Source organism: Rutidosis leptorrhynchoides, chromosome 7, assembly GCF_046630445.1.
Source record: "Rutidosis leptorrhynchoides isolate AG116_Rl617_1_P2 chromosome 7, CSIRO_AGI_Rlap_v1, whole genome shotgun sequence".
Lineage (NCBI taxonomy): Eukaryota > Viridiplantae > Streptophyta > Magnoliopsida > Asterales > Asteraceae > Rutidosis > Rutidosis leptorrhynchoides.
Genome location: NC_092339.1, coordinates 186652305 through 186724393, shown reverse-complemented (window position 1 = coordinate 186724393; position 72089 = coordinate 186652305). Strand labels below are relative to the sequence as shown.

Below are 72089 nucleotides of genomic sequence, written 5' to 3'. Positions count from 1 at the left end.
CTATATACACATAAATGTTCGTGAATCGTCAGGCATGGTCAAAGGATAATTGATTACATGAATATAGATTTCAAAACTTTCGAGACTCAACATTATAGATTTTGCTTATCGTGTCGGAAACATATAAAGATTAAAGTTTAAATTTGATTGGAAATTTCTGGGTCATCACATTGAACCACTTGAATTATACTTTGTACTTTTTAGCGTTTTGGTCATTTGCGTCTTCAAATCATCGAATCTGTCTTTTGTCTTCACCTTTTATTATTTAAACGATAATCACTTGGAAATAGAACAATTGCAACTAAAAGCTTGTCTTTCTTGAAGGATAATGCTATGAAATATATGTTCGTTTTTAGCATTATCAAATATTCCCACACTTGAGCGTTGCTTGTCCTCAAACAATATAGAACTTGAATATAACTTTACTAGAATCACTTCTTTATTCTTCACACTATGTACATCAGTGATTTTTATACGGCGGTATGAACAATGGTAGTAACATTGTGGTTTACAGTCCCACATGACTATGAAAATTTAGATCCTTTAAGGAAATTGGATCTTTATGAAAATATTTGATCTTTTGAAAATTCAATCTAGCTTTTACCCTAGATAAGTTTTCCGGAATAACCCTTCACCGGTGTTTGCAAAATATTTTTGTGGGTTTTGTGGGTTTCAGATTTGAAAATTTTAGCTCAAAACTTATGGTTTTGTGTCACCCACTTGTTAACCTTGTATTAGGAAAGCAACACGTCCAGTATACTTGCTCTGTATATTACCTTTCGGTAAACTACCATTCGGTTGTAAAGGAAAGCGTTGAACAAGCAATTGTTAAGGCAATGTCTAATGACATGCAGATGTTCATGGTCCACAACGTGTCGGATGCAATTACTATCCTTTGTAGGAGCAATAGCAAAGATCATTCTATAATTTTTCGATCTGGCACAAGGTCCTGTCTTCGACCATGCTATGCAACCACCGTTCTTACGGTTGACACCCAATTTAGTTCAGGTGACCTAATGAATTTCAGGTGAATTCCTAGGATTTTACGTTCAATGGTAATGAACGCATTGAAAATGGGTTTTCAGAAAATAAATCGGTTTTAATTTGATCAGAATATTTTCTCGTTCAAGCTCGAGTTTAGATATCATCGAATTCCATGAGTTTGTAATTCTCAATCTTTTAAAGTCAATCTCAAGGATTGAGTAATATCAGGCTTAAATGCTGATTTTTGATCTTTAAGGAGATTATCCTTTCTGGGGATCTGATTCATTAGTCTTATAAGCTAATTTGCACGGTGCCCCACCATTGTACGAGATAGATCCTCTGATAGTTAGGATAAGTCTGACCATTTGGCGACCCTGTTTGATGCTGAGGTCCGTGGATTTCCAGGTGATTTTCTAGAAAACTTTTCAAGGTTTTTTGTAGACTCTACAACTGGTCTGGACGACAACTTCCTGACCTAAATCAAGAAGCGCGTGTCTTTTTCTCGCAAGACTTTACTTTCTTTTAAATTCCATTTATATTACAATAAACTGATTAAAACTGATTAATATCATCCAAAACAAAAGTATGTTCAATTATTTGTACAAAAATATGTGGTATATGTTCTAAATAACTTGGTAAATTTTTCCCACACTTGGCTTTTATATTTCTTTCTTTGCCTTTTTATTCTCTTCTATTCCATTTTAAATGAATTCAAGCATTTTGGGTTGTTTCTCAATTTATGTCCTTTTCGAGGTAACAATAATTTTGATGTTAACACCTAGTTTTATCGTTCATAAATATGTATAAACATGATTTTGAGTTCATTTAGTTGAAAAATTTTTAAAAATTTTACTAGAAGTGGGTAGTCAGTATATAAGACTAGGGTTGTTCTTTATTATCAGAGAGCACTAGATTCTAATACAACTACTGCGTTACTAGTAAAGTTTAACGGTGGCTATTAAACCAAGTGTATAAGTCAAATGTTTAAAACCAAAAGAATTTAATCCCTTCCCACACCTAAGATCCTGCAATGCCCTCATTTGCAAGAAATCAGTAACAATTTAAATTATTGAGGGTAATTAGCGTAGAAAAATGATTAAATTTTACCAAAGTTTCCAAACATATTGTTGTTTTTTTGAATGATAAATGGTGCACTTCATTTGTTCATTCCTGCAGTTCTTATTTCACATATATTTTTCGTCTTGTCGTCAAAATTAGTTGCTTTTGCTGAACTTAATGCCAGTCTTTGAAAGTTCGCTGTTTTACCCTGTTGTATACAATTGACAATATACATACAATACAAATATACACAAGCATGGTAAATTGAAATGGGACTTAATATCCCACTTTCAAATTACAAAAATGAAATATTGGTACAAAATAATAAAAATGTTAAACATTACATAAAAGTATCAAAATGTTAAATGTTTAACATAAATAGATAAAAATAATAAAAGATAGAAATCACCAATGGAACACTATCAATTTGGATATGGATTCCAGTTCATATCATAGCTCGGGTTTCATGGTTGGTGATAGGTGTCCTGATAGGCTTGGTTGGGGTCGTACAGGTTAAAGGGCGGTCGGATGTCAGGCTGATGTGGTGGATAAAAAGCAGGCCGAGTCGGGATGTAGTTATGTGGTACCTGATATGATAGCTGGCTCATGATTTGGTGCTGATGAACTTGCCAGCTATCGTGTTGGCGTCACCTGGATTGCTCATACTCATCCGCGGCTCTCCACTGCTCATATTGATGATGCCTAGGCCTGGTTATTCATTTCTACCTCATCTATATGCTGATAAACATCAGTATAACTATCCCTAATGACATCCCTAATGTCATCTGCTTCCTCTATCTCCTCATCCGAACCCCTCTCTACTTGTGGATGGGTGCCCTGATATGGTATTGGCATATTGTGCCTCCGTTTTAGTACCTTTGCACCTTGATAAACCTGCAAGCCTATTCTCTCGGCTTGTTCCTCAATATCTACCATCGGACCCCATGCTCTTTATCTACTCCTAAGTACTCTCCAATGAGAGTAACAAAAATACCTCCCCCTATAATACTTCCTGCTTGCATACCCTCAATAACTTTAGAAAAATAGTGGCCTATGCAATAAGGAAAGTTAACAAAGCTCCTCGGGTCTCGAATACACTTAAGGTAAAATAAATCGTTTAAGGTCATTTTTTCCTTATTTCTACCTCTTTGTGTAATTGAGTTTGCTAAGAATCTATGTATTACCCGGAGCTCTGCTCTATCAATATCTAAGTAGGAGTGTCTTCCACCCCGCTTAAATTCCCTAAATCTTGACATACGCCTCCATATGGCGTTAACGTCAAAATTCCTATCTACTCTTTCACCTTCAGTAATTAAACTATTACAATTAGGTGTAATAATCTCAGCGGGGGTGTAGATCAGTAAAGCCCTAGCCATGTCTAACATGGACATTCTGTACATTGTACCTCCTAAAATAAATCTAATGAAACTTTTATCTCCTAACATAGTAACCTGATTATTTAACTCTATAGTGCTAAGCAATTCCACACACTATTCTCTATATATAATTCTAAGCGTAGTAAATAAGCAGATCCAATCATTAAATGTAGAGTTACCATACCTCTGAACTAGTAAATCCCTAACCGGTTCGGCTAAGTTAACCACTTCCAAAGGCTCCCAATCGATTACCCGAGGCATTTCAATATTTTTGTGGTAAAGAATGTGCATGTTCTTTTAAAATTTCGGGTATTCTGTCCAACAACGATCGAATCTTAGGTTGGGATGTAACTGTTGGTCATCGATAAGTGGGTGCATAATCCTCGGGTGAGGCTGAAATTGAGGATAATGAGTGTAAAACAGTGGTTCCGGCTCATGATATAGCATGTGTTGATCATAATGTTGTTGTTGTTCAGGTTGTGGTTCCGGTTGTGGTTCTTGATCAGGTTCTTGTTCAGGTTGTCTAGACAATGATGCACCGTCTGTATCTGTATTTCTCTGCAAAACACATTAAACACAAAATTTGTGCATCCAAATATGCATTAGTGTTAGCAAAATAACAAATTAAAACAATTACAATAACAAAAAAATTAAAGGCGACGGCAGCGATTTTTTCAGGCGAATTTCTTTGTTAATTGCTTGGTGACTGGTGACGGGTAAGACATCTGTGGGGAAGTCAAAGAAGGTTTCTCAATCCTAATCGAGGGTATTGAGAGGCCGTACGATTGATTTAGAGGAAAAGAAAGATGATGATGATGATGTAACGTCGAAACGTAAAACTCCTGATGTTAAAGGCGATGATGCGGAAGGTAGCAATAAAGATGGCAATTCACGTGTGGATCCTGTCTTTGCTGATTATGTTGACAAATCAAGATCGGATTCTGTTGAAGAGGACAATAAGGTTGATAGTCAGCGTATGGGATCTGGTTTGAATGGCGATAAACAAGACGATATGAATGAAGATAAAAGAAGTGTCTATATTCAGACTCTTCTGATGATGAGAGAGTCATAACACCAAAGCAACATGTTCTTGTGGTTTCTGGGATGAGCAATAATGATAAGAATGAAAATCGGTCGATTCCTAAGACTCACTCTTCTTATTTGGGTGCACTCAATGGGCATTTGAAGAAGAACATAGTGAACTTCAGGGTTTTTGAACCAATGGAACCAACTGATGATGAGGTGGATGTTGTGATTCCGTTGTCCTCTGTTTGTACAGCCTCTGAAAGGTATAACAACACTTTGTATGGGTATTTTTTGGGGAAACAAGTAGCTTATCTATTGGTTAAAATCTATATGACAAATGTTTGGAATAAGTACGATCTTGATAAGATCATGATGAATGACAAGGGATTTTACTTTTTCCACTTTGATTCGGAAAAATGGTTGAAGGATGTGTTGGAGAATGGCACGTGGATAATTCGCACCATGCCGATTATTTTGAATAAATGGTCCCCAGAAATTTCTCTAACGAAGGAGAATCTTTTGAAAGTGCCCGTCTGGGTAAAGATGTATGACGTTCCTCTCGCTGGATTCACGGAGGATGGTTTAAGTGCTATTGCCTCAAAGGTTGGTCGTCCTATGATGTTAGATTCATACACGAGCACGATGTCCATGGAATCTTGGGGAAGCCCAAACTATGCATGTGCCATGATAGAAGTGTCATCTGAGGTGGAGTTAAAAGAGGTGCTCAAAGTGGCAACGCCTAGTTTAACCGGAAGTGGGCGTACAGTGGATCAAGTAAGGATATCGTATAAATGGAAACTGCCACGTTGTTCCGGATGCAAGATATTTGGCCACACGGACGTGCAGTGTCCTCTTAATACTACTGTTATGGAAGAAAAGAAAAAGATAGACGCTGAAGGGTTTCAAGACGTGAGCAAAAAAGTATCTACAGTTAATTTGCATGGAAAATTTAGAGAGGGTGTTCATGTGGGTAGACAAAAGCTAAAACAGGTGTACAGACCTAAATCTCTTGGGCCAGGGGGTGATACTAATGCACAAAAACCAAGGAATGAGGCAGGGACGAGTAGCACAAAAAAGTTGAATATTGCAAACTTATATTCTGTTCTTAATGGTTTAAATGAAGATGAGGAGGATCTACATGATGGTGGAGGTGAGCATATTCACTTGGGTGATAGTGATGTCGAAAAAGATAATAAAGAAACTGAGAATTTTATGGCTAGTAAGTATCCTGAGGGGGCAAGCACTCCCAGTAAAATGGGTTCTAATGATTAATCTATCATCATGGAATATACGGGGTCTTAATCGTGTCCCCAAACAAAACGAGGTGAAAGATGTGGTTTTGGCTAATAAGTTGAGTATTTGTGCTATTCTTGAGTCGCATGTGCTACCGAATAGATTAAGCTCCATATGCAATGTTGTGTTTCCTAGATGGCATTGGACGTCTAATAGTAGATTTTGTCAGGGTGGTACCCGTGTTATCGTAGGGTGGGATCCTGATGTGGTTGATATTATGGTTGTGGCTTTAACTGACCAAGTTGTTCATTGTTTAGTTAAATCGTTAATGGATGGTAAGCAGTTGTTTGTGTCGTTTGTTTATGGACACAATTATTATATTCAAAGGAGGGCTCTCTGGAGGGATTTATGTATGCATAAAGGTTTTTTTGGTAATCATTCATGGGTGGTTATGGGGGATATTAATGCATCATTATGGATGGAAGAATCATCTAGTGGTGCTTCCAGCATGACCATTAGTATGCGAGAATTCCAAGATTGTGTGGATGAGGCATGCCTATCGGATGTTAATTACTCGGGCTTTCAGTCCACATGGAACCAACGACCGCAATCTTCATCAGGTATTCTAAAGAAGATTGACTGGGTTATGGCTAACAAAGCTCTAGTACAGGAGTTTCCTAATGTTCACGTGGTTTTTCATCCGTATCACAATTCGGATCACTATCCGGCAATCTTGAAACTAGATTCATGTGTAATGAACCGGGTTAGACCATTTAAATTTTGTAATTTTGTTACTAAACATGATAACTTTCGGGATGTGGTTTCAAATGGATGGAGCGTGGAGGTTTATGGATGTCGTATGTACCAAGTGGTGAAAAGGTTACGTGGTCTAAAGAAGCCTCTTCGTAAGCTAGTGTGGAGTAAAGGTAACCTTCATGATAGGGTGGTTTCTTTACGTGGTAGGTTAGATGCGGCTCAACAACTTTTGGATGCCAACCCGAATTGTCAAGATTTGCGTGAAGCTGCAGGTAATGCTCTTAGAGATTTTAATGCGGCCGTCCTTGAAGAAGAGTTATTTCTTAAGCAAAAGGCAAAGATCGAGTGGTTGCGTGTCGAGGATTGTAACTCGCAATATTTCATAGTGTGGTAAAAGGGCGCACTCATAGAGCTCGTATTCACTCTATTATTAAAGAGGATGGTACTGTTATTGAAGGTAGCGATGTTCCAAAATGATTTGTGGAACATTATGAATTATTTTTGGGTTCATCGCATCGTGTCCAGTCTATTGAGCATCCGGATATGCTTTTTACTAAAAAGGTCTCGGACCAGAATGTGATTTCTATGTCAAGGCAGGTTACGGAAGCTGTGGTAAAAGAGGCAATGTTTGACATAGGTATTGATAAATCCCCAGGGCCCGATGGATTTAATTCTGAGGTTTATAAGGAGGCATGGGATATTGTTGGTGAGGATGTGACGAAGGCGGTTCTTGAGTTCTTTCAAAATGGGAAGATTTTATCAGAGATAAATCATACTGTTATTGCTCTTATCCCGAAGGTATCGGTGCCTTCTACAGTTACAGATTACAGGCCGATCTCATGTTATAACGTGCTCTATAAATGCATTAATAAGATTATTACTAAGCGCATTAAGAGTAGCTTGGAGGATGTAGTTAGTATTAATCAGTCGGCTTTCATTCCGGGGCGTCGAATATCGGATAACGTGCTGTTGACGCAGGAGATTATGAAGAATTATCATACAGAGAGAGGCATTGCTAGATGTGCGTTCAAGTTGGATATTCAAAAGGTGTATGACACAGTCGATTGGGAGTTCCTTGAGAATATCCTACGGCTGTTTGGGTATCCAATGGTGATGATTAAGTGGATTATAACATGTGTAACGACGACATCATTTTCTCTATCCATTAATGGCCATTTACATGGGTTCTTTAAGGGTAAGAGGGGTCTTAGGCAGGGAGACCCGATGTCACCTTATTTATTTACCCTGGTTATGGAGGTCCTTACTTTAATGCTTCATCGTAATGTTCAGAATTCTGGAGGATTTAGGTTCCACCCCAAGTGTAAGCGTCTGGGTATTGTTAATGTATGTTTTGCAGACGACTTGTTTTTATTTTCCCATGCTAATACAGAATCTGTCCGCGTGATATCTAAGTCGTTGGAGGAGTTCAAGTTATGTTATGGTTTGATTCCTAGTTTGGCGAAAAGTACAGCTTATTTCTCTAATGTGGCACTGATTATTAAAAATGCAATCCTTAATATTCTACCCTTTGAAGAAGGAAAGTTACCGGTGAAATACTTAGGGTTGCCTTTAGTTTCTTCTAGCCTTTTTCATCGTGATTGTAAGGTACTTGTTGATCGTGTGAGATGTAAAATTAAAGACTGGAAGAACAGGTTTTTATCTTTTGCTGGGAGGGTTCAATTGATTACTTCGGTCATCACTTCTATGTAAGTGTATTGGCAATCCATTTTCATTCTTTCACGGGCTATCATAAAGGAAATCGAGGCTCTTATGCGTGGTTATCTATGGTGTTAAGGAGAATTTAAACGTGGGAAAGCTAAAGTGAAATGGTCAGGGGTGTGTCTTCCCAAAGAAGAAGGAGGTTTAGGTATCAAGAGGTTACATGATTGGAATATGGCGCTTATGACCACTCACATTTGTCGTTTATTTACTTGTAAACAATCTTTGTGGGTTCGTTGGATTCATGAATATCGTCTCAAAGGAAAGAGTTTCTGGAAGGCACCGACTATATCAGGGTCTAGTGTTGGTTGGCGTAAACTATTGGCTATACGTGACAGGGTTTGGGATCGGTTTATTTTTAAAATAGGAGATGGAGAATCAATCTTAGCGTGGAATGATTGTTGGATAGATGTGGGTCCTCTTGTAAAGTATATTTCCAATCGTGCTATTCATAGTGCAGGTTTTACCCATAACACAGTTGTGCGTGACTTGGTGGGGACTAAAGGTTGGATCTGGCCTAATAGTTGGGGTGACTTGTTCCCACAATTACAACATATTACTTTCCCTACACTGCAACAAAGTCCGGATATTTTGAAATGGAGAAGTTATGAAGGTGACCTTCACGAGTTTAGTGTTAATCTGGCATGGCACGTCTTTTGCAATAGAGTAGAAAACGTACAATGGTTTTCTACGGTTTGGTATTCAAAATGTATTCCTAAACATTCATTCTTGGTATGGCTATTGATGGGTGAACGATTGAAAACCCAAGATAGGTTGAAAGCATGGGAGGTTGGTAGCAATGTTCCTCAAGTTTGTCCATTTTATTTGCAAGGTCCAGATTCCCATAGCCACCTATTTTTTGAGTGCCCTTTTTCTACTCAAGTATGGAAGTTACTGGTAAAACTTAGTCGTATAAATTTAGACTTTGTTTCATGGAAGGACGTGGTTGATGTGTTAAACCCTATCGCATCCAAGAATAAGGCTGAGGTAATTACTGCGAAGCTTATTTTTGGAGCTACTGTTTATGGCATTTGGAGTGAAATAAATGCTAGGTTGTTTATCAAGAAGACTAAATCATGTGCTCAAGTGTTTGAAGATATCTATTCCACGGTGAGGCTGAAAATAATGTCCATTAAATGGAAAAATTCTAGGCAAGTGCAAGAGATGAAAGCGGATTGGAAAGTTCCATAATTTGTGTAGTTTGTTTTATGGTCCCGTGTAATGTTTTGTAGTTCGCGGGTTGGTTAGTTTATTGGTCCTTTGGTTGTTTCGGCTTAGGGACATGTCCTAGTGCCAGTTTTGATTCATTGTAACTTTTTTATTCAATATATTTACCGGGTATATCCCTTAAAAAAAAAATTCAAATAAGCATATATGAAAATATATACAAAGTTTATAAGCATTTAACTCAAATAACATGTTAAATTAACCATTACTAGCAATTAAACAAGTTTCAAATGGCATTTATATCAAAATAATCAAGTTCATGAATTTTAGACTTAAAAAGTCCACTTTGATGCTCACAAATCATGTTTATGATCAAAGTTTGGATCATTTGGAAACCTAAACATGTTACACTACTTAATTTAGCAAAAATTCATAACAAAAATCGGCCATAACCTGTTTATATCAAAAAGTCCCAAATTGCTCAAGAACACAAACCCTAGATTTCTAAAAATTTTGAAGTTTAAGGCTTCAAATCATGACAAATAGCATCAATCTAGGTTATACAAGCATAATATACTAACAATTTAACTCTAACTAAGCTAGAAATCATCAAACTAGGATTATTGCAATTTATTGTAATTATCACAAAAATTAGGAAATTTAAGAGTTTAGGGGTGAAATTTTTACCTTTTTGCTCCCCCATCTGAAGAAAGGCATGATTGGAACGGATTATAGCAAGAATTTTGGAGAGATTTGATGAAAAATTGATGATTTTATAGGTGTTTTTGGGAGTGCATTCACGTATGTGTGTGTGTATAAGTGTGAGACAGAAGCAGCTCGTTGAGCTTTTTGTATCTGATCTGTTTTTAAGGCTCATGCGATCGCATGAGATGAAGGTGCAAACCCCATGCGATCGCATGGAGTGTGTTTTTTTTAAATAAAACCTTTAACCATTAAAATAATTAATTGATTAATTAAAAATTTTGTTTCTTTGATATTTAGAATGAGGTCGTTTCGGTATGTTTACCTAGTCCGTCCCACGACAAAATTTTTATAATTTGTCATTTCAAAGCGATCGTTTTAAAAGTAAAGATGCTTTTGATTTTTTAATGTTTTTGGCATACTTTAAATCAATAAGATTAAAATAATGATAACAAAATTTGTCGTCCCGCCCTCGGGTAAAGCAATTTCGGTTCCACAACCTAGTCTTTAACTCACGATGAATTTTAAATATCAAATTTTTAACTTAATGAAACAAAGTACATTTTTGTTTTTAAATTTACACCAAACTTAAATTTAAAATGCATAAAATTTCATATAAATATTAATAATATACACATTACTTTTACAAAACTTATATTTAAAATAATATAGTTATATATTAATTTAAAAAAAACAAGGTAAAAATAAAAATCTTTTTGGCCTTTTATCCCACTTAAATCAATCAAATATTAACAAAAATATACGTCACTTTTTTGGGTAAAGTAATTTCAGCTATATTACCTAGTTTTACTCCTGACGAATTTCTGAAATATTTTGAATTGATTGATTACAGATATTTATACATTATGAATAAACGGTAAATTTCGCAGTGATGCATTAAATTTTTATCTGATATCAATAATTTCGGTTTATTATACCTAATTTTATTGAATATCAATTTAATACTTTATAGCGAACGATTCAGCGTTTATTATCAAAAGGTTAAAAGCAATAAATAAAAATAAAAATAAAAACTGTACATACTTACCTGTGAGATAAAATTCTCAGAGACCTGCTTTAGTCGACTCATAAGAGAGTCGTTCGACTTGGTTTTCCATAGCTACGTAAGCGTAACCACGAATTTTCAATAAGTTTTCTTCTAAACATATGAATGGTCCTTCTCTGCATAGAGTAACGAATTCAGAATTGGAATGTATTTGATTGTTCGAACATTTTCCTTCATGTGACCATTTTCCGCATTTATGACATCTTTCAAGGTGTCGTGCTCTTCTTTTTGTTGTGGATTTTGATTTTCCTTTACCAAAGTGTATCTTATTATGATTCTTCCTGAGTCCTTTCCTTACTTCATCCATTTTTCCTCTTATGAATGATACCACTTCACTCGGGAAGGTGTTATTATTACGTTTAGTAATCATAGCGTGTAGTAGTAGACCATGGTTCAGATCAAAGAAATTCTTCATCTCGTAAAACCTAAAAACACAAAAATTCAGAATGGAGGGAGAAGACTAGTTCTTTAGGGTCTGCTAGGGAAAGACCATTCGGATTCCATTCTCGGAAACTACACGAAAACAGAACATCTAACTCTAAACAGCATTATATTATCCTTTAAAACATTTGAATCTCCCCACACTTAGTTAGCTGTGGTGTCGAAATTATGATTAACTTCATCTTCAACTTCCATTGGATTATCTATGTAATGTTTAACTCTGTGACCATTAAATTTAAATTCAATCCCATTTGAATTTATCAACTCTATTGTTCCGTATGGAAAACCTCTTTTGACTACGAATGGTCCAGACCATCTTGATTTCAATTTTCCAGGAAATAGCTTGAATCTCGAATTGAAAAGAAGGACTCTGTCTCCTTCCTTAAATTCTTTTGAGCTTCTGATTCTTTTATCATGCCATTTCTTTGTTCTTTCCTTATAGATTAACGAATTCTCATATGCATCATGTCTTAATTCTTCTAATACGTTTAATTGACTTAACCGTAGACGTTCAGCTTCATGCAAATCAAGATTACATGTCTTCAAAGCTCAAAATGCTTTATGCTCAATTTCTCCTGGAAGGTGACATGCTTTTCCATAAAAGAGTTTAAAAGGTGCAGTTCCAATTGGAGTTTTGTAGACTGTTCTAAAAGCCCAGAGTGCATCCTCCAATTTCATGGACCATTCCTTCGGATTTGATCCTACGGTTTTCTCTAGAATACGTTTTAATTCTCGGTTGGTATTTTCAACTTGTCCACTTGTTTGTGGATGATAAGCGATTGAGATTTTATGAGTTACTCCATATCTTTTGAGAACTTTCTCAAGTTGATTATTACAGAAATGAGTATTCCGATCACTTATTAAAGCTTTCGGTGTTCCGAACCTTGCAAAAAGACGTTTTAAAAAGTTGACTATAACTCGTGCATCGTTAGTTGGGAGAGCTTGTGCTTCCGCCCATTTAGATACATAATCAATGGCAACGAGAATGTAGAGATTATTATGAGATTTTGGAAATGGACCCATAAAGTCAATACCCCAAACGTCAAATAATTTACATACTTGAATGACATTTTGTGGCATTTCATCACGTTGACTTATTTTTCCGGCCCTTTGACATGCATCACAGGATTTACAAAGAAGGTGTGCGTCTTTGAAAATTGTAGGCCAATAGAATCCAGCGTCGTAAACTTTCCTTGCTGTGAGTTGAGGCCCATAATGCCCTCCTGTTGGTCCTGTGTGACAATGGTTTAAGATTTGACTAGCTTCATCCCCAAATACACATCGGCGTATTATTCCATCGGGATAACTTTTAAACAAATGTGGATCTTCCCAAAAATAGTGTTTTATATCACTAAAGAATTTCTTTCGTTTTTGGTACGACAACCCTTTTTCAAGGAATCCACATACTAAGTAGTTTGCATAGTCTGCAAACCATGGAATTTCATTATAATCGATCTTCAATAGATATTCATCAGGAAAGTTGTCTTGTATGGCTGATTCATTTAGAACTTCTAATTCGGGATTTTCAAGACGAGAAAGATGATCAGCGGCGAGATTTTCTGCTCCCTTTTGTCTCGGATTTCAATATCGAATTCTTGTAAGAGCAAGATCCAACGGATTAATCGTGGTTTGACATCTTGTTTCGAAAATAGGTATCTAAGAGCAGAATGGTCGGTATAGACCACCATTTTTGCTAGAACGAGATATGAACGAAATTTGTCAAAAGCAAAGACAATAGCTAGGAGTTCTTTTTCAGTAGTTGTGTAATTCGTTTGTGCTCCTTGTAATGTCTTACTAGCGTAATAAATAGGTTGAAATCGTTTTTCAATCCTTTGACCTCAAACGGCTTCCATTGCAAAATCACTTGCATCGCACATGAGTTCAAATGGTAGATTCCAATTTGGAGTTATCATGATTGGGGCATTAGTGAGTTTTTCTTTAAGAATATTAAAATATTTGATGCATTCATCTGAAAAGATGAATGGAGCATTTTTTTCTAGGAGTTTATTCATAGGAGTGGCAATTTTAGAAAAATATTTTATGAAACGTCGGTAAAAACCGGCATGCCCTAGAAAACTCCTAACTCCTCTAACATTGGTGGGATGTGGAAGTTTAGCAATTACATCTACTTTAGCTCTATTCACTTCAATTCCTTCATTTGAAATTTTATGACCAAGAACGATGCCTTCTTTAACCATGAAATGGCATTTCTCCCAATTAAGATCTAGATTTGATTACTCGCATCTAATAAGCATTCGTTCAAGATTAACTAGACATGATTCAAAAGTATCACCGAAGACTGAAAAGTCATCCATGAAAACTTCCATGCATTCTTCTATCATGTCGTGCAAAATCGCCACCATGCACCTTTGAAAGGTTGCAGGGGCGTTGCAAAGTCCAAATGACATGCGTTTGTAAGCAAAAGTATCATAAGGGCACGTGAAGTTGGTTTTCTCTTGGTTCTCGGGTGCGATTGGAATTTGAAAGTATCCGAAAAAACCGTCAAGAAAATAATAGTAACTATTCCCAGCTAACCTTTCCAACATTTGATCAGTGAAAGGTAAGGGAAAATGGTCTTTTCTGGTGGCGTCATTTAATTTTCTATAATCAATGCAGACACGCCATCCTGTTACAGTCCTAGTAGGAATAAGCTCATCTTTTTCATTTGTGATGACAGTCATGCCACCCTTCTTAGGTACACATTGAACTGGGCTTACCCATGGACTATCTGAGATTGGATAAATTAAACCTGCATCGAGCAGTTTAATAATTTCTATCTTAACAACATCTTGCATATTAGGATTTAGTCTTCGTTGGCGTTGCACATACGTTTTATGACCTTCTTCCATAAGGATTTTATGTGTGCAATACGAAGGACTTATTCCTTTAATGTCATGAATCTTCCATGCAATAGCTGGTTTATGAGCTTTTAGCACAGAAATGAGTTGAGATTTTTCATTTTCAGTAAGAGAAGACGATATTATTACAGGTAATTCAGATTCACCATGTAAATAAGCGTATTCCAAATGGGTTGGAAGTGGCTTTAACTCTAACATCGGTGGTTCTTCTATCGATGATTTGTATCGATATCTGTCTTCCTCTTTTAGCATTTGAAGTTCTTCTGTTGTTGGTTCGTATTCATTAGCCATAAGTGTAGCTAACATTTCAGCTTCATCAATTGGTTCAGTTCCTTCTCCTAAAGAACATTCTCCTGTTCCTTGTAATTCTGGAAATTCTTGTAACAATTTTTCTTGTGAATCTATGGTTTGAATGTAATAACATGTATCATCTGCAGATTGCGATTGTTACATGGTTCTATCAACAGAAAAGGTAACACTCTCATCCATTATACTTAGGGTCAGTTTCTTACCAAACACGTCTATTATTACTTTAGTCGTGTTTAAGAATGGTCTTCCTAATATGAGAGGAACTCGAGAATCTTCTTCCATGTCCAGAATAACAAAGTCTACTGGAAATACTAAAGTACCAACTTTAACTAGCATGTTCTCTATTATCCCTCTAGGATATTTTACTGATCGATCGGCTAGTTGTATGCTTATTCGTGTTGGTTTCAATTCTCCAAGGTCTAGTTTAGCGTATAGTGAATACGACATTAAATTTATACTAGCACCTAAGTCTGCAAATGTTTCTATTGAACTAAGACTACCCAGAAAATATGGAATTGTGAAACTTCCTGGATCAGAGAGTTTTTCTGGTAGCTTATTCAACAGCACTGCAGAACAATTAGCATTCATTGTAACAGCCGAGAGTTCTTCCATTTTCATTCTATTTATGATTAAATCTTTCAAAAATTTAGCATATCTTGGCATTCCTGAAATCACATCAATGAAAGGAAGGTTGACATTTATTTGTTTAAACATATCCAAGAATTTGGGTTGCTCGGCTTCAAGTCTTTCTTTTCTCATTTTACTCGGGTAAGGAAGTGGTGGTTGGTATGGTTTAACATAAGATTTAACCTTAACTGTGTTATCTTTATTAACCTTTTCAACTACTGGTTCTTTTTCCTTATCTTGCTCAGGCTGTAGTTGTTAGGTCTCTAGAAAGAGCTAACTATATCCCTTAGATTGCAAGGGAGGTGTTCTATAGATGAGGGCTATATATAGAACACCAAGCCTCCATTAATCACTAACATTAGCCACCGATTTGTAATGTATTCAAGAGAGCCGTGGAATATAGTTGACTAGTTTGACTAATGCTCTCTACATTCATGTGGTTTATTGTTCACATTCATGGTATTCATGAGATCTAGGATCCTACAATTGGTATTAGAGCTTAGGCCTTCATCACATGAAGGAGATCTCTATGAATATTCCTGGATGTTTTCCCTCCACCTTCAAACCTTCAAACACAAACACATATATCTTCAACCAAATCTTCAAACCTTCATCATCTTCATCATGAAGATATGAAGATCTTGAAATTTTTTCAAAAAATTTTCGAAAAATTTTTCGATACTGAATCTCAACAACACACAAACACATCCGATTGAGATTCAACCGAAACCGAATCTCAATTACCGAATCTAAACCGAAACTTATTTTAAATTTCATCGACACTTATTCATTTCACAATACATCAATCACAAACATAAATACTTTCTGATCTGATTATTCATTTAATTATTAGATCATGTATACAGAAATTATAAAACACAAAAATAAAATTTCAGATTGATCGTTTTGCTACAGTGTTCGACATCAATCTTCATGAGCATAAAATAGGTGATTCTTATTTTGAAGATCATACCACAAATTGAAGATAACATAATGATCTTCATTCAATACCTAACACTCGATGATCGTCACAACAACAAATTCATCCAGATTCGATCCGTGTTCTTCGTTTCTTACCGAATAAGAAGATCGAGCAGGTTTGAATGATTTGTTGCATCTCAGAATGATTTGAGACTAGATTCAGATTCCTTGTCAGTCACTCGTGCTTCGTGAATCATTCAATCATATGTCGAAGCATCACAGCGATCTACTTCTCAAAGTCAAAATTCGGATTATAAAGTCAAACTAGTTTTGATTCTTCAAATTCGAAAGTTGTATGAAGCTTCAGGTTGTGATTATGATCAACGAAGATTAGAACCTTGATATTGAACAACTTTCGAGAAGAAATTAGTTGTTGAAACATATCAGAAATTAAGTTTGATGTTCAAGTTCTTATGGATGCAACTGCCACTGTTCATGTCCGATCTGAAAATTTGGTGAAGTTTTAGCTAAATTTCCTTCATAATATATGTTTGTCGATGATTTAGAAAGGAATTATAGCTGATTTCAAGTTTCAATTCATCCGATTTGATAAGTTGAAAAATCTCAGATCAATTACAGTGAAGAACACATTCGGAAGATGATTTTCATTATGATTCGGTATATCACGTGCATCTAATTCGGTATTGAAAGTTTGATTCATTATTTAATGGTGATGAAGTTGATTTGGTACAGGATTCGGTATGTGGAGTTTGATTCTCCTTCGGTATTCTATTTGGTACAGTGACGGTTACCACAGTGATACAATACCGAATATGAAATTGGACTTTATGTTGTTGTTGGGCCACCAAGTCTCACATGGCCTAATGTGATGATATGAATGTTGGGCCTACCGAATTTCAAATGGCCTACCGAATCTGATTTAATTTGGGCCTTTAGCTTCAACTAAGCCCAACTACCAAATCTTATGGCTTTTATGTGATTGTTACACTTCCAGTCCCTGACAAGTTTCAGATTTTTGCATGATCAGTCCTATACCGAATCTGCCTACAATTTTGGCAGTTTAAGCCCCTGAGTTTTAACAGAATTTTCAGAGATGGTCCTTTAGCGAATCTGTACCTCCAAAACATATTTTTTCACTATTTTCGAGGCTCGAATTCACACGGCTTTTCTCATACACATTCTTCACGATATTTTGGAGATTTGCCGAGCACGTCAACCATTTTAAACAATGAAGCTCTTATTTCATATGATATTCATGCGAGCATCATTGTGGGGGAGATATGTATATGGTTGATGTGCGTGTGACCTCAAAACGCGTACGGTATTGGACTCGTACTTCAAAGTGACAAAGTTAAAGTGTTACTTCTTTGACGAGTGAGCACGCAAAACCGAAAGAGACTTCCATATCCTTGGGGGAGTACATGAGACGTTAGGAACTTCGAAGGAGCCAACGATCTATACGCTTTATGTGACGATCATGTGTTTGATTGAAATCAAACTTGATCGACCGTGCCCCATATACTTTGAAAGGGGAGTTTCTCAAAGTTTTTCGAGCTTACTAATCAAGGCAAGTGTTGAGGGGGAGTTAGGTTCTTTATCGACATAAAGTGATGCTTCAATGAATGTCAAGAGAATGTGCATTCCGCTGTGCAAACTCAAATACCATTGAAGGTAGAAGAACTCCAAGTTTCAAAGATCTACTTCAATGGCCATGCAAGATTCGAGGGGGAGTTAGTTAGAAATAGTTAATTCTTTCTTATTGTAATTTTGTATGCATTTTACCTAGTGAGCAATCTTCGTGACATAGTTATCTCTTAAGGGGAGATTGTTAGGTCTCTAGAAAGAGCTAACTATATCCCTTAGATTTTAAGGGAGGTGTTCTATAGATGAGGGCTATATATAGAACACCAAGCCTCCTTTAATCACTAACATTAGCCACCGATTTGTAATGTATTCAAGAGAGCCGTGGAATATAGTTGACTAGTTTGACTAATGCTCTCTACATTCATGTGGTTTATTATTCACATTCATGGTATTCTTGAGATCTAGGATCTTACAGTGGTGCATGTGTAGTAGGAATAGGGTCATCAGAAATTACAGGTATTTCAGGTGGTTTGAGTGTAATACCACTTCTTGTGGTAATGGCTTTAGCTGTTTCATTTCGGGGGTTAGCATTTGTACCGCTAGGTAGACTCCTCGGTTTTCTCTCACCTATCAACCTTGCTAGGTTGCTCACTTCTTGTTTCAGATTTTGGATTGAAGCCTATTGATTTCTAAATGCTTGAGCATTTTGTTCATTCGTTTGTTTCTGATATGTGAAAAACTACGTTTGAGATTCAACTAGCTTCGACATCATATCTTCTAAATTTGGCTTTTTATCATCGGTTTGTGGTGGTTTATTTGGAAAAATAGGTCTTTGCTGATTGTAAGTATTGTTATATATTTGTTGATTGCTAGGACCTTGTTGGTTGTTGTATGGAACATTTCGGTTATAATTCTGATTTTGATTGTAGTTTGGTCTTGGCGGTTGATAATTATTTTGATAATTATTTCCAGGCTTTTGGTTCATATATGAAACATTCTCTCTTTGTTCCATTGTTTGTTCAATATTGAGACAATCTTTTGTCAAATGTGGTCCTCCACACTGCTCACAACTAATTCGTATTGCGTGAATATCTTTAGTCATCTTCTCCATTCATCTCTCGAAAGCATCTAACTTTGCGGAAATGGAATCAAAGTCATGGCTAGAATCGGCTCTAGCCGCTTTAGATGAACGGAAGATATCTTTTTCTTGATGCCACTCATGTGAGTGGGAGGCAGTGTTATCAATAATTTTGTGAGCTTCGGTTGCGGTTTTCTTCATAATGGAACCACCAGCTACTGTGTCGATGTCTTTTCGTGTAGCAACATCGCATCCTTGGTAGAGTATTTGTACTATTTGATAAGTGTCTAAACCATGTTGAGGACATCCTCTCAACAACTTTTCGAATCTTGTACACGCTTCATATAATGTTTCATTCGGCTTTTGCGCGAACGTAACAATTTCTCCTTGAAGTCTCACGGCTTTAGATGCCGAAAAGAATCTTTTAAGAAATTTCTCAACTAAAACATCCCATGTGTCAATCGCCCCTTCAGGTAACGATTCTAACCAATCTTTAGCTTCTCCCTTTAAAGTCCAGGGAAATAACATGAGATAGATCTGTTCATCCTCAACTTCTCTAATTTTGAATAGAGTACAGATCCTATTAAAGGTTCGAAGATGTTCGTTTGGATCTTCTTTTGGCGTACCACTAAATTGGCATTGATTAGTTACCATATGTAGGATTTGTCCTTTAATTTCATAATCTGGCGCATTAATGTCTGGTTGAGTAATTGCATGACCTTGGCCAGTGCGTGTAGCTCTCATTCGATCTTCCATACTTAGAGGTTCTTGATTTTCCATGATTGAATTTGTTGAATCTGAATCCCTAGAGGATTCTGATTTAATGATTTCTTCCTCGACAATCTCTGGATGAGTAATTTGTGGTTCAGGAGGAATGATCAGGGGTTCAGGATCTCTGAATTGTCCTTGAATATCCTCCGGGTTCTCAATTGTGAGGTCGGGTTCAAAAAGTGGATTATCGGAAATTTGAATTAGAGTACTTGGTCGACTAGATGATGATTCTAAAGAAAAATCAACGGCGATTATATTGGCTAGATGTCTTGATCGAGTTATAGGTGGTGAACGTATGAAAGGTGGTGAACGTTTTGCTCGGTGCATTCACTGAATATCCTGTTAGTTATAAAGATAAAAATTATATAAGTTATCAAATTAATAGACTTTTCTGATTTTGCTCACGTTTCGAATAGCCAATAGATGCAGCAGGTAGCCAGGACCCTTTAAATCGGAAGCCCACAACTCGCCACTAACAAATCCAACTATTACTACGAACCAGAAAATTTTGGATGTCTATCAATTTAACCGCTTAAAATAATTTTTCGTCGAAATTTAAAGAAGATATAGAAAATTCTAGGTCCTAAAAACTAGAGCGTAGAAATGAGAAAGAAAAAGCGCGTCGAGAAATAAGAGTCGAAAAAAAAACGTCGAAAAACAAAAAGTCGAAAAATAAAAATAAGAAAGAAAAGCGTCGAAACTTAAAAGTCTAAAAACTAAAAATTAAAACTTGCGTCTATAGGTATTAAAGCTTAAAGGAATTCTATATCCAAAACGGCAATAACTTAAATAGGCACTAAAATTTATTAAATATTAAAGCGATAAGTGACGTCGTAAAATTCTAAAGCGCCTAAATCTTAATCTAAAGAAAAAGCACTTAAGGGATTTTACGGCAAAGCCTAAAAATCTAGAAGTATAAAATACTACGGCAAAAACTAAGTTTAAAACTAGTTACGAACGAAAAATATACAATATACGAATAAACGACTAAAAAGATATAAATATAAAAAGAAACTAAATTCATAAAAATACAATTTTATAAAAATATTATTTTTATCTTATTATTTTAGAAAAGTATTAATTTATGTAGTTAAAAAAACGAATTAAATCTTAAAACTTAAAATACAAATATAATTAAAACTAAAACTAATTAATATTAAATTAAAACCCTATTTTTAATTGATTAATAATAATAATTATAACCCTAATACTGCATTAAATGACGTACGAGGTCTGACCTGTCACCTCATCTCATGCGATCACATGAGTTGAGGGTTTAAATACGATATAATTTTACACAAGTTATTTATTTATTGAATGGAATATACCTAAACATTGCTACAACATTTATAGGCAGTGTACCTAATCATAGAGTAGTGTAGTTTTTAGTAAGTCCGGTTCGTTCCACAGGGAGCTGGCTAAGTTTAACGCTATATTTATTTTAAACAATATATATATATATATATATATATATATATATATATATATATATATATAAGTAGTACTTATTATTATTAAAAATGGGGTTTTTACCATTTAATAACCGGTTTGTCGATTTTAGAACTTAAATCACAATTAAAACCTAATGTAAAATATTAAATATAAATATGACTTAATTTAAAGCGTAAAGTAAATGATGATAAATAAAAATACGATAAATAAAAGTGCAGTAATTTGAAGTACGATAAATAAAATGACGATAAATAAAATGACGGTAAATAAAAGTACGATGAGATATAAATTAAGAGAATTATGCTTATTTAAACTTCCATAATCATGATGTTTGACGTGTTGATTTTAGTTTATTACCAAGGGTTAATTGTCCTTTGTCCTGGATTATTTGATACGTCCATCTGGTTTTTGTCCATAATAGTCCATCGATCATAAATATAAAGTGCGAGTGTCCTCGTCAAATTACCCTTATACCCGAAGTTAAATATTCCAACTAATTGGGGACTTAAACTGTAACAAGGTCTTAATACTTTATTAATGATTACACCAGGTTATCGACTGTGTGTAACCTGAAGTTTTAATACGTTGTTAACAATTACACCAATTTTCCTTGTATGTAATTCACCCCTGTTTTAATGAGTCCATTTGTGACGATCGCTCCAAATCCATATGGACGAACACGTCATTCATTGATTTCATTGCGAGGTATTTGACCTCTATGTGATACGTTTTGTAACATTGCATTCGTTTGAAAAGGTATTTCATAAATGAATATATAAATTCCAGGTTTTTTTTTACATCTGATGATTCCTACGTATAGACAATCACCATTTAAATGGTTTACAATAATACATCTGTTGACAATACATTCAAAATAAGATACATGGTAATGGTTTGATGAATGCAAGTTTCTTGTATATAGCATGTATGACTCCAAGCACATAACTTGTATCACGTATGAGCAAACAGCGGAAGACTTCTAGAAACCTGAGAATAAACATGCTTCAAGTGTCAACACAAAGGTTGGTGAGTTCATAGTTTTAATATTACACATAATCCGTATATCAATGTGGATTACAAAAGTTCAGTTGTTTCATTCAAAACGTTTATCATTATGTTTTAAATAAAAGGTGGACCACAAGATTTCAGTTGTTTCATCCGAAACGTTTATCAATCGGTTCTACAAAATTGAGCACCCTGGTAACTAAACTTTAACGTTTATATAATTTGTACCCTCTGTATAATCATCTTAATAATACACGCAAACCAACGTGTACGCTTCTCAAATAGCATACGTCCGTTAAAAGGCTAGCGCTCTAGCTCGAACGGGGATGTCAAGCCCTATGGATCCATATACTACTACTCGCGCCCACCAGTTCTTATAACTGGCAGTTACTAGTTACCAAAGCTAAGGGATTTTCGGTTCAAACTCAGTGTAGAATTTAGTATGTACTTGTACCCATTGCGTTTAAAATAAAGTGCATGTATTCTCAGCCCAAAAATATATATTGCAAAAGCAATTAAAAAGGGATCAATGAAACTCACGCATATAAATATTGTATATCGGTTAATAAAACATTTGCATGTATTCTCAGCCCAAAAATGTAGAGAGTAAAAGGGATCTTATGAAACTCACGCATATAAATATTGTATATCGGTTAATAAAGCATTTGCATGTATTCTCAGTCCCAAAAATATAAAGAGTAAAAGGGAATCAAATGAACTCACTGTTTAATATTGATATACAATATTGCAGGAAAGCACGTAGACGCATCGGAGATGATAAACACGAGGTTTGATTCAGAAAAAAATACCCCCGAACATTACCCATAACCTCCTTGGCAATAACCCATAATTTCCTTAGCTCTAGCTTGCTCGAAAACTCATTTTGAAAATTACTTGGACAGCACTCCGTCGTAATATTTGATGTACATTATTATTTTTGTATCGCAAAAATAATAACACTAATAATAAAAAAAAATAATAAGATTAATAATAATCTTATTAATAATAATAATAATAATAATAATAATAATAATAATATAAATAATAAATAAAATAAATACGGAGTAATATGTATGTGTGTGTTTTTTTTTCTTTCTTTACTCGGCAGAAAATGTTGCAATTTATAGAACCTGGCCTGAAATCTGGAGTCATGCGACTCGCATGGAAATGGCCTTCTGGCCATGCGACTCGCATGAGGACCAGGGACAGCTCACATTGTTTTGGCTCCTAGCTTGTCGACATAATATAAAATAAATATAAATATATAAATAATTAATATAATTATTTATATATTATATTTTATTCTTGTGCATAGTAGACTTGTAATTTTTGTTCCGATAAGTCTTACGTCATCACTCGACTTATGTCCCGGTTCCGGTTTCTCGAACGCATTTTCGTACGCTTAGAAAACTTGCATTTTACATTTCGTGACACGTACCTTTGTCAAAATATAGCCTTAAATTATCCCTTAATTATATCACTCAAAGTGTATCTTAAACTTTCGAGTGTTTTGGTCATTTACTTCTATAAATCATCGTCTCGCTATTTGTTAAAATACATTTTTATAATAGCGTTTTACTGTAGCAAAGTTACTGTAGCAAAGTCAAATTTTACTGTAGCAATTCACTGTAGCAAATAGTGATTTTCGAAAACACTGTAGCATTTTGAGTAATGTGGCAATTTGAAAACACTGTAACAAATTAGTGTTTAACTGGTTCATCTTAAACGCTTTAGTTAACTTATCTAAATATCAATTGAATCAATAAACGAATGTTACTATCGTTTATTATATATATGTATATATCTTTTTAATATACATAAATCAGTTTTTAAATACACATTGGAAGTTATTTATAAATAAATTTTAATAATAAATATTTCAACTTATCATATACATTCAAATAGATATTTAAACCAATAAGTTTAATGTACGGTATCAAACAATTAATACATTGTTACCTTTTCATGTTATAGTATATATGTATCTATTTAAATATAATTGTTCTCGAATCGTCGAAAATAACCGAAGGGTATTTAAATATATAAAAGTAGTTCAAAAATTTTGAGATTCAGTTTTACAGACTTTGCTTATCGTGTCGAAAATGTTAATCATACAAAGATTAAGTTTAAATTTGGTCAGAAATTTCCGGGTCATCACAGTACCTACCCGTTAAAGAAATTTCGTCCCGAAATTTGAGTGAGGTCGTCATGGCTAACAATAAAAATGTTTTAATGACGAATATGAGTTGATAATAGAGTTTTATCTATGTTTGAATAATATGGATAAAATAATCCAGTTACTCGAAGCGTATGAGAGAAGTTATCGTAATCAAGTAAAATGGAGAATAGAGATGCGTCTTATCTCTTGATGTAGTAACGATTGATTTCCGGATTTTAAGGAATAGAAAATCTTCATAATTTAAATAAGATTTGATTTTTCAGAATTTGCGTAAATTAGGATTTTCTTTGATTAAATGCGTAATCTGACTCTATTACTGCGTCCGATATTTTGCTATAAATCGACCTCTTCCGTTTCATTTATTTTCAACACTCCTATAATTTTCTTTATTATTTCATACATCCCAATAGATTGTGAAAATGCTTAATCCAGTTCTGATTCTTGATATTTTCCTGGCTATCGTATCCTTCATTCTTCTTTTTCATCTGCCACCAGAGGAAGTTATTTTCTTCTACTATTACCTTGGGGTTATAGTGTTTTTCATTCTCCCATGTCTTTATATTGCTATACGCATTGATATACACGGTTTGTAATTTCGGGGTTGTTTTCGGGCTTTATATTTTCCATTATATTTCGGAGCTTCATGCTTTCGTTTTCTTTTCCCGACTTTAAGTCAAGCGAATAATGGTCCAAAATTCGTAGGTATGGATTTTGAAATGAACATAATTAATATTCTAAGAAAGAAACGGTAATGGCACAATCTAACTTGTCAAATTACCAGAATACCTCGAAAAAGACCTTAATCATCAAGAAAAATATTTTCTTGATATGTTTAGAGGTTAAATAGAATGAAAGAGTTATGTAACATGGTTCATGATGAGGGTATGATCTGTGAACCTTTATCACGTTCCATTAGAAACTCAGCATGACTTACTGTAATATAATCACGTTGATCAAGTGTCATTATATTATACTAACTCATGCTTCAGTTCCCAACACTACTTCAAAAACATCCATTTTTCAAAATTTTCAGAAATTAGAAACTAAAATAGTTTCTTTTATGATGTAACACAGATAGCGTGAAGAGATAAATAATTTCGGATGATAATAGTTATGAAGATATCTTCAGAAATATCGAAGATATTTATAATGAAAGATATGATAATATCTTAGAATTTCTAATATCGAAGGATGATGAAGAATATTGTCCGTAGGGGTTTAGTATCAGGAGCAAGGTATTCGTTAATGACTTCAGCAGATACTGAATCATTTGTATTCTTTGAAGGCAGGTTTAGTCTTTGTGATTTATCCACAACCCTCCTTCATACTTTGCTCAATCCGTTTTCCAGTTTCAAACCTTCTCTTTTTCTCAGCTTTACCACCATATTATTCTTTATCATCAAACTTTTGACTGTTAAGGTCGTTTACAGTTTTTGCTGCTTCATCAGCATTGTTCCAATTTCAGAGAACTAGTTTCATAGTTTGGGGTGTTTTTCAAAAACTTCACATTCGAAGTATGTAATTCGAGGAGGTAGACGTTATATGTACACATATAACTGTTGGCGTAGACGTGCTGCAAGATTTCAAAATACTGATTGCAAATTCCCGATAGTTGGAATGGCAACTATTGTTACAAGATGTGGATGAGTACATGATAGGGTTTCAATGTATATATAGTGATTTCCGGAGAGTTTCAAATAGCAGAGTGACGGAGTCGCTGGTACATTTACTGCTAATATGGTGGAACATAAAAGGTTCCCCAGTAACAAAAACGTATATGCCAAAGTTATAAGTCTGAAAGGTCGTCGTTGACTAGTTGAATGGGTGATAATACTGGATACTTTTAAAAAGGAATTGCAAGGTTATTTTCAGTAATGATAATGCCGAAGGATTTATCACAGATACGTGTTAAAGTTTTACTTAGGTTTCGAGAGCTTTCCAGATATATGATTATAATTACAAATCTTTCTTCTCGTAGATATCGTGTAGTTGGTTTGTCTTCTCGTTTTTTCATTAGTTGAAGTGTTTCCAAGAATTTCGATGGGTTTGAACGCAAAATGTAATCATATGATGTTCTAGTACTGTTCTGAATTCAAAGTTACTGTAGCAAAATACATCATCGTCTCGCTATTTGTTAAAATACATTTTTATAATAGCGTTTTACTGTAGCAAAGTTACTGTAGCAAAGTCAAATTTTACTGTAGCAATTCACTGTAGCAAATAGTGATTTTCGAAAACACTGTAGCATTTTGAGTAATGTGGCAATTTGAAAACACTGTAACAAATTAGTGTTTAACTGGTTCATCTTAAACGCTTTAGTTAACTTATCTAAATATCAATTGAATCAATAAACGAATGTTACTATCGTTTATTATATATATGTATATATCTTTTTAATATACATAAATCAGTTTTTAAATACACATTGGAAGTTATTTATAAATAAATTTTAATAATAAATATTTCAACTTATCATATACATTCAAATAGATATTTAAACCAATAAGTTTAATGTACGGTATCAAACAATTAATACATTGTTACCTTTTCATGTTATAGTATATATGTATCTATTTAAATATAATTGTTCTCGAATCGTCGAAAATAACCGAAGGGTATTTAAATATATAAAAGTAGTTCAAAAATTTTGAGATTCAGTTTTACAGACTTTGCTTATCGTGTCGAAAATGTTAATCATACAAAGATTAAGTTTAAATTTGGTCAGAAATTTCCGGGTCATCACACCATTGACTATTAATCCATTCCCGTGTCCAGTTAAATGAACGATTATTAGTATTTCTTAATATCTCGCCCATCGTATCCGATCGAGTGTATGTGGTTATTAATAGATACATCAAATTGTAAATCTCTATATTAAATTAATGAACTATCATTCAGTTAAACAAATATAAAGCCCATTAATAGCCCATAGTCCAATTTCCATAAGTGTCGGTCTTTTGTCCAAACCCCAATTATGGTCCAAAGCCCAATAACCTCGTCTTAATATTTAGTCCAACATCACGATTACTTCAGCTTAAATAAAAAACATAATAATAACTTAGCTACGAGACATTAATTTAAAAAGGTTGAACATAACTTACAATGAGTATTAATCGCGTAGGTTACACTGACAGAGTTTCGACTTACAAATTTAAAACATTCGCCACTATAACCTTATTATTATTAACTTAATATTAAAATTATAATTATAAAACATATATAATTGAGAGAGTTGAGATATCAGAGAAATATGGTGTGTTAAACTCGTCCGAAAATTGCTGAATTTATAGACCTGGGCACACTTTTCACTCCAAGCGATCGCATGGAGTTTGTTCCTCCAGGCCATACGATCGCATGGCCAGCTGGATCAGCAGCCATCACTTTGTTTGCTAGTTTGCCGACGGTTTTTAATAATATAATATAATATATATAATTTTATATAATTATATATATATTATATTATATTCATTTGCATAGTTGACTTGTATTTTTCGATCCATTGCGTCGCGCGTTGATAGTTGGTTCATGTCCCGGTTCCGGATTTTCGAACGTCCTTTCGTACGATTTAATATCTTGTACTTTGCGTTTCGCGGCTCGTACTCTTGTAACTTTTAGACGTTTCTCAGCAATAATTTGAACCACTTGGATTGTACTTTGTACTTTTTAGCGTTTTGGTCGTTTGCGTTTTCAAATCACCGAATCTGTCTTTTGTCTTCACCTTTTATTATTTAAACGATAATCACTTGGAAATAGAACAATTGCAACTAAAAGCTTGTCTTTCTTGAAAGATAATGCTATGAAATATATGTTCGTTTTTAGCATTATCAATATCCACCTGGGTTTAAGAAGAACTTCAATACTAACAATAATTATAAACCAAATCAGGGGTATCAAAACTATTTTAAAAGTGTTTCTAATAATAGTACTGCTTCTAAAGAAGCAAGTACTAGTTCTTCTCCTCTCTCTTTTTCAAATGAACTGATGATGAAGCTTCTCAGTCTTATAAATGAATCACATGATACTGTTAATACTCAGGCTAATATGGTAGGTACTTTTTTCAATTGTAGTGTGAAATTTAATTTAAACTTTAATAAATTCTTTAGTGCTTCCAATCTTGAGTCAAAACATGTGTTTAACTGATGGGTAATTGATTCTGGAGCAAATCAACACATGACTTTTTCTGAAAAAGGTTTGTTTAACTTGGTCAATATTTCTGATTTAAAGTTAACTGTTGAACATCCAAATGGAACTCAAGCTTTAATTAAAAGTATTGGAAATCTGAAAATTAATAATCATATAACACTTTTTGATGTTCTTGTTGTGCCTGAATATTGTGCTAGTCTTATATCTGTTTATAAATTGTCTAGAGATAATAAAATTAGTATCAGGTTTGATGATAAAAAGTGTTATATTCAGGATTTGAAGGACTTGAAAATAAAAGGGACTGGTAGACAAGATGGAGGATTATTTTTTTTTGATAATACTGATGATCCTTCTTTTACTGCTAATAATTGTGTGAGTAATTATGCTTCTGGCAAACTTTGGCATGCTAGACTTGGTCATCCTTCAGACAAAGTTCTCAATGTTCTTAAAACTAAACTTTCTTTCAAAGATGATTTAAATACTGAACCTTGTGAAATTTGTCATAAGGCTAAGCAAACTAGATTACCTTTTCCTTTAAGTGAACAAAAAACTACAAGTCTTGGTGAATTAATTCATCTTGATTTTTGGGGTCCTTTTAAAATTCAGAGTAGAGAAGGTTTTAAATATTTCTTAACCATTGTTGATGATTACTCTAGGGCTGTCTAGATCTATATTCTTAAAAGTAAAGAAGATGTGTATGATAATGTGTTTAGTTTTGTTCAACTTCTTGAAAATCAGTTTACTAAAAGGATTAAAATCATTAGGTCTGACAATGGAATTGAATTTCTTAACAATAAAATGACTGATTTTTTGAAAACAAAAGGCATTGTTCATCAAACTACTTGTGCATACACACCTCAACAAAATGGGGTTGTTGAAAGGCACATAGGTACTTACTAAATGTTGCAAGAGCCTTAATATTTCAGGGGGGATTACCTTTAAATATGTGGTCTGAATGTGTTCTAAATGCTTGTTATTTGATTAATAGGACTCCTACTGCTGTGCTAAATGGAAAATCTCCTTATGAACTTATTTTCAAAACTGAACCTAACCTCTCATATATTAAGTGCTTTGGTGCTTGTGTTTTTCAACTGTTCTTAATCCTTCTGATAAATTTAGTAGCAGGTCTATTAAATGTATTTTAATTGGTTTTTCTAGTGTCAAAAAGGGTTATAAACTTTACAGTTTAGATGATAAAAGTGTCTTTTTTTCCTGAGATGTGAAATTTTATGAAACTGTTTCTCCTTTAAAATTGAAAACTGTTGATGAAAAACAAAATGATAATGATTTATATAGAATGAATTTCTTTGATCAAATATTTTTAAGAACCAATGACACTTCAAGTCCCTATGATGAAGAGAGGTCTAATAGTGATGGTGATGGCAGCAGTGATCATGATTATGATCCTACAGCAACTCATGAACATGGTAGTAGTGATAATCCTAATGAGCATAGTCCTACAGCAACTCATGAAAGTGAACAAAATTCTCATTCTGAGGGCAACTCTTTAAATTTACAAAATACAAGTTCATTTGATAATCTAAGGAGATCTACCAGAAGCACTGTTTTTCCTAAAAAATTTGATGATTTTATTGTTGATGATAAAGTTAAGTATAGTATAAATAGAGTTGCGAACTATTCTAATCTGAATTCTAACAATTTGTGCTTTATTTCTAATCTGAACAAAAGTTATGAACCTAAAAATTATGATCAAGCTGTTAAAGATCCAAACTGGGTTGAAGCTATGAATACTGAAATTGAAGCTCTTAATAGGAGTAACACCTGGATTATTACTTATTTTCCACCTAATTGAACACCTGTTGGTTGTAAATGGATATATAGGATTAAGTATAAATCTAATTGTGAAATTGAAAGATATAAAGTTAGACTTGTTGCTAAAGGATATAGTCAAAAGGAAGGAATAGATTAAGATAAAACATTCTCTCCTGTTGTCAAACATGTTACTGTTAGATGTTTAATTACAATTGCAGTGCAGAATAATTGTCCTCTTTTTCAACTTGATATTAACAATGCTTTTCTTTATGGTGACTTAAATGATGAAGTGTATATGACACTTCCTCAAGGTTACTATTCTAATTCTGATAAAAAGAATAAAGTATGCAAGTTAACTAAATCTCTTTATGGTCTAAAACAAGCACCAACACAATGGAATGAAAAGTTAAATTCTGCTTTGTTTGAAAATGGTTTTACTCAAAGTAAAAGTGATTATTCTTTATATGTGAAAACTGTGGTGTGTGTTTATTGCTTTACTTGTTTATGTGGATGATATTGTTATTACAGGGAATAATGTGTCTGAAATAGAAATGTTTAAAACTTTTCTAAAATCTAAATTCATGATAAAAGATTTAGGAATTGAAATATTTTCTTGGCATTGAAATTTTAAACACAAATCAAAGTGTTTGTTTGTCTCAAAGAAAGTATTGTTTAAAACTTTTAAATGATTATGGTTATGTAGGAGTTAAGCCAATTGGTTCTCCAATTGAACCAAATCTGTGTGTTGCTTGTGAACCAAGTGAAAAGGATCATTTAATTTCCAACTTAACTGAATATCAAAAGTTGGTTGGAAGATTGATTTATTTGACTTTAACCAGACCTGATATTTCTTTTGTTGTTCATGTTCTTAGTCAATATATGCATGCTCCATTGCAATCTCATTTGAACCTTGCTTTTAGAGTTTTAAGATATCTTAAGGGCTCTCCTGGGAAGGGTTTACACTTGATGAAAGGCAATGATTTTTCTTTATGTGCATATTCTGATTCAGACTGGGGGAAATGTAAATTGAATAGAAAATCAGTCACTGGATATTTTGTCTATTTTTGTGGATCCTTAGTTTCTTGAAAAAGTAAAAAACAAGTTGATATTTCCAGGTCCTCTGCTGAAGCAGAATATAGGGCCATGGCAACAACTGCTTGTAAAATTATTTGGTTAAAAAATTTACTTCATGATCTTAACATTAAGATCAATTTACCTGTTGATCTTTAATGTGATAATAATTCTGCTATGCAGATTGCTTCAAACCCTGTTTTCCATGAAAGAACCAAACATTTTGATATAGATGTACATTTTATAAGAGATAAAGTTTGCACTGGTGTTATAAAAACTGAAAGGGTTGATTCTCAAAATCAATTAGCTGACATTTTAACTAAAGGTCTTAGCATAAGACAACATCATTTTTTGGTTGAATGATTGGGACTTATTGACTTATTTAAAAATAAGCTTGAGGGGTAATGTTAAATTTATACAAGCTTATTTTTAATATCTATTGTTCTTTTCTTATTCTTTGGATTCTAGTAAATGCCGGTTAACAAGTTAACTGGAAAGGATTTGCAGTACAAGTATTCTCTAAGTAAAGGGGTTTATTATGGACAAAGCAATTCTTGTTGCAGCTTATTGGACACTGGTAGCAGATTGAGCTTATTTGTTGCTTTGGGCTCAAGGCTTGCTTTCCCATATATTTCTGATCGTGTGCTAAGGTTGATCATTGTTTTCTTTCATTCTTCAAACCTTAATCTTGAGATTGTTCAGTTTTAATTCTTTTGATCTTAATATTCAATCACATATTGTGATTGTAGTTTTCTGTATTTGTGAGATTGTTTAGAGTTGAATCAGATTAAACTGATTCTTCATATTGCTGTAATCGACTTTGTGATTGTGAATATTGGTTGAGATCGTGATTGTTCTTATAGATCTGTTTAATTTTTACAACTAGAAGATTCATCATCAATTAAATTGTAACATTTTCACAATTAAAAAAAAAATAAAAAATTACTTAAATAGCTCATGTTTCATATTCAGTCATTGTACAACACTCTTTGCGTGATTTACATATAAGTCACTTTAAGCAGTGACGTAATCTAATGATAAAAACTGAATATTACTACCATATGCTAAACTAAACTTACATAAACCAATGAATCAATCATATGGAGCTGATGATTCTTGAAACTTATGTTGATCTTTCTTTGACCAAAGCCAAATCTTGGAAACAGAAAAGCTTTCACCTTTACTTGATTTGCTTAATTTCTTTCCATCACTACCACCATCAATTGAACTATTTCCCTTATTATTAGGACAAAATGTCACTTGTAACTCTGAGTTTGCAACCACATATTCATAAGACCCCATTGAAAAACACCTTCTTGCATCAAGATTACTATTGCTAGTCTCCCCTACTTCTTTTTCTTCCTTTTTAACACCATTATTTGTGGCTCTAAATTTACCAAGTCTAACTGATAACACCCTTGTTTCAACCCCTGAATTTTCTTCCATTAAATCATCAAAATGGATATCAAAAACTGGATTCTCAACTGAAAAACCAGGAGTAAAAAGGGTTCCTCTACATAAAGGACAAGTTGAATTTGAAAGCAGCCATGTATCTATACAATGAATATGAAAAGCATGACTGCATAAAGGAAGCAATCTAAGCTTATCATGTTGAGAAAATTCACAAAGGCAAACAACACAATCAAAAGGCTCCTTTAAACCCATTAATTCTTTGTAATGAAACACTGGGAGAACATCAATGAAAGCTTGATCTAAACCAGAATCATGTAAATTGAAAAGCTGTTGTAATTGTCTCTCATAAGTAACATCAGCATCACCAGTTTCTTGAAATCTTGAAGATTGTTGATGGGAATTTGATAACCTTTTTTTCTTGATGAAACAACTTACAACAAAGTGAAGTAAAATAAAAATGAATAATATAACACCCAACACAATTACTACGTTTCTAGCTAAAATTACATTCGGGTTAGGTTTATGGCTACTAGGAGAAAAAGATGATACATTTTGTCTAATAAGGGGTTTGATTTTAATAGAGCGCATGTTACAAGATATGAAATGCTACAAAGATCTTAAGGGTTTTGTTGAAGAAAACTTAGGTGTCTGTTTGTCAAGGGTGTGGTTAAGAAATGATATTAATTTGGGTAGAGTGCTCTTGGATCAATACCCAATTCAATTCAAATAACCCAATAAACAAGCAATTCAAATTATGATTAGTTGAAATTACAAGAAACCCACTTGAATTTAATATTCTAGCTAATATTGGGAATTGTAGAGATGAAGTTTAAGAATTTTAGCTTAGGCAAATGACACTTCACCTTTTGCATTAATTTGACACACTCTTCATTAGCAGAATATATTCATTGCGGTTGCTTCAACGATTGAATGTTTTTCAAGAAATCTTGAAAGGGTTTTTGATACTTTCGGGGGATTTATACTTGAAACTGAGAAATTGAAATGAATTTTAGTTTTTACACTTTATAGTGTTGAGTTTATGTGCGTTTGTGATCAGTACCTAGCACCTTCCAAAAAGAAATTTTGTGAGGTGGCAACAGGAAGGTAATTTGACAATAATTGTATCGATTACTATCACTAATATTATTTACTCCGTATTAATTACGAGGATGAGAGGTAATTTGTCACACATTCGTTCTTGCTTGAAGTCTTAGCTCAAATGGGCTTTCAGCCACTCGTTCTTGCTTGAAGTCTTAGCTCAAATGGGCTTTCGGCCCAAATTTATTCAGTGGAACGAAACCTGTATTTCGGATGTTCATTTTTCGATTTTATTAAACGGGTCTCCTTCAAAAGAAAGCGTAACGAAACGAGGATTAAGGCAAGGAGATCCATTGTCTTTCTACTTATTTATTTTAGTGACAGAAGTTCTTAGCAAAATGTTAACAGAAGACTTGAATGACGGCGTACTGAAAGGTATCAAATTTAGCGAAGATTCCCGTACTAATCACTCACAATTTACTGACGACACGATTATATTTGCTTACCCGTCCTCTCAGGATTTACTACGCATCAAGGGTGTCTTAGATTTATTCCACCAATTCTCGAGTCTTGAAATGAAGCCTTCAAAATCTACATTATATGGGGTGAATGTTTCGGCTCCTCTACTTGCTTCGCTCGCTGAGTCTTTTGGTTGCAAAGTAGGTTCATTTCCAATTGATTATCTTGGCATTCCTATTTCCTATTAGTATAATAGGAAGGCGAAAATCCACGTGGTCTCCGGTGATCAAAAAATTCAAGAAGAAACTATCCGGTTGAAGAGAAACGTGTTATCTTTAGGTGGCCGTGTTGTTATGGTGAACACGGTCCTTTCTAAATTACCAATACATTACATGGCTATTTCTAAATCCGCGATCTCCATCATCAAACACCTAGATGCGTTACGTAGGAACTTCCTTTGGGGTGGCGACTCTTCAAAGAAGAAATTATGCCTAGTCAAGTGGTCAAAAGTGTGTAAGCCTGAAGAGCTAGGCTGGTAAGGCGTCGCCGCCCCCCCCCCCCCCCCCCCCCCGGAATAAAGAATCTCGCATTACTAGCCTCTTGGTGGTCTAAAATGAATTCGAACAAGAGTACATTATGGAATTCTAATGTCTTTACTCTTTCGGATCCTCCTTCAAAGGGAAGTTGATGTCTAGCCATGTATCTTCCTTAAGCACTACAAAATTGTAACATTTATGGAACGATTTGGTAACTCTTCAAAACGAGGATGGCATGTCGATGGTAATTGGGCCGCAACACTGGAAATGGAAACTTGGGGATGGATTGCAAGTTTGATTTTGGTGGGATTCTTGGATCGGCAACTTCCTGTTAAAAGACAAATATCCCGAATTATTTAGAGCATGTATTAGTCAAAATGGCATTGGAGCGCAGTTTGTTGAGTCATCTAATGGCTCATTCTCAACTTCTTTATGGAATCTGTGAATAGTTGTCCTATCCAAGAGTTTAAATCCGATCAAGCAAGCGAGTTGATCTGTGCTTTCAGTAGTTTTTCCCTCGACGTAAATGTTCGGGACAAGGTAGTTTGGGTTCCTGCTAACGACGAGGTATATTTAGTAGCTCACGGTGTTCATATCTTGCTAAACCTTAATTCTGATCCCCCTATTAGTTGGGCCAAGATCGTATGGAAAAACCTCGTCCATTCTAAAATAGCTAATTTTCATTGGTTGGAAATTCAAGGAAGCATTCCTATAAGAGACATTCTTCGAACTCGTCACATTACTCAATCTGATCAAGAATCTCTTTCCTCGTGGTGTTTGAAAGCAGAAGAATCAGTGAATGTGTGTAAAATCTAACTTATTAAATACTAGACAAATTGACTCAAAAACTTTACACAAAATAGGCAACTAAAACCTGATCGTGCAGTAGCTAGTAAGTAAATCGACCAGTTCGTTCCATAGGGAGCAGTAGTTTTGAGAATTAAAACTAATAATTATCCTAAATAAAATTGGGGAGTTTTTGATTTTAGAGTAAATACACTGATGAACCCAAAATAAACGACAAAAATTCAGAAGAAATAAAGGCATTTACTTAGAATCTATTCCCTAAGATCTAATTACTTTGATTTAAACCATTACGTTAACTAATTTTATGGTGATATTGCAAGTTTTTTTGGACATCTGTTAGGGTCACCCAGGAGGGACTTAAGCACCCACGCGTTCATCTCCTACACAGTTATACCCTCCCCCAACTGCGTGCCCAGGAGGAAACCCGCACCAAATACAAGGCATGGACTGTAAAATCCCATCCCCTTTACCCTCCCAATGCAATGTGGGAAAGGTGCCATGGGTAGAACTTCATGGAAGGGATGAAATTGTGGGTTAATATGTAGCCAACGGGGGTCGAACTCTTGACCTCCCCTGTAAGTAACTAGAGAGGGGTGAATGGTTACTTAATATGAATTTTAAAACTTTTTCAATGATCAATAAGATTTGAACAATACTTGATCACATTAATCAACTCAAACCAATGTGTGGTGTGTTTATGTTTGTAATAATGCAGAATGTAAAGTAAAGAACATAAACACAAGGATTTATAGTGGTTCGGGTGGATGTTAACTAATCCACCTTAATCCACTCCCCGATTCACTAATCGGGATTTTTGCTTCACTAAGCACTTTTCTCCAAATCCGGGGAAATCCGATTTACAAGCCTTGTACTTCACCTTAGACAACAAACCTAATACTTCTATCCCTTTAAAGGATTACCTCCAACTTAGTTCAACTTGTCTTCACCTTGGACAAGTATTAATCCCCAATGAGATTAATCAACTCCCTAGTTCCCTTTAAGGAAGATGATAGCTAAACTAGCATATGCTTCTAATTACAAAGTAAAAAGACTCTCCCTTTTCAGTGATGACAATCCTAAGACAATTCTAAGGATTAATATAACACTATGTAAACTCACAAAGATAAGAATTTGAAAGTAAGTGTTGGGATTAATATAACACTATGAAAGTAAGGTCGCGCCAAAATGTACATATTGTATATATTTTGATGCTGGCAGTTTTCAGATTCGGTGTTGGGCTGCGGCGCGGCTAGCGTCTGGAGAAAATCCTTTTGTTTTATTTAATTAAATGAGGGGCATTTTGGTATTTTCACACATGGACGGGTTTAAGGCCACAAGATCAGTTTTAGGAGTGTCATTTACTCCCTTTCCACCAACCTTATCCCTACCACTTCAATTTTAGAGAGAGAAAGGTTTCTAGTGTGAGAAAGCTCAAATCAAGGAGGAAGAAACTTGATTCGGGTCCTAGCGCGTGTATTAAAGTTGTTCATCTAGTCACTAGCTACGTTTTGATTGTGGTGGTATGTCTTAACCTTGATTTTCTTTACTTTGAATTGTTTAAGGGTTAGGGTTTGGGTTAAGGGTGAACATAAAACCCATTTGTTGGCAATTTGGGGGGTTTTTGGGTATGACTGAGTCATAAGAACCCAAGGACGACTAACCTAGGGTTTTAAAGTGATAATTGGTATTTATGGGTCTTGAATGGTTAGTTAAATCACTAGCACACTTTGTGTTTGGGTAAATGGGTGTTATTTGGGTTGCGGATGACCCAAATGGGTGTGTTGACCTTGAAATGGGTCAAACGAGTTTTGTACGACCTAGTGGTGTGTAGTTTGGTGATTTAATGCCATGGTCACTAGTTTTAGTGATTATTGGTGATTTAGGCCTATGATTTGGCGTTGTGAGTGCAAAGGGTGAACATTTGCACTAGGTGTCTATTTGGGCGGGTTGAGAGTCCCATTTAGAAAAGTGTTGATTTTATGTTAATGTAATAGGTGATTTCATTGACAGTTGAAGAGCTTGTCGGCTTACCTTCGTTTTGGATACAATGTGAGTGGAATAATTATAAGTGTATGTATATAATGTATTTATTTGTATGCTATGGCATGATCCACGGAGCCGGTAGTGCCATAGTATGTGCGGGTGTGCTATGATGCGAACCAAGAAGCCGGTGGCATCATGGTACGTGTATTGTAGTGTGAACCACAGAGCCGGTAGCACTAAGGTACGTGTGTTGTAGTGTGAACCACGAAGCCGGTAGCACTATAGCACGAGTGTTGAGGTGTAAACCACAGAGCCGGTGTCGCCTCAACGAGAGTATGACTCGAGTTGTGATGTGAACCACGGAGCCACTAGCATTGATATCGGCTAAAAAGTCATATTTTCACCCCGGTATTATGGCCCAAAAACAAGAAAGATTCGAATTTTGTCGGTAAATACCCACTTCATTGGTTAGAATTGAAGAAAAAGTAATTACGAAGGCAGTGCAAAAAGAATCAAGAGAATCGGAGCTAAAACGAAGATTCTAGAGCAAAAACGGTGAAAGCCAAGAAATCAAGTTACGATCCAGGGAATTTAGCTGACCAAGCAAGCCAAACGGCCTGCCAAACGGCCTGCCAAAGGGCTTGCCTGGCTCACAAATGGCCTGTCAAATGGCTTGCCTGGCTCACAAACAGCCTGCCAAACGGTCAGGGCAAACGGCCCCTGCAAACGGCCTGCCAGCCGTTTGCAGGGAAAAACTTAGCTTATTTAAAGCGTCTTTGTCATTCATTCCAACACACACTTCAATTCACTTCTTTCTCTCTCTTGTACAATATTAGTCATACTTTCAAGGTCTTCGACTTCGTGTGGGAAACCTAGTACTCGGAGAAGAACGTCAAAGATTGTATTAGGAGCGGTCTGGAGTCTTGAAGTTGTCACTTTTGTATTCAGAACTCGTTTAATCTACTGGTACTTCTATCCTTTATCTTTATATAATGTCTTCTATCATTATGTTCTGTGATACTGTTGCCATGATTAGCGAATAGTTATCTTTAATGTATGCTATGATGTAAGCAGTTATAATGCCGAAATAAAGTTATGGTTTGTGTATGTCGTTGAAATGCTTTCCGATTATGCTTTAAACTCAATCACTTTTCCAACTAATAAAACGTAGTTATTGGCTCTGTTATTGGGAAGTCGCGAACCCCGATTCAGAGTACACAATCTGTGTCACCCCTTGGTAAGAGAAGTCTATCGGATACAACGTAAGATCGACTGAGGCACACCGGTTGTAGTAAGTCTATCGAGCTTTGGATTCCGACTGAGGACTCTTTCGTAGTGAAACATCTGACTAGACCCTTAGTACATTGTCCGTCCCAGACCATGCTAGTGTAGTCACCAAGCAAATAAACTTCGTACGTGCACGCTGAAGCACAGCGGTTGTTATAAGCTGCACCTCTGCTAAGTAAGGCCATGGAACCCGGTCAATGTTGATTAGTACACTGCACCATAATGCAGTCTCAATCATTGCACCCCGCTTGAGGGATTCTTAAATAATTAAGGAACTGTTTGTTTAGACACATAAAGGATTGGACCGTTAGGATAACCGAACATGTTCATGGAAGTCAGCTTGACTTGGCCATGGTGTTTTTTATGGTTGAACTCTTTTTAAGGGCCTAACTATCTTTTAAAACCAATAATTAACGAAAGAATTGAAACACATCACGTCTCTCGGATATTGTAAACCATGTATTCTATTATGCTTAAGAAAGTTTAGACCTTTATGGAATGTTAATACGTCACCCAACCGAGTCGTTCAATTGGATGAGCCGTCTAAACGTGTATGCCTGTTGTCAGACTGCACGGGCATCGGGGGTAAGGGACGTTGCTGTCTATTCAGAATCTTCAAGCCTAGCGCAGTACCCAGTGACATGTCTTATGACAGGGGAGTTTAGGACCAGTGTAATGAATACAACGCCTCTGCACATTCATGAGCCAGCATTCCATAATCTCGGCAAAGTAACTGATGGAATCATAGTATGCACTTACTTTAACCTTATCTGAATTACAAATTTTATCGCATTTACTTTATCTGTCTTATAAATTAGAAAATCCCAAAAATTAAGTAACCACTACTCCTTCATAACTATCTTAGGCTTAAATATAGGTTCGATTCTACTGATATCTCAAAAATACGACTCAAGGTTATACTTCCCTCACTCATACTAAGGAGTAGTACGATTTAGGCCTCGCTAAATATAAATTTAAAACAGTACCCCCCTCTTGGTGGTTGATTCTGACGTGTTGCGACCTAACGACACCGCACAAATAAAACCGTCCTTTTCGGCCATATCAAGAGGGAAGCTAGTTTTTGGTGCCGCTGCTGGGGAATTGTATCAGACAATACTGCTCTCTATCAAACTTATTCACAAGTATTTAGTGGTGTCTAAGAAAGACAATTATACACGGACTTGGTTGTAGGATTTTCCGAACAGTCTCCAATTATATTGGGACCAAAAGGATCCTGCCTCTCCGTAGTCGGCCTGGCCACTTGGTTTGTTGAATAGTTCGTGCGGAGCTCTGTTATCGAAATACCAGGGGATCAGTAGCCAGAACCAAAAACATATTCAACCTTAGGAAAGTTAGTTAAATTAGACTACTTTAAACTAGATTACTTTAGATTAGACTACCTTAGATTAAGACTACCTTAGATTAGCTTAGCTTACCTTAGCTTACCTTAGACTACTTTAGAAGTTTAGTTTATCTGTTTAAAATTAAAAACAAAAAGGCATACCCAGTGTATGACCCAAACACGATCTAGACCAGGGCCGTTGTTATTCGTACCTGATCCAGACGCAATAATCTCTAAAGCACGCAAGGAAGCACGAATTAGAAATCAAATGGCGTTACGCGTTACTTTAGCAGAAAATACCAAACCCTCGATTGAAGGTCGAGGAGGACCAATCAGATTTCCAGAGATTCAAGGACACTCGTTCGAGTTAAAACATCACATCATCCAGCTCATCCAGAATAGCTGTCAGTTTCATGGATTACCAAATGATGATCCTAATTCTCACCTTGATATATTCATATCTCTTTCGAACTCCTACAAACAGCCAGGGATAGGACAAGATATAGTCCGGCTATACTTGTTTCCCTATTCTCTCACTCATCATGCTCAAACCTGGTTCGAAGGACTGGAAAAAGATTCCATCACGTCATGGACGGAGATGGCTACTAAATTCCTAACCAAATATTTCCCTCCTTCTAAACAAACCAAACTAAAGAATGACATCATTAACTTCAAACAAAGTTATGATGAATCTCTTTACACTACATGGGAGCGATTCAAAACCCTGCTTAAGAAGTGCCCTAAACACCAGCTAGAACGATCAGCCCAAATTTGTACCTTCTACAATGGTCTTACGGTAAATCATAGGACGACGATCGATGCAGCAGCTCAAGGAAATCTGATGAACCAAACCGCAGACGAAGCATGGGAATTGCTCGAGAACATGACAATGCATCATCATGACTGGAACAATGGTGAAACAACTTCATCATCTACCCCACTCTCTGCACTTAACAATCAAACGGAAGCCATCAAATCCCTCATGGATAAGATGGAATCTCTCGCTAAACAATTCGAAGAATTGAAGACACAGCCACAGCAGGTCAACCAAGCTTAGGCTTGTGTTAACTGTACCAACCCGTAACCCATTGAAGAATATCAAGTTGAGTACGAAAACCCTGACGGTTCTGTCTGTTACGTTCAATACCCAGCTCGTCCACCAAATCCCGGATTCAATCAACAACCCAGGGTTAATCAATTCCAGCGAAGCAATCAGCCTTTTCACTATCGCTATCCACCTTATCCAGCCCAACAATCTCAATTGACCTACGATCAACCACTTCCACTCACTGGTCCACCAGTCGAGGAAAATTCCCCTACCACCCAGATTACAAAAGTGATTGACCCCACTCTCGGAGCTGATGATCAGTTGACTCAGTTCATTCAAGGACAACAACAGCTAAATCAGAGAACTGCATCCAGACAAGATCAGACGGAGATACTAATGAGAAATCAATTGGCTCTGCTCAAAAGTCTGGAAACGCGGTTCAGACAGTTATCACAACACCTTGAAACCCGACCGCAGGGAAGGTTACCAAGTAATACTATCCAAAATTCCCACATAGAAGAAGCAAAGCAAATGGATTCCGTAATCCCTGAGGAAGAACCACGGAGAAGGTCAGCAAGGCTCAAGAACAAATCGACATATACTCGGAAGTTGGCCCCTGAAACTCCAGTTCGTGTACCCTATCCTGGAAGGCTATAGTAAGAACCATCCAAGCTTGATTCCTTCAAACTTGATGGAAGATTCCTGAACACTATGTCCAAAGTCCCCAACCAGATGAGATACATCCGAAGGCTTCTCTCTACAAAGGAAAAGATATCAGATTCTAACAAAATTCCACTAAGTGAAGAATGCTCTGCATTACTCAGAAACTCTCTACCACCAAAGCTAGGAGATACGGGCTGATTCGTTTTCCCATGTTCAATCTACCAATATGGAACCATTCATGCGCTAGGAGATTTATGAGCAAGTATCAACCTAATCCCCTACTCTCTCTACTAGAGATTAGATTTAGGAGACTTGTCACCAACTAAAATGACAATCCAACTTTCCGATCACACAATTCGATATCCTAAGGGCATAGTTGAGAACGTCTTGGTGAAAGTCGACAAATTCTTGTATCATACGGATTTCGTAATAATAGATATTAAGGAAGACCTACACACACCAGTAGTGTTAGGAAGACATTTCATGAATACGGCTAGGACTGTCATTGATGTGTACAATCAAACCTTGATCTTGCGATCACATGGGGATAGCGCTACCTTTAAAATTGACCGACCAACCGATCTTTCTGGACAAGCATAGATGTTTGCTATTTCCACCAGACGGATCACTTCCGATGACGAGTCTTCACCACCAGCCAATGATATCGAGATGGGTGTCAAATAACAGTCTGTAGATGACCCATAAATGGAAGAAGAGGATCCCAGCGAAGAAATAGAGGAAGAGGAGTAATTTAAAGAGAAAAAGGAAATGGAAGACGCAAAAGAGACTGCGACAATACCCGCTCTGAGCATTGAGCATCACGAAGAATTAATGAGGCTTGAGATGAAAGATCACAGTCTAATCATTTACTTCAAGAAGAAGGCTGACAAGGCTGAGGTTAAGGATATAGAAATTGATCCTGCAAGTATCAAAGTGGAGAATCAGAATACTGAAGAAACCCGTTCATCAGACGTATCCTCAGAAGAACAATATACCGATGATGACGAGGAAGAGCAACATGAAGACATTCTGAATAACTCACACTCTCCAACCGAACCACATCAAGGGGAGTTGGACTCTTCTTCAGATCGGATTCCGGTTATATCCACACACGTAGACATGATAACCTTCATCAATGATACTGATGAATTTGAAGATATTCTCGAAGCCATTCGTAAATCAACAATTGATTTTACACTACGCTTAACAGAACGAATTATGGCTATCCGAGAAGAATACAACCTTTATCTCTAAAGAGAAGACAATGATGTTGAAATCCTAGAAGAACGCATTCAAGACTTCATCAATACTCTTCACGATCATATCTACTAAGAAGAAAGGCAACGAGAGCACAATTCAGTAGTTTGCACTATTCTTGAGACAAGATTTTGTCGAGATCAGAAGATCATTTACTCTAAGATCTATAATGCTTTAGCCGGATCTGCACTTCCGTTCTCAGCAAACCAATGAGCACTACTGACTCTCATCCGGAAGCACATGGATCTTTCCACCGGTTGCCCGACTTATCACTCTGATTTGCAAATGATCGAGGATACTCACAACTTATTCGCTCTCCTGGAAAGAGATAATTTCGAAAGCACACCAGACAGACTAGTGATTTACGTGACAGTTGATCACAATGCCGATCTGATTATCAAAGAGTTACGAGACGCTGTTACGGAGGAAGTAAGGCACAACAATCCATTCTCTCATCTTGAACCAGATCGAGTCAACATTGCCACCTATGTTACGAAGCAGATATCACGTATCTTTCACGAATCCACAGATCCAAGTTTCACATTTAAAGCCGGATGTCGGGAGATATACTCAAAGATGGTGACATTAATGCTCGGGTCAGGATTGCTGTTCACTTCTTTTCAGCTTCGTCTTTTAACAAACTCTGTGCAAAGCTATAGACTCTTACTGCGGAGATCACCATTCCGAAGACTTTGAGATTCTAAAGATACAGTTTCTAACATTGTTTGAAGACCTCCGAAATGAGCATCCCATCAGAGAAACAATCACCACCAGCACTGCTTCTATGATTGACATTCATGGGTCAACCAGCAGAGCCGTGAATCATAATCTCATCGAACTTCAAGACTTATCAAGAGCCGAAACTGCGCACTACTTATCTTTCAGAAGATCTTCAAGAGAAGTACCAGATCTTCTACCACTATTGGTCCGACACTTTCTCAGGATTTACCCGCCAAGACTCGCATTCCCTCAAGAAGACCAAGATTACAATCATCAGCGAGGAATGTTTGCTTTTTAAAGTGTCACTATGGTCGAGCCAACGACCTTAAACAAAACGCTTCCCGGGAGGCAACCCGTGCAATAAAGTAGAGTAGAAGAATAAAGGATGACAAATGAGCCGATCAATAAAAGAGCAAGGATTCAAAGCCAGCCGCATCTGCTAGGGGTATTTCTTTCTTCTCGCTACTAGCTCAAAATTTAAACTATGCCACATCCTAGCTTATCACTAAGTGTGGGATTCCTACCCAATTAGACCCTAGACAAGTACTCCTAAATCTTCAACTAAAACTCCTACGTGTGGGATACACTAGGAACATTGAGGACAATGTTCGTCTAAGTGTGGGATGTTGGGATGTTAGTATAATCTTTTTATGCTGTATTAAAATAACCCATTACGAAGATTCCAAATCCTTAAGCCAAATTTCAAAATTTTTAACAAGAGAAAGCCTTTTCGAAAAAGTATTTTTGAAAACCTGAAACGTTTGTCAATAAAAGTAAGGATTAAGTAGGGTGGAAATCTTGTTAGGATGAACCAAATCTCTAATAGAGCATTGCATGACTAAGGCATTATTGACCTAAATTGATTATGGTGAGGCATCCCAAATAAGACCAGCATTCATCTTTAATGCTTCACCATTTTCCGTTGAGAGTGCCGATGTATGTGCTCAGAATCAGAACTTGCTTTAGATCTACATTTCTAAAGCAGCGAAACGTGATTTGGTTATAATCAAAAAATCTAGCCATTTGTTAAAAATAAGCCTTTCACACTTCCACCACTTCTACTCCACCACCACATCTACATCATCTTTACTATTTCTCGAAAAATTCAGAAAATGAGATTCTTTCCAAAAACCCGATGTTATAAAACTCTCAAGTATCATGGCAAAGGTCTTGAAAAAAGTTTACCGGCAAAAAGTTGCTCGAGATAAAATCTCTGAAAAAAAATTCAAAGTTCTGAAAAAAAAGGAGCTAAACTTATAAAGAGAAACGTCGAAGAAAAACTTGACCGAAAATGATTATCAAAGGAAGAAAAGTTCAAAAGTGCTTCTCAAACACTTCAGCACTCCTATCTATCCGAATAAAAGTCTGTATAAAGACTACATTACCCTTTTCTCTCTCCCCTCAAAAAGAACTTCACTACCACTCCAAAATTCCTTTTCCATTATTGACAAATGACCTAGAAGCTAAGATTACTACCGTTTTCACATTAGCAGCAAGGATTTGAGTCTTTATCAAGCCTATGACGATGAATGCAGCATGACTGGCTATGAGTGAATTCATTTCTTAGATCTATAGGGAACCCTAAACACTTGTGTGATTTGAGTGACCCATGAAAGCTAGTCTATGTCATGTAACCTCCTCGCATGCTTGCAGAGATAGTTTCAATCATAACATAGATGACTCACCTTATCTTTTTGCTCTTATAATAAAAATCAAACCGCTTAGGCTATTAGAAAAGAAACTCTGAAAAGATTTCTTAAGAAAAATGAGAGTTTGTTTGAGGACAAGCAAAGTCTAAGTGTAGGATATTTGATATCGGCTAAAAAGTCATATTTTCACCCCAGTATTAAGGCCCAAAAACAAGAAAGATTCGAACTTTGTTGGCAAAATACACACTTCGTCAGTTAGAATTGAAGAAAAAGTAATTACGAAGGTGGTGCAAAAAGAATCAAGAGAATCGGAGCTAAAATGAAGATTCTAGAGTGAAAACGGTGAAAGACAAGAAATCAAGTTACGATTCAGGGAATCCAGCTGACCAGGTAAGCTAAAAAGCCTGCCAAACGGCTTGCTGGCTCACAAACGGCCTGCCAAATGACCTGCCAAACTGCTTGCCTGGCTCACAAACGGCCTGCCAAACGGCCCTTGCAAACGGCTTGGCTTCGCAAATGGCCCCTGCAAACGGCCTGCCAAACGGCCTGCCAGCCATTTGCAGGGAAAAACTTAGCTTATTTAAAGGGTCTTTGTCATTCATTCCAACACACACTTCAATTCACTTCTTTCTCTCTCTTATACAATATTAGTCATATTTTCAAGGTCTTCGACTCCTTGTGGGAAACCTAGTACCCGGAGAAGAACGCCGAAGATTGTATTAGGAGCGATCTGGAGTCTTGAAGTTGTCACTTTTGTATTCGGAACTCGTTTAATCTACTAGTACTTCTATCTTTTATCTTTATATAATGTCTTCTATCATTATGTTCTGTGATACTGTTGCCATGATTAGCGAGTAGTTATCTTTAGTGTATGCTATGATGTAAGCAGTTATAATGCCGAAATAAAGTTATGGTTTGTGTATGTCTTTGAAATGCTTTCCGATTATGCTTTAAACTCAATTGGTTTTCCAACTAATAGAACGTAGTTATTGGCTCTGTTATTGGAAAGTCGCGAACCCCGATTCAGAGTACACTATCTGTGTCACCCCTTGGTAAGAGAAGTCTATCGGATACAATGTAAGATAAAGGTTCGATTCTACTATCTTAGGCTTAAATAGAGGTTCGATTTTACTGATATCTCAAAAATACCACTCTAGGTCATACTTCCCTTACTCATACTAAGGAGTAGTATGATTTAGGCCCCGCTAAATATAAATTTAAAATAGTACCCCCTCTTGGTGGTTAATTCTGACTTGTTGCGACCTAACGACACCGTACAAATAAAACCGTCCGTTTCGGCCATATCAAGCATCATGACAATGCTTATGGTGTGAACCACGGAGCCGGTAGCACCATAACGCACGTATGGTTAACCATATGGTTTGTGTATGTGTTGTAGTGTAACATATTATATTGTTTCGACTATATGCAATTGGATATGCTAGTTGCGGTATTGGAGGTTATTAGCTTTATACTTGGATTTAGTATGCTAATTAAATTGCTAGCATGCATGCGGTATGTGAGTAAGTGTATGCAAGTAGGTATATTATATATGTATGTGTATAATTGTTGCATTCACTAAGAGTTATACTTACCCTCTCATTGTTTACTCTTCTTAGGCTCCGGCGTGGATAAAGGCAAGGCCATACGTTTGGATTAACGACATCCCTACATGATTATGCTAGAGTTTAGCTTTTGGAGTTTGACCTAGGTTTAGGTAGTTTAACCCCAAAGACCATGCTCAGGTTTATGTTTGGTATTTAAACTTGTCGTTCGAAACTCATATTTTTGAATTGTAAATGGGCGAATGATGCCCGATGGACAAATACTTGAATGGGAGTCTTAAAAATCATAAAATTGATTTAGTTATGTGGCGGGAAGTCTTTTGAATTAATGATTGTCATTTAACACAATTTTCAGGACTTGTATAATTTATTTAAGTTGGAACCAGCATCAGAGAGGAACCGCGCCGCGGCCCTAAAGGGGGCGCCACGGGAAAAAGTGTATCTTGTTGACAGAAGTTTTGGCTGAGGCTGACCTTCAGCAATTCAGGTAAGCCGCCCCGCGGCTAATCAAGGCGCACCGCGCCTTGATGCTGACAGCCATGTTTGGTAAAAAAAAATTGATTTACGATTATTAACGGGTTGGGTTGTTACAAGTGGTATCAGAGAATGGTCTAAGGGATTTAGGCGACTCCAGATAGGTGCCTAGACTTAGACTTTATCGTGTATGCGTTTTATGCGGGACTTGTAGGAGACGGGTCGGACTGGGTTTGAGTAGTGCATAGGCTTAGGTGAACTAACTTGTGTTAATTGTTTTGTATTGTCTTTGCAATCATCAAGCGAGATAGTCATTGTACTAGCAAGTTAATGCGACGTGCTCGAGTAATAATGACTAGCTACCATTGTTACAGGTGCAAATCGTGTCAAACAAGCGATGTATGACGAGTGTTGAGCAAGATGGGGTGGTGTGGTATATTATATGTCGTTTCCATCTGTTTCGTTGTTTTACGTATTCCGTTTTATAGAATGAAGATGAGAAACGGACATGATACCGATAACGGAGGTACGAGCAAAGATTCCGAGTTTATGGCCAAGGTTGAGGCCATTTTGCAAAGGCATCAAGCGTCCTTTCTAGCGGACGTTAAGAAGATGTTTCTAGAGTCAGTTGACGAGCAAGTGACTGATCTAATCAAGGAACAAATTAATGTTATTATTCATGATGATAATGTGGGGAGGCGAGACTTCCACTATAAGAATTTCAAGGATGCTCAACCTCCAACCTTTGATGGTGAGCGAGACCCACTAAAGAGCAACCGTTGGATCTCCGATATGGAGGGGGCCTTCCGTACTAGTGAATGCCCTCTCGATAAGAAGACAAGGTACGGGAGTAGTATGTTAAGGGGTGATGCCAAGTTGTGGTGGGACGCAAAAATCCAACTCTATGGTGAGGAACAATGTATGGATTTCACGTGGGACGAGTTCAAGGCGGAATTTTTCAAGGAGTACCGAACTTCGGCCAATATCTTTAGGCTTAAGGACGAGTTGCGTGCTTTAAGGAAAGGGTCGATGGATTTGAACACTCTCAAGTCCACTTTCTTATCAAAGACCCAATTTTGCCCGGAGTATGTCGGGAATGATCATATGTTGAAGGAAGACTTCTATCGAACCTTGAACGACAACTACCAAGAGAAGATTAGTAGGAACTCGATGAAAACTTTTGATGAGTTGTTCGATATAGCTAAGGTTTTTAAGTCGCTCGTTACGAAAAAGAGTAACTTTACTTTTAACAAAAGAAAGTCTGAAGCTACTAGTCATTCCAACAAGAAAAGTAAGGGTGCGAGTGAGAGTGTTAGTAGTGTGAAGAAGGGTGCGTCCGGGGGTTATGGACCTAAATGTTATAATTGTGGATGACAAGGACACATGGCTCGTGATTTTACAAACTCCTCCTCAACACCCAAACTCACTTGTTACAATTGTCAAAAGGAAGGGCACCGAAGGACGAAATGTCCCGAGTTACGGGGTGATCAAGTTAAGAAGCTGGAGAAAGCGACGAGTACGGCAAGGGGAAGAAATTATTTGATGACCAATGACGAAGCCAAACAATATAATGAAGTTGTAACAACCTGACTTTTTTCGTTTACTAACGTTACTGGTCCGTTAAGTATTTAACGATGATTACTTAGACTTTGTGTGTTTAATGGAATTTAAATACATACTTGATCCTAGTGGATTACTTGAATTAATATGCTATATTAATTTATGAACTTGTTTCGGATAACGAAACACCTAGAAAATGACAAGATTAAAATAATCGCCTAGAAAGCTTTTCAGTTTACAGAATTCAGAAAAACGATAAAATAATTATTTATAATAATTATTAACTTTATGAAAAACATATTTAATTTATTATATATTTAATGAATTAAACTTGGTGGAATGCGTTTTAATGACTAGTTAACGTTCCGGAGATCCGGTACGGTTAACGGCACTCGAAACGGACCACGCGCGTACAAGAAAATAACGAAACGAATGGTATTTCACTTTTAATCATTATTTTATGTAATTATTATGTTTTAAACATACTTTCAATTTATTAGAATTTATATAGGTTAAAAACGCGAGAAATTAACGTTTATCGATCCGGTTCGCGTTTTCTGCTAACGACACTTAATGAGTACACTTAGGAAACTTGACTAGCAACATTTGTAAGCCCATAGACTCCTTTTGGACCCTCATGGCCGAAATTCCACTCCACCCCATCATATTGGTCTTGTTTTTAGCCCATGGTTACTTGTTACTAGTGTTTTGGCCCTAATCTAATTAAGGAATTATTATATACTACAACTAGATAATCCCTAAACCTAAATACACACAATATCACACAGCTTTTCTTCTCCCTCCCTCTCTTTTTCACGTCGACATCATCATCACCATAGCCACCATCAAACTTGATCAATTGCTTAAACCTTCAACACGAGAATTTCAATTCACATCGTTCTCTACGCATTGATATAAACAATTTGATATCTAGAGGTATAAAATCACCAACTCTAATCTTCTTAGATCTGATTTTGATCAATTACATAGTGTATTAATGTCTAGTGCTCAATTGATTGCGGTTAGAGTCGTTATTAGTCGTTAATTTGCTCGATTGTTGTCTTTGTTATGAAAACCGAATTTAATTGTTATGGATCTGATTATATGAGTTTGTGAACTGATATTTTATTGTATCTAGATGGATAGATCTCGAAAAATTAATAAGTTTGGACTTTGATTTCGCATATTTTCGTTAACGTATGCTCAAGTTATGATTAAACGAAGTTTTCGTTAGGGTTTACATGATATACGAATTTTATGAGTTGCATGCTTTGTGTTTAGTTTATAAAAAGTATATTACTGTATTCCTTATGAAAAGTTATGCAATTTGGACTTAAGATTTGCATCAAAAGGTTTTGTAACGCTTCCGTTATGTCAAAACGAAGATTTGGTTCTTAAAGTGAGCTGAATCAGTTTTCAAAGTTACATAAAAATTGATAGAGTGAACTAGGAGTTGATTGAGACTTTTATCTTATGGAATATGTTATTTTATATGTTACTTGACATATTTCATTTGTATGCGAACTTGCGAAAACGTGAATTTCCATGTTATATACGCTTGTCTATGTGATATGTCTGTTTGATGAACAAAACTGGAAGGTCTGTAAAGATTTATTAAACTGTATGAATTGGCTAAAGAGATATCTTTTATTATTTTACCACTAATATTTTGGAATGTTTTGAGATGACCCCAATTGGCTGCTCATCAATATCTGTTTTATATATTTTCTGAGAAATATTTCAAAACTGATGCGCGTGCTGAAACTGATTTAGTAAACCGTAAATAGATCCCTTCTGACTTCTGACTTTTAATTATCGTATGAGGCTTTAGCCAGACTTTTTGGAATAGATTTTAAGTATAGATGTGATCTTCAGTTGGTCATAATTTTATGATTTATGTGCTATGAGCTATAGTTGAATCTTTCTACGATGTACGTATTTCGAAAGCATGTTTTAAACTGCGAATGTGCAATTTGCTTAACTATGAGTTGTAAAGTGATACTTGACCTAGGTTTGACATTTTGACCATGTTTGCATGACCTATTGAGATGTTTAACTTTAGTTGACCACTTTGACCGAGTTGACTTTTGGTTTGACTTTTGTTGACTTGCTTGGATTAGTTGACTTTTACTTGTTTGTTGAGTCAGTCTGAGCACTAGGTCTTTGCGTACACTATGGGTTGACATAGTATGACCTATATGTATATACTTAAGATGACTTACATGATTAGGTTGCGTTGTTTGGTTGAGATTGTTCGACTACAGTACGTTTTGCTAAGATATTTCAGGTGTTTTTGCTAAGGTGAGTCTATAGTCCCTTTTTCATCAACATTTTTGGGATGAGATACATGCTGCTTTTGAAATTATTTCTTAAACTGTTTTCACAACTATTTTACGCATTAGGTACGAGTAACTTACCAAGAATATACATATGAGTTCAGATCAAAAATCCCTTAGCTTGATTATATTAGTTACTTTGTAAGCTCGACTTATAGGGACGGTATCGTTAGGTTTGACAAACCTCACCGCAACGTTAAACAGGTGCTTATATAGTTGTCACTCGTACACTTGATCAGTGTATCGCCAGTATAGGGTAAACTAAAGACGTGTGCTCGGCTCACGCAAAGGTTAAAGCTTTATAATCAAGTGCTCATGATAAGTGTATATTATTACGAAGCTTTTCAGAAATCTCGTGGCCTAACTTACGATGAATGTTACTTAAACATAATGTTTACAAACTTGAAACTGGAAATGGTAATGTCTACAAACAGATGAAACAAAAAGAACTTTTTGATGTCACTCACAGTTGAAACTTGACATCTTACAAACAGTTTAGTACTTAGCATTTTCTATATGCAAACTTTTGAGATTAAACCTTAGCGGTTTATTCAGATAAACGATTTTGAGAAATGATTTTTGACAAATGATTTATGAAAACTGTTTTATGAAACATACGAGAACTATTTACTCAAACCTGTAGATTCACTCAACTTTGTGTTGATCCGTTTTGCATGTGTTATCTCGGGTAATAGTTGCTTCCGCTGTAGAACATTGCTGTTATGTAGAAGTCAAGCCAAGCATTGGGACCAGAGTTAATACACCGTTAGTGGATTCTGATGGGGTATTACATTTGGTATCAGAGCTTTGGCTATAGGGAACTAGGATACATTAGTGTGTCTAACCTTAGGGCGCATTAGTGGGTCTAGTCTATAGCCATGTACTTAGAATGATTGTTACACGCCATGCTTGCACTGTTTGCTCTACTATGCTACACGTAGGGCTACATATTATATATCACATGCATTTACGCATCTATACCCATAATGATATGGACTTGGACTAGATATATGATATCACGAATCACATACGTACACACGACACGACACTTAAGAGAATTAAGTTGACTAAGCTATCTTGAACTCATGGAGTAATGTCGAATGGATATGTGAGATAGCGTAATGTAATGACCGGGATTACATTACGGTAACTCATCTAGAAGTTCTGACATCACAAAATAAGGAATTGGGAGAGAGTCAAGTAGGTTACTAGGATAAACACCGTTTAGAACATGAACCGTATAATCTTAAATATGTGTAGAAGTTTACACTGTGCGAATTAATTGCTATTATAACCTATAAGAAGCATGTAATCACATCACAACTCGTCACTACTTAACACTGTCCATCACCACCGAACACTACTTGACACTACGAAGACACTGCTGGAACATACTCATCATCTCATACCACTACTTATCGTTGCTTACTACTACACAACGCCGCCTCTCACTGCTAGACTCGACTGATCACCTACTTCTCACTGCTTGTAATCCCTAGTTACTACTCGATGCCACCCATTGCTACTTACCATTACTAAATACTACTCATCACTACTAGAACCTCCATGATTTACTACTAGCTACTATGCATCACGACTCATTTCGGATTTATCTTTAGGGGATGAGTTCCTTGTAACAGCCTGCGAAATCCATAGTAGATATTGTGTACTTAACGTCCGACTTTCCTATCATTCAGCCACCCGCGGCTTCACGATTTTGATTTCCAATATGAGTCTACCGGAAGAGGTATTCACACCTTCCCTCATAAAGGGTATTTCGTTCTTCTCCCCCACCGATGTGGGCAAGTCTGATAACTCACCCTGCTTTCAACATCAACTTCAATAAAGTTTGTCACAAATTCGTTCTTACTTAACAATCATAATGTTTATATACTCTCAACACCGGTGCCGATAGAAGCTTGGTCACTAAAGAATTTCGTCACAACATTTAGAATCCAGTATCTGCCTTAGACAACGTAAACTCTATGGAACTATCAACTGGGAAGAAAACGCATAAAGATTGATGTCATTTTGGTTTAAGGAGGTCCTGCTTTAAAAAGTTTGATTGTACACTCCCATCGTAAACGTCTCTCACTCGAAACTTACGCCAAACTTTAATCAACGATTACTCCTAATCCTTTGCAAACTATAAGCTAAGACCCATACCGTTAAGCCCATGACAACCTTCCGGGCCGAATAATACTTTTTCTGACGATTGGCGAGCCATTACAATAGAAATCCACTCGAGTGATGTTCTGAGTTAAATTATTTTACTTGGACTACCATATCTCCTTATTTAACCTTGTGGTTCAAATGGACTGGTTATCTGATGACACAACTGAGGCTGTTGCGACCAGAAGGCCATTCGAATTCCTTTTACCGAAGACGAATCAATGATGATGTACAGAGAGAAGATCAGTACACCGTTGCGTTATATTAATTGCTCGGAGGTCCAGAAGTACATGAGGTAAGGATGTCTCGCGATTCTGGCACATGTGAGCAAAGTTGAATCAGCAGTTAAGAGACCCAAAGATGTCCCAACCGTTAGAAATTTTCCTTAAGGTCCTTTCGAGAGAATTACCATGTCTTCCACCGCATAGAGACGTAGAATTTCAGATTGACTTGATGCCAGAAGTGGCGCCTATAGCACGTGCGCCGAATAGGATTGCACCTTCAGAATTGAAAGAGATGTCTAGTCAGTTACAAGAGCTTTTAGATAAGGGATTCATTCGACCGAGTTCTTCATCATGGAGAGCACATGTGCTCTTTGTTAGGAAGAAGGATGGATCTATGAAACCTTGTATCAAGAAATGATACCCGCTACCGAGAATCAATGATCTGATAGATCAGTTGCAAGGATCTGGATGTTACTCTAAGATGATCTAAGGTCAGGTTACCATCAGATTAGAGTAAAAGAGACAGATATACCAAAGACAACATTTAGAACACGCTATAGACAACATGAATTTACCGTAATGCCGTTTGGATTGACGAACGCACCGGCAGTGTTCATGGATTTCATGAACCGTGTGTGTAAGTCATATCTGGACAAGTTTGTTATTGTGTTTATTGATGATATTCTGGTATATTCTAAGAATGAGGAAGAACATGAACAACATCTCCGTTTAATATTAGAGATGCTCAAGAAGGAGCAGATGTATGCGAAGAATTCAAAGTGTGACTTTTGGCTGCGAAGATAGAAACGGTCAAGAAATGGGAGACTCCTAAGTCGCCAACACTTGTTCGGCAATTTGTAGGTCTTTCCGATTATTATAGAAGATTCATTGAGGAATTCTAATATTGCCCGGCCGTTGACAACAATGACTCACAAGGGTAAGAAGTATGAATGGACTTTGCTGCATGAGTCCGCATTTCAGTTGTTAAAAGAGAGATTAACTATTGCCCCGATTTTTTCTTTGCCCGAACGAACTGAGGACTTCGTGATTTATTGTGATGCTTCACGAAAGGGTTTTGGTTGCGTGCTGATGCAACGGAAGAAAGTGATTGCCTATGGATCACGACAATTGAAGATACATGAGTTGAATTACACGACTCACGATTTAGAACTTGGTGCTGTGGTCTTTGCGCTGAAGATGTGGAGACATTACTTGTATGATACTAAGTATACTGTTTTCACGGATCACAAGAGTTTGCAGCATATTTTCGATCAAAGACAGCTTAATTGTAACAACCCAAACCAACCCTCGACCAAACCACGCAAAAATACAAAATAAAAAAAAAAATTCCTGTGCAGCATACAAGCGCGGCGCGCCATATAGGGGCTCGGCGCGCCAAAGTGGACTGTCCGGGAAGTCTCATAATGCGAAAAAGATTGACTAGTTCCCGACACTTTTAGACGAAACGCTTTTTACCATACATCCAAATATGTAAAACTAACTTGTTTCAAATATAAAATCAATGTTTTACAGGCGGGGCCCACATCGGCCGTTTTACGAGTTTAATACTATTTACGAGTTTCGACCACCAAAAAGTTTAAGTTCCAAACTACACAATGAGCATGGCGTTTGGGATTAAACTACCCAACTATCGGTCAAACTCCAAGAGCTACTAAAGCCAAAAGCGTCCCTTAGCATCAAGCGGGATCTCTAGTCCAAAACGATGCCCTTACCCTTGTCCAAAACCGAACCTATAAAATGGTAAACAACGAGAGGGTAAGCAAAGCTTAGTGAATGCAATAATTATACGAATACATATATAATTATACCTACTTGCATACACTTACACAACCGCAAACATGCTAGCAAACAACATTAGCTTATCGTCGCAATAACAAGCTATAAATCACCAATACCCCTAAGCTAGCATAACATCCGCATATAAATATAACTCGAATAATGTAATATGCTTTCAACACAAATAACCATGGTTAACCAATAGTACAAGGGAACGGCGCTCGCGAAAACGCCATCGGTGTTCATAACATCCGTTAGGGCACTTAACACCTCGCACCACTAACCCCTAGGGTGGCACCTTAACACCTCGGCACTTCACCCCGAGTGGCATCTTAACACCTCGATGCTTCACTCATTATTTTACGGAGTGGTGTCTTAACACCTCGACACTACACTCCTAGGTGGCATCTTAACACCTCGATGCTACACCCGAGTGGCATCTTAACACCTCGATGCTACACTCTTCACGTGAAACGTGGTGTCTTAACACCTCGACACTACACATTTCACGCTACAACAAATAGATACATTATATACCTACACATATAATTATTCCACTCACCTCAAAGTCTTGTGAAAAGATACCCGAGCTTGCAAAACCTCAAAGTAACGTACCTATCACATTATACATATTATCAAACGCAAACTCAAGTCGGTCAACCATCCCTTTCACCATTCTAAGCCATTTTGACCCAAGGTGCAATTTCAACCCATTTGCACCCTTAACCCTAAATTGGGTCAACACACACCAAAACCCTAATCATTCGTCAAGATGGGTTTAAAACACATTTAGGTCACAAGGCTAACTCGTTTTCATAATTGCTAGGCCACTTAGGTCATTAAAGACCCATTTGACCCATTTCAAGGTCAACACACCCATTTGGGTCATCCATGCCCAATTAACACCCATTTACATATCATTGAAGTGTTCTAGTACTTTCACTAACTAGTTAGGTTCATAAACATAAATTAACACTTTGAAACCCTAATTAGTTACCTTTGAGTCTACATGACCCAAATTCACCCAAAACCTCCAAATTACTAGCAAGTGGGTTTTGTGTGCATCACTAACCCAAACCCTAACCCTTAAACACATTAAACTAAGGTAATCAAGTTTAGGGCTTACCACAACAATCAAAACATAGCTAAGGAGGAGATGAACAACTTTAACTCCCGAGTTCTAACCCGAAATGAGCTTCTTCTTCCCCGATTTAAGCTTTCTCACACTTAACCACCCCCTCTCTCTCTAGAATGAATGGATGATGTTTGGTGGTTGAGAAATGGAGTAATGAGCTCACCAAACTGATCCTAAGGCATTAAATTCGGACCCTAAGGTGATTTTACCAAAATGCCCTCAAAATATCTAATTAAAAAGAAAAGGGGAATCTGTCGCAGACAGATGGCGCGGCGCGCCACCTAGCCGCGCGGCGCGCGACCCTCCCAGTTCAGCATCTTTTGTCTTTTTAATTATGTGCAACAAAAACCCCAAACTTGAGTAACTCATATACACCTATGTACACTACGAATATTCGGGTCTTACAACTCTCCCCCACTTATTCGGATTGCGTCCTCGCAATCCAAGCCGCATGACACGAGGGAAGATAAACCAACACGAACTCTTCGGGTTCCCAAGTGAACTCGGAACCTTTACTTCGTCGCCATTGAACCTTGAAAGTTCTCACCTCTTTATTTCTCAACAATTTCACCTTCTCGTCAAGGATAGCAATTGGTTCCTCGACATATTCTAACTTGTTGTTTAGCTCGATCTCATCTAAAGGCATCCATGAGGAATCATCCGCAAGACACTTACGGAGGTGGGAAACATGAAATGTATTATGGATTCCCGCAAGCTCTTCGGGTAATTCCAATCGATATGCAACTTCACCAACACGAGCTAAAACCTTGAATGGCCCAATAAACCGAGGAGCTAACTTTCCCCGTTTTCGAAATCGGATAATACCCTTCCATGGCGAAACCTTAAGCATCACCATATCGCCTTCTTGGAACTCAATCGATCGCCTACATCTATCGGCATACGACTTTTGCCTATCTTGAGCCTTCTTCAAATGTTCCCGAATCAAATCGATCTTGCTATTGGTCTCTAAAACTAAATCGGTACTCCCGATCTCTCTTTGACCCACTTCTCCCCAACAAACGGGAGTTCGACACCTACGCCCATAAAGCATTTCGTAAGGTGGCATCCCGATACTAGTATGATAACTATTATTGTACGAGAATTCCACCAAAGGCAAATGCTCATCCCAACTACCACCGAAGTCAATGATGCACGCTCGTAGCATATCTTCCAAAGTTTGATTCGTATGTTCGGTTTGACCGTCCGTTTGAGGATGATACGCCGTGCTCAACTTCAATTGCGTACCCATATCTTCATGAAACTTTTCCCAAAACCGAGATGTAAAACGGGTATCTCGATCCGAAATAATAGATACAGGAACCCCATGTCGCGAGACCACTTCCTTGATAAACAACTTAGCCAAGGTCTCCGACGATATCGCTTCTTTAATGGGAAGAAACAAAGCGCTTTTTGTCAATCGGTCAACTATAACCCAAATCGAATCGAATTGGGTTCTCGCCGTTTTAGGTAACTTTGTAATGAAATCCATGGTAATGTGCTCCCATTTCCATTTCAGGATTTCTAATGGTTGCAACTTACCATACGGCTTTTGGTGTTCGGCTTTTACTTGTAAACACGTGACACATTGCTCAACATACTTCACAACCTCACGTTTCATGCCCGGCCACCAATAATATTTCTTCAAGTCAAGGTACATTTTCGTCGCGCCCGGATGAATGGAGTATTTTGACTTATGTGCTTCATCAAGTAGCACTCGTCGGTAATCACCCATCTTAGGCATCCACACCCTTCCTTGAAAGGACAACAACCCACGCGGACCCATAGTAATAAACTCCGATTTGCCCACGATTCGCTCCGTATACTTGTTGTGAACATAAGCTTCTATTTGGATCTCACCAAGCTTTTCAAGAAAATCATTGGTAATAATCAAACGTAACGACCCCACTTTTATCGCCGGATGTTGACTCTTTCGACTCAACGCATCTGCGACCACATTCACCTTACCCGGATGATAAAGTATTTCACAATCGTAGTCTTTCACCACATCCATCCACCTACGTTGGCGATAATTCAAATCTCGTTGATTAAAAAGATGTTTCAAACTCTTATGATCCGAATAAATCGTACACTTGACACCATACAAGTAATGGCGCCAAATTTTCAACGCATGCACTACCGCCGCCAACTCAAGATCATGAGTCGGATACCTCGTTTCATGTTCCTTTAATTGTCGAGAGGCATAAGCGATAACCTTACCTCTTTGCATTAGAACACACCCGAGACCATTTAAGGAAGCATCACAATAAACCGTCATATCTTCGACACCTTCCGGTAATACTAACACCGGAGCTTGACACAACTTCTCTTTTAACAATTGAAAAACAATTTCTTGCTCGTTCTCCCAATTAAACTTAGCATTCTTTCTCGTCAACTTCGTTAATGGAGAAGCAATCTTGGAAAAGTCTTGGATAAACCGACGATAATAACCGGCCAATCCGAGAAAACTTCGGATTTCCGTAGGCGTAGTCGGTCGTCCCCAACTCTTCACCGTTTCGAACTTCCCCGGATCTACTTGAATACCGTTTTCGTTCACGATATGACCAAGGAATTGAACTTCCCTTAGCCAAAATTCACATTTGGAGAACTTTGCATACAACTTCTCCTTTCGTAGCGTCTTCAATACTTCACGCAATTGATGTTCATGTTCGTTCATACCTTTCGAGTAGACTAGTATGTCGTCAATGAACACTATTACCGACTTGTCCAACATAGGTTGGCACACTCGGTTCATAAGATCCATGAATGCCGCCGGTGCATTCGTAAGACCAAAGGGCATAACTACAAACTCATAATGCCCGTAACGCGTTCGAAAAGCCGTTTTCTCTATGTCTTCCTCACGGACCCGCATTTGGTGATAGCCGGACCGTAGGTCGATCTTAGAGAAATACGTTGCACCTTGAAGTTGATCAAATAAATCGTCAATCCTAGGTAATGGATAATGATTCTTGATCGTCACTTTATTCAACTCACGGTAATCAATGCACATACGCATACTACCATCTTTCTTCTTCACAAATAACACCGGAGCGCCCCATGGCGAAGCACTCGGTTGAATAAAACCCTTCTCGAGCAACTCTTGGGTTTGATTTAACAACTCTTGCATTTTCGTTGGTGCTAAACGATAAGGAGTTTTAGCAATGGGAGTAGCTCCCGGAACCAACTCAATACGAAACTCAACTTGTCTTTCCGCCGGAACACCCGGTAATTCGTCCGGAAAAACGTCTTCGAATTCACTAACAACCGGAATTTCACGAATAGGTGGTGGCTCATTGCGAGTATCAACAACATGAGCAAGGAAAGCCATGCCACCGATAACAACAAAACGACGTGCCCGTGCAAAAGTGCATATCGGCACCGGTCTCCTTCGCTTATCACCATGAATAATTAACTCTCCCCCAATTAGGGTCTTCACACGAATAAACTTATCATGGCATGCAATATCGGCTCTATAACGATCGAGCCAATCCATACCAATGACAATATCAAAGTCGCCCAAGGTCATTGGAATAAGATCAATTTTAAAGGTTTCGACACCAAAAACAACATCACAATTTTCACACACATCAACCACTAGCACCGTCTTGCCGTCCGCTATTTCGACTTCTATCGGACGACTTAACTTAGCTAACGGTCTATTAAGTTTAGGCACAAATTTAGGAGACACAAACGACAAATTTGCACCGCTATCGAAAAGAATCCTTGCCGGATTAGAATTAACCATGTAAGTACCTGAGACAACTTCGTACGATTGTTTCGCTTCATCATTGGTCATCAAATAGTTGCGACCCCTAGCCGTACCCGCCGCCTTCTCTAACCGCTTCACATTATCATTTCGCAAATCGAGACACTCCGGCTTCTTATGCCCTTCTTTGCCGCAATTAAAACAAGTGACTTTGTTCCCGGAACGTGGTTTCGGACACTCACGAGCCATATGACCCGGTTGCCCACAATTGTAGCACGTATAAGAAAACCCGCCGGTAGTGCCCTTCTTTGCACTATTGACACTTTCGGCCCCCTTCTTGCTCTTGCTCTTCTTGCTTGAGGCGTTAGAGTAACTAAAACCTTCAAATTTTCTTTTGGAAAACATGAAATCACTCTTTCTTGGAACCTCCGGCTCAAAACCCCGAGCCAACTCGAACAATTCATCAAAAGACTTAGCCATACCCCGACTAATCTTCCCCTTGTACTCATCATTCAAAGTACGGTAGAAATCCTTCATGAGCTTATGATCATCACCAACATACTCCGGGCAAAAACGAGTCTTTGCCAAGAATGTAGACTTAAGAGTAACTAAGTCCATTGAGCCTTGTTGCAAATGGTGCAACTCGTCCCGGATTCTATCGAGGTCGGAAGAAGTTCGGTATTCCTTGAAAAACTCCTTCTTAAACTCTTCCCACGTCAAGCCCATACATTGTTCCTCACCATACAAGTTGATTTTATCATCCCACCATAACTTAGCCTCTTCTCGTAGCATGCTAGAGCCATACCTCGCCTTCTTCTCGGGAGGACATTCCGAGGTACGGAAAGCTCCCTCGATGTCGGAGATCCAACATGTACTTTTTAAAGGATCTCGTACCCCATTAAACATCGGGTGTTGAGCGTCCTTGAAATTCTTGTAGTGGAAGTCCCGCCTTCCTTCACCTCCTTCACCACGAGGATAAATGTTTCTAGCATCAAGGGCCTCTTCGATAGTGGCCTTCATTCGTTCATTTATCAAATCGGTCACTTGCCCATCGAACGAATCTTGGAAGACCTTTCGGACTTCCGTAAGAAAATCCGCTTTTAACTTTTTAAAGACGGCCTCAACCTTGGCCGAAAACTCGGCGTCCTCACTTGTACTTCCGTTATCATGATCGGGACCGTTTCTCGTCTTCATTCTATAAAACGAATTAGGTTAAACCACAAAACGGAAGGACAGATTACATATATACATACATATACGCCACACTACTCCATCTCGCTCAACAATCGTCGTACATTACTTGTTTGACACGATTTGCACCCGTAACAATGGTAGCTAATCATTGTTACGCGAGCACGTCGCATTAACTTGCTAGTACAACGTCCATCTCGCTCGATGCTCGCTAAACATACATAATAAATAGCACATGATTAGTTTACATAAACCTATGCACAAACCAATCCCGATCCGACCCAAAGTCCTACAAGTCCCGCATAAACGCGCACACAAAAAGTCTAAGTCTAGGCGCCTATCTCAAGTCACCTAAATCCCTTAGACCATGCTCTGATACCACTTGTAACAACCCAAACCAACCCTCGACCAAACCACGCGAAAATACAAAATAAAAAAAAAATTTCCTGTGCAGCATACCCGCGCGGCGCGCCAAAGTGGACTGTCCGGGAAGTCTCATAATGCGAAAAAGATTGACTAGTTCCCGACACTTTTAGACGAAACGCTTTTTACCATACATCCAAATATGTAAAACTAACTTGTTTCAAATATAAAATCAATGTTTTACAGGCGGGGCCCACATCGGCCGTTTTACGATTTTAATACTATTTACGAGTTTCGACCACCAAAAAGTTTAAGTTCCAAACTACACAATGAGCATGGCGTTTGGGATTAAACTACCCAACTATCGGTCAAACTCCAAGAGCTACTAAAGCCAAAAGCGTCCCTTAGCATCAAGCGGGATCTCTAGTCCAAAACGATGCCCTTACCCTTGTCCAAAACCGAACCTATAAAATGGTAAACAACGAGAGGGTAAGCAAAGCTTAGTGAATGCAATAATTATACGAATACATATATAATTATACCTACTTGCATACACTTACACAACCGCAAACATGCTAGCAAACAACATTAGCTTATCGTCGCAATAACAAGCTATAAATCACCAATACCCCCAAGCTAGCATAACATCCGCATATAAATATAACTCGAATAATGTAATATGCTTTCAACACAAATAACCATGGTTAACCAATAGTACAAGGGAACGGCGCTCGCGAAAACGCCATCGGTGTTCATAACATCCGTTAGGGCACTTAACACCTCGCACCACTAACCCCTAGGGTGGCACCTTAACACCTCGGCACTTCACCCCGAGTGGCATCTTAACACCTCGATGCTTCACTCATTATTTTACGGAGTGGTGTCTTAACACCTCGACACTACACTCCTAGGTGGCATCTTAACACCTCGATGCTACACCCGAGTGGCATCTTAACACCTCGATGCTACACTCTTCACGTGAAACGTGGTGTCTTAACACCTCGACACTACACATTTCACGCTACAACAAATAGATACATTATATACCTACACATATAATTATTCCACTCACCTCAAAGTCTTGTGAAAAGATACCCGAGCTTGCAAAACCTCAAAGTAACGTACCTATCACATTATACATATTATCAAACGCAAACTCAAGTCGGTCAACCATCCCTTTCACCATTCTAAGCCATTTTGACCCAAGGTGCAATTTCAACCCATTTGCACCCTTAACCCTAAATTGGGTCAACACACACCAAAACCCTAATCATTCGTCAAGATGGGTTTAAAACACATTTAGGTCACAAGGCTAACTCGTTTTCATAATTGCTAGGCCACTTAGGTCATTAAAGACCCATTTGACCCATTTCAAGGTCAACACACCCATTTGGGTCATCCATGCCCAATTAACACCCATTTACATATCATTGAAGTGTTCTAGTACTTTCACTAACTAGTTAGGTTCATAAACATAAATTAACACTTTGAAACCCTAATTAGTTACCTTTGAGTCTACATGACCCAAATTCACCCAAAACCTCCAAATTACTAGCAAGTGGGTTTTGTGTGCATCACTAACCCAAACCCTAACCCTTAAACACATTAAACTAAGGTAATCAAGTTTAGGGCTTACCACAACAATCAAAACGTAGCTAAGGAGGAGATGAACAACTTTAACTCCCGAGTTCTAACCCGAAATGAGCTTCTTCTTCCCCGATTTAAGCTTTCTCACACTTAACCACCCCCTCTCTCTCTAGAATGAATGGATGATGTTTGGTGGTTGAGAAATGGAGTAATGAGCTCACCAAACTGATCCTAAGGCATTAAATTCGGACCCTAAGGTGATTTTACCAAAATGCCCTCAAAATATCTAATTAAAAAGAAAAGGGGAATCTGTCGCAGACAGATGGCGCGGCGCGCCACCTAGCCACGCGGCGCGCGACCCTCCCAGTTCAGCATCTTTTGTCTTTTTAATTATGTGCAACAAAAACCCCAAACTTGAGTAACTCATATACACCTATGTACACTACGAATATTCGGGTCTTACATTAATATGAGACAGAGACGTTGGATCGAACTATTGAACGACTATGACTGCGACATTAGCTATCATCCTGGTAAGGCTAATGTAGTGGCAGATGCTTTGAGTAGGAAGGAGAGAGTTAAGCTTATTCGAGTTAGAGCATTGAACTTGATAATTCGAAAGAACCTTACTTCTCAGATACATGACACATAGTTAGAGGCGTTGAAAGGAGAGAAATTTGCTACCGAATCGCTTCGAGTAATTGATAAGATGTTCATTACTAGAGATGATGGAACCCAATATTTCATCGACATAATTTGGGTACCGAAGTTTGGCGGATTAAGGGAACTAGTGCTAGAAGAGGCACACAAGACAAGGCATTCTATTCACCCTAGATCTGACAAGATGTACCAAGATCTTAAGGCACGGTATTGGTGGCCTAATATGAAAGCTGATATCGCTACATATGTTAGTAAGTGTTCAACGTGTGCTTAAGTAGAAGCAGAGCATCAGAGGGTGAAAATGGGAATGTATTACTATGGATTTCATCACTAAGTTACCCAAGACTGTAGAAGGTCATGATACGATTTGGGTTATCGTTGATCGTCTTACGAAGTCTACCGATTAGGGAAACGGATAAGATGGAGAACTTGGCACATGTTTACCTAAAGGAAGTAGTTTCCCGACATGGAGTGCCGATATCCATTATTTCTGACAGAGACAGTAGATTTACATCTAGATTATGGCAAGCATTGCAAGAGGCAATGGGAATCCGTTTAGACATGAGTACAACGTATCACCCACAAACAGATGGTAAAAGCGAGAGAATCATCCAAACACTAGAAGACATGTTAAGGGCATGTGTTATTGATTTCGGAAATGGATGAGATAGACATCTATCATTAGTAGAATTCTCCTATAACAATAGTTATCACGCAAGTATAAAGGCAGCGACTTTTGAAGCACTGTATGGCAGAAAGTGCAGATCACCCGTATGCTGGACTGAGTTAGGAGATAGTCAATTTACTGGTCCTTAGATCATACACGAAACAATCGAGAAGATCGCGCAGATACAAGAGAAACTGAAAACGGCGCGAAGTTGTCAAAAGAGTTACGCCGATGTTAGAAGGCAAGATTTAGATATTCAGGTTGGAGATAAGGTTATGCTCAAGGTATCACCCTGGAAGGGTGTAGTGTGTTTTGGTAAGCGAGGCAAGCTAAGTCCGAGGTATATTGGATCGTTTGAGATTACCAAAGGAATTGGACCGGTAGCGTACATACTAGAGTTACTGCAAGAACTCAGTGAAGTTCATGACACTTTCCATGTTTCTAACTTAAAGAAATGCTTATCGAACGAAAGTTTGGTAATTCCTTTGGAAAAGATACAAGTTGATGGTAGACTTCATTTCATAGAGGAACCTATTGAAATTACAAACCGTAAGGTCAAACGTATGAAGCAGAGCAAACATACAGATTGTAAAATATCGGAGGAACGCGCCGTAGAGGGCCAGAATTCACGAGGGTGCGTGAAGATCAGATGAGGCTAAAGTATCCGCAACTGTTTCCAGAGGAGACGGCTACGGTGGACGTGCACTAAAATTTTGGGACGAAATTTTTCATAACAGGTGGGTAATGTAACAACCCGACTTTTTCCGTTTACTAAAGTTACTTGTCCGTTAAGTATTTAACGATGATTACTTAGACTTTGTGTGTTTAATGGAATTTAAATGCATACTTGATCCTAGTGGATTACTTGAATTAATATGTTATATTAATTTATGAACTTGTTTCGGATAACGAAATACCTAGAAAACGACAAGATTAAGATAATCGCCTAGAAAGCTTTTCAGTTTACAGAATTCAGATAAACGATAAAATAATTATTTATAATAATTATTAACTTTATGAAAAACATATTTAATTTATTATATATTTAATGAATTAAACTTGGTGGGATGCGTTTTAACGACTAGTTAACGTTCCGGAGATCCGGTACGGTTAACGGCACTCGAAACGGACCACGCGCGTACAAGAAAATAACAAAACGAATGGTATTTCACTTTTAATCATTATTTTATGTAATTATTATGTTTTAAACATACTTTCAATTTATTAGAATTTATATAGGTTAAAAACGCGAGAAATTAACGTTTATCGATCCGGTTCGCGTTTTCAGCTAATGACACTTAATGGGTACACTTAGGAAACTTGACTAGCAACATTTGTAAGCCCATAGACTCCTTTTGGACCCTCATGGACGAAATTCCACTCCACCCCATCATATTGGTCTTGTTTTTAGCCCATGGTTACTTGTTACTAGTGTTTTGGCCCTAATCTAATTAAGGAATTATTATATACTACAACTAGATAATCCCTAAACCTAAATACACACAATATCACGCAGCTTTTCTTCTCCCTCCCTCTCTTTTTCACATCGACATCATCATCACCATAGCCACCATCAAACTTGATCAATTGCTTAAACCTTCAACACGAGAATTTCAATTCACATCGTTCTCTACGCATTGATATAAACAATTTGATCTCTAGAGGTATAAAATCACCAACCCTAATCTTCTTAGATCTGATTTAGATCAATTACATAGTGTATTAATTTCTAGTGCTCAATTGATTGCGGTTAGAGTCGTTATTAGTCGTTAATTTGCTCGATTGTTGTCTTTGTTATGAAAACCGAATTTAATTGTTATGAATCTGATTATATGAGTTTGTGAACTGATATTTTATTGTATCTAGATGGATGGATCTCGAAAAATTAATAAGTTTGGACTTTGATTTCGCATGTTTTCGTTTTGTATGCTCAAGTTATGATTAAACGAAGTTTTCGTTAGGGTTTACATGATATACGAATTTTATGAGTTGCATGCTTTGTGTTTTAGTTTATAAAAAGTGTATTACTGTATTCCTTATGAAAATTTATGCAATTTGGACTTAATATTTGCGTCAAAAGGTTTTGTAATGCTTCCGTTATGTCAAAACGAAGATTTGGTTCTTAAAGTGAGCTGAATCAGTTTTCAAAGTTACATAAAACTTGCTAGAGTGAACTAGGAGTTGATTGAGACTTTGATCTTCTGGAATATGTTATTTTATATGTTACTTGACATATTTCATTTGTATGCGAACTTCCGAAAATGTGAATTTCCATGAGATATATGCTCGTCTATATGATATGTCTGTTTGATGAACAAAACTGGAAGGTCTGTAAAGATTGATTAAACTGTATGAATTGGCTAAAGAGATGTATTTGATTATTTTACCAATAATATTTTTGAATGTTTTGAGATGACCCCAATTGGCCGTTAGTCAATATCTATTTTCTATATTTTCTGAGAAATATTTCAAAACTGATGCGCGTGCTGAAACTGATTTAGTAAACCGTAAATAGATCCCTTCTGACTTCTGACTTTTAATTATCGTATGAGGTTTGGCCGGAATTTTTGGAATAGATTTTAAGTATAGATGTGATCTGGATTTGGTCATAATTTTATGATTTATGTGCTATGAGCTATAGTTGAATCTTTCTACGATGTACGTATTTCGAAAGCATGCTTTAAACTGCGAATGTGCAATTTGCTTAACTATGAGTTGTAAAGTGATACTTGACCTAAGTTTGACATTTTGACCATGTTTGCATGACCTACTGAGATATTTGACTTTAGTTGACCACTTTGACCGAGTTGACTTTTGGTTTGAATTTGGTTGACTTTTGTTGGCTTGCTTGGATTAGTTGACTTTTACTTGTTTGTTGAGTCAGTCTGAGCACTAGGAATTTGCGTACACTATGGGTTGACATAGTATGACCTATATGTATATACTTAAGATGACTTACATGATTAGGTTGCGTTGTTTGGTTGAGATTATTCGACTACAGTACGTTTTGCTAAGATATTTCTGGTGCTTTTGCTAAGGTGAGTCTACAGTCCCTTTTTCATCAACATTTTTGGGATGAGATACATGCTGCTTTTGAAATTATTTCTTAAATGTTTTCACAACTATTTTACGCATTAGGCACGAGTAACTTACCAAGAATATACATATGAGTTCAGGTCAAAAATCCCTTAGCTTGATTATATTAGTTACTTTGTAAGCTCGACTTATTGGGACGGTACCGTTAGGTTTGACAAACCTCACCGCAACGTTAAATAGGTGCTTATATAGTTGTCCTTCGTATACTTGATCGGTGTATCGCCAGTATAGGGTAAACTAAAGAAGTGTGCTCGGCTCACGCAAAGATTAAAGCTTTATAATCAAGTGCTCATGATAAGTGTATATTATTACGAAGCTTTTCAGAAATCTTGTGGCCTAACTTACAATGAATGTTACTTAAACATGATGTTTACAAACTTGAAACTGGACATGGTAATGTCTACAAACATATGAAACGAAAACAACTTTTTGATGTCACTCACAGTTGAAACTTGAAATCTTACAAACAGTTTATTACTTAGCATTTGCTATATGCAAACTTTTGAGATTAAACCTTAGCGGTTTATTCAGATAAACGATTTTGATAAATGATTTTCGACAAATGATTTATGGAAACTGTTTTATAAAACATACGAGAACTATTTACTCAAACCTGTATATTCACTCAACTTTATGTTGATCCGTTTTGCATGTGTTATCTCAGGTATTAGTTGCTTCCGCTGTAGAACATTTCTGTTATGTAGAAGTCATGCCAAGCATTGGGACCAGAGTTAATACGCCGTTAGTGGATTCTGACGGGGTATTACAGAAGTTGTCTCAGGTACTTTCATGGTTAACTCCAATCCGGCAAAGATAATTTTTGATAGCGGTGCTAATTTTTCATTTGTGTCTCCAAGGTTTGTGCCTAAGTTTAATGAACCGCTAGCCAAGATAAGTCATCCGGTAGAAGTCGAAATAGCGGATGGTAAGACGGTGCTAGGGGTTGATGTTTGTAAAGATTGTAATGTTGTATTTGGTACCGAAACGTTTAAAATCGATCTCATTCCGATGAATTTGGGTGAGTTTGATATTGTTGTTGGCATGGATTGGCTCGATCGTTATAGAGCCGATATCGCATGCCATGAAAAGTTCATTCGTGTAAAGACCCAAGTGGGGGATAGTTAATTATTCATGGCGATAAGGGGAGGAGACTCGTACCATTATGCACTTATGCACGGGCGCATTGTTTGCTTAATAGTGGGGCCATGGTTTTTCTTGCCCATGTGGTTGATACACGTGAAGAGCCACCATCCATTCGTGAAATTTCGGTGGTTAATGAATTCAAAGACGTTTTTTCCGGATGAGTTACCGGGTGTTCCGGCGGAAAGACAAGTTGAATTTCGCATTGAGTTAGTTCCGGGGGCTACTCTCATTGCTAAAACTCCTTATCGTTTAGCACCAACGGAAATGAAAGAGTTGTTGAATCAAACCCAAGAGTTGCTTGAGAAAGGTTTTATCCGACCGATTGCTTCGCCATGGGACGCTTCGGTTTTATCCGTGATGAAGAAAGATGGTAGTATGCGGATGTGCATCGATTATCGGGAGTTGAACAAAGTGACGATCAAGAATCGTTATCCATTGCCTCGGATTGACGATTTGTTAGACCAACTCCAAGGCGCGACCTATTTTTCTAAAATTGACTTACGGTCCGGCTATCACCAAATGCGGGTTCGTGAGGAAGATATTGAGAAAACGGCTTTTCAAACTCGTTGCGGGCATTTTGAATTCGTAGTAATGCCTTTTGGTCTTACGAATGCACCGGCGGCATTCGTGGATCTTATGAACCGGGTGTGCCAACCTATGTTGGACAAGTCGGTAATTGTGTTCACTGACGACATACTTGTCTATTCTAAGAGTATGAAGGAACATGAACACCATTTGCGCGAAGTGTTGAAGACGTTGCGGAAGGAAAAGTTGTATGAAAAATTCTCCAAGTGTGAATTTTGGCTGAGGGAAGTGCAATTCCTTGGCCATATTGTGAACAAAGAAGGTATTCAAGTAGATCCGGGAAAGATAGAGACGGTGAAGAGTTGGGGACTACCGACTACACCTACGGAAATCCGAAGTTTTCTCAGATTGGCCGGTTATTATCGTCGATTTATCCAAGACTTTTCTAAAATCGATTCTCCTTTGACGAAGTTGACAAGGAAGAACGCGAGGTTTAATTGGGAACATGAGCAAGAAATTGCTTTCCAATTGTTAAAGAGAAAATGTGTCAAGCTCCGGTGTTGGTATTATCGGAGGAAATTGAAGATATGACGGTTTATTGTGATGCCTCATTAAATGGGCCCGGGTGTGTTCTAATGCAAATAGGTAAAGTCATCGCTTATGCCTCTCGAAAACTGAAGGAACACGAAAAGAGATACCCGACTCATGATCTTGAATTGGCAGCGGTGGTGCATGCGTTGAAAATTTGGTGCCACTACTTGTATGGTGTCAAGTGTACGATTTATTCGAATCACAATAGTTTGAAACATCTTTTTGATCAACGAGATTTGAACTATCATTAACGTAGATGGATGGATGTGGTAAAGGATTATGATTGTGAGATACTTTACCATCCGGGTAAGGCAAATGTGGTCGCGCATCCATTGAGTCGAAAGAATCAACATCCGGCAATATGAGTAGGATCATTACGCATGACTATTACTAACGATTTTCTTGTAAAGCTTGGTGAGATTCAAATTGAAGCTTTTCTTAACAAGAAGCATGAAGAACGAATCATGGGGCAAACGGAGTCTATTACCTTAGGCCTGCATGGTTTGTTGTCCTTTCAAGGACGAGTGTGGGTGCCTAAGATGGGCGATTACCGACAAGTGCTAATTGATGAAGCACATAAGTCAAAGTATTTCATTCATCCGGGTGCGACAAAGATATACCTTGATTTGAAGAAAGAGTATTGGTGGCCCGGCATGAAACGTGATGTTGTTAAGTATGTTGAACAATGCGTCACTTGTTTGCAAGTTAAGGTCGAACACCAAAAGACGTATGGTATGTTACAACCGTTAGAAATTCCAAAATGGAAATGAGAGCACATTACCATGGATTTCATTACAAAGTTACCAAAGATGGCGAGAACCCAATTTGATACGATTTGGGTGATAGTTGATCGGTTGACGAAAAGTGAACTGTTTCTTCCTATCCGGGAGACGATATCGTCGGAGGCTTTGTCTAAGTTGTTTATCAAGGAGGTGATATCAAGGCATGGGGTTCCCATATCTATTATTTCGGATCGAGATACTCGTTTAACGTCTCGGTTTTGGAATAAGTTTCATGAAGATATGGGTACACAATTAAAGATGAGCACGGCGTATCATCCTCAAATGGACGGTAAAACCGAACGTACGAATCAAACGTTGGAGGATATGTTACGGGCATGTGTGATTGATTTCGGTGGTAGTTGGGATGAGCATCTACCCTTGGTGGAATTCTCGTACAATAATAGTTACCATACTAGTATTGGGATGCCACCTTATGAGATGCTTTATGGGCGAAGGTGTCGAACCCCGATTTGTTGGGGTGAAGTAGGACAAAAGGAAATCGGGAGTACCGATTTGGATTTAGCGACGAATAGTAAGATTGAGATGATTCAGGCTCGATTAAAGGCGGCGCAAGATAGACAGAAATCTTATGCCGATAAACGAAGACGTCGATTGAGTTCCAAGAAGGCGACATGGTCCTTTCAAAATCCTGGACCGTGTCAGTGAACTTGCTTATAGACTAGAGTTACCTGAAGAGCTTGCGAGAATTCATAACACATTCAATGTTTCCCATCTCCGTAAGTGTCTTGCGGATGACTCGACGTGGGTGCCATTGGATGAGATTTCCTTGAACAACAAGTTAGAATATGTTAAGGACCCGATTGCCATTCTTGATGAAAAGGTTAAAATGTTGCGTAACAAAGGGGTGAGAACTTTCAAAGTCCAATGGCGTCATCGAAAGGTTTCCGAATTCACGTGGGAACCCGTACCGGTTCAGAGTAAGTACATTTGTCATAGAGTTCGAGTATGGGATAGTGAAAGTGCACTACTAAAAT

General features: G+C 37.1%; 2 protein-coding genes and 1 non-coding gene across 3 annotated transcripts; 2 read left to right on the top strand and 1 right to left on the bottom strand.

Annotated features, from left to right (window-relative positions):
* The first annotated feature begins 19216 nt into the window (after positions 1–19216).
* LOC139860971 (small nucleolar RNA R71) lies at positions 19217–19323 on the top strand. The gene has a single exon (XR_011763595.1). It is a non-coding gene; the product is annotated as a small nucleolar RNA R71 (small nucleolar RNA).
* A 9181-nt stretch (positions 19324–28504) lies between these two features.
* Positions 28505–31684, top strand: LOC139859831 (uncharacterized). Its single transcript, XM_071848601.1, has 8 exons — positions 28505–29093; positions 29301–29358; positions 29466–29602; positions 29695–30252; positions 30469–30693; positions 30954–31271; positions 31366–31409; positions 31505–31684. Exons 1-8 carry the CDS (start codon positions 28505–28507, stop codon positions 31682–31684), a joined length of 2109 nt encoding a protein of 702 aa, XP_071704702.1.
* A 597-nt stretch (positions 31685–32281) lies between these two features.
* On the bottom strand, positions 32282–33712 carry LOC139858140 (RING-H2 finger protein ATL46-like). The gene has a single exon (XM_071846992.1). The coding sequence runs from the start codon at positions 33320–33322 to the stop codon at positions 32414–32416; it is 909 nt and encodes a 302-aa protein (XP_071703093.1). The 5' UTR covers positions 33323–33712; the 3' UTR covers positions 32282–32413.
* Positions 33713–72089: the final 38377 nt, after the last annotated feature.

Bases quoted from the DNA above. Each gene is read 5' to 3' on its own strand.
- LOC139858140 (XM_071846992.1), bottom strand. From the start codon at position 33,322: ATGCGCTCTATTAAAATCAAACCCCTTATTAGACAAAATGTATCATCT.
- LOC139859831 (XM_071848601.1), top strand. From the start codon at position 28,505: ATGACTTTTTCTGAAAAAGGTTTGTTTAACTTGGTCAATATTTCTGAT. The intron at 29,603-29,694 runs GTCTATTAAATG...TTTTTTCCTGAG, and splicing joins TCTGATAAATTTAGTAGCAG to ATGTGAAATTTTATGAAACT. The intron at 30,253-30,468 runs GTAACACCTGGA...TTACAATTGCAG, and splicing joins AATTGAAGCTCTTAATAGGA to TGCAGAATAATTGTCCTCTT.